At 38.3% G+C, this 53973-nt stretch overlaps 4 protein-coding genes across 4 annotated transcripts; 2 read left to right on the top strand and 2 right to left on the bottom strand.

Moving 5' to 3' along the window:
- Positions 1 to 9402: 9402 nt before the first annotated feature.
- LOC120013116 (protease 2) lies at positions 9403 to 20421 on the top strand. Its single transcript, XM_038864793.1, has 11 exons — positions 9403 to 9718; positions 10541 to 10824; positions 10906 to 11100; positions 11436 to 11782; positions 12546 to 12837; positions 14032 to 14190; positions 16759 to 17124; positions 18419 to 18484; positions 18652 to 18700; positions 19238 to 19361; positions 20106 to 20421. The coding sequence occupies exons 1-11, from the start codon at positions 9418 to 9420 to the stop codon at positions 20194 to 20196; spliced, it is 2274 nt and encodes a 757-aa protein (XP_038720721.1). The 5' UTR covers positions 9403 to 9417; the 3' UTR covers positions 20197 to 20421.
- A 649-nt stretch (positions 20422 to 21070) lies between these two features.
- On the top strand, positions 21071 to 23153 carry LOC120013693 (high mobility group B protein 7-like). The gene is made up of 8 exons (XM_038865583.1): positions 21071 to 21336; positions 21593 to 21675; positions 21838 to 21886; positions 21972 to 22061; positions 22151 to 22208; positions 22320 to 22364; positions 22465 to 22569; positions 22704 to 23153. The coding sequence occupies exons 1-8, from the start codon at positions 21218 to 21220 to the stop codon at positions 22767 to 22769; spliced, it is 615 nt and encodes a 204-aa protein (XP_038721511.1). The 5' UTR covers positions 21071 to 21217; the 3' UTR covers positions 22770 to 23153.
- LOC120013692 (LRR receptor-like serine/threonine-protein kinase FLS2) lies at positions 23105 to 25309 on the bottom strand. Its single transcript, XM_038865581.1, has one exon. It carries the CDS (start codon positions 25024 to 25026, stop codon positions 23221 to 23223), a length of 1806 nt encoding a protein of 601 aa, XP_038721509.1. The 5' UTR covers positions 25027 to 25309; the 3' UTR covers positions 23105 to 23220.
- Positions 25310 to 39016: 13707 nt separating this feature from the next.
- On the bottom strand, positions 39017 to 40799 carry LOC120011837 (protein ASPARTIC PROTEASE IN GUARD CELL 2-like). The gene has a single exon (XM_038862970.1). The coding sequence runs from the start codon at positions 40604 to 40606 to the stop codon at positions 39170 to 39172; it is 1437 nt and encodes a 478-aa protein (XP_038718898.1). The 5' UTR covers positions 40607 to 40799; the 3' UTR covers positions 39017 to 39169.
- Positions 40800 to 53973: the final 13174 nt, after the last annotated feature.

The raw sequence follows: 53973 nt of genomic DNA, 5'->3' as shown, positions 1-53973 counted from the left end.
AAAGCTTTGCTCTTTGCAATAGAATGTAAATATAGATAAAACTGATTGTGTATATATATATGGGAATTCAAAAAAATTATTCGAATCAACAAACACCATGAGAGGAGAAAGTACAAAAAGGAAAGGAGATATTGTCTGCCGTTACCTAGAGCACAAATTGGTGCAGTCGTAGACGGTACTTGTGTCTCCAAAGATGGGCTTTCGACGGCGTCCGCGGGGCTTTGTTGCATCTTTTTTAAATACTTCATTTCCTGCGCCAACACCCATTATTTGTCACAATTTACCTACACATATTACATATATTCATTCAGACACACTGTTTCTACATGCTCTTTCTTCATCACGAAAATCACATACATGTACGGCCTTTCAGTATATATACGTACGTGCACAGAATATACAATGCAGCCATGCAGGCTATGATATCCGCAACTAGATCAAAATGAAAGTTTTTTCTCACGTGACCCAGACACTCGTGTACAAAACGACGACGTGCCATGTTTCTGTTAGACTATTACGTGTGACAAACAGACAAAGTGCTTTGTGATTGGTCAATTAGACTAGTTTTGGTGGGCGCGTGAAGTTGCGTGCTCGATCAGGGTGCGTAGGTTAGAGATAACGGAAAAGGGCATCAGCGAGAGTGGCCATGCGTTTGTGTCTCTGTATGTGAGAGATATAAAAGCTGAACTTATCTTTTCTATTGATATTATGTATCTATATATACACGTGATGTGTTTATGGCAAGTATTAATATAAATGCACAATCATCGTTTGGTAATTAAGTCCCAAACATATTCTATCATATCTCTGGTCTATCGCTAAAATTAAGAGATGGATAAGTATCAAGGTCTTCATGTGAACACAGCCCAAGTATTGTCTTGCATAAAATCAGGTCTGAATAAATGTCATGATCCTCATATCACTCCAGGTCTTTAGCTTGCATGTGAACACATTTCGACGTCAATCTTCTTCCATTACGTTCCTGATATTGAGCCACAATTATTATTGATTTTCTTCTCTGGATTATCTCTAACATGCCCCCGCAAGATTGGACTGCCATCAAGAAGACCAATCTTGGTACACAGATAGATCGTCCGTTGGCGGGATAGTGGCTTAGTTAGCAAGTCTGCCAACTGATCACGTGAGTTCACATGTTGAACTGTTAACTGCCCTTTCTGAACTAGGTCTCGAACAAAATGAAGATCAATTTGGATGTGCTTCATTCGTGAGTGTTGAACGGGATTGAAGCTGAGGTGAGTCGCACCAAGATTATCACACAGTAGTGTCGGTGTTGAAGTAAGAGGGAAGTCAAGTTCCGCAAGAATATACTTTAGCCACATAGTTTCAGAGGCACACATTGCAAGTGCCCTGTATTCAGCTTCGGTAGACGAACGAGCAATGGCACGTTGCTTTTTGGAGCTCCAGGAGATTGGATTTGTACCTAGAGTTATCATGTATGACGAGGTGGAGCTACGATCATCCATGTTGCCAGCCCAGTCTGCATCTGAGTAGGCACGAAGTATTGGTTTGGATGCTCTTTTTATATGGATGCCACGAAAGATTGTGTTCTTCAAATATCTCAGTAACCTCTTTGTTGCCGTCCAATGAGCTTGAGTTGGCTTATGCATGAATTGAGATAATTTATTTACGGCAAAACAAATGTCGGGTCTAGTCAAAGATAGATATTGGAGAGCTCCTATTACTCTTCTATATTCTGTGCTGTCAACAGAAGTTGTGCCATCATGTAGTTGAAGAGTTACAGTGGTTGATAGAGGTGTTGTGACATCCTTAGCTGCATCCATGTGAGTGCGAGAAAGCAAGTCCCGAATATATTTATGCTGCGAGAGAAATATACCTTTGGTGGTGGAAATCACTTCAATGCTTAGGAAGTAACTGACTGGGCCCATATCCTTGAGGGAAAAACGACTTCCAAGTTTGGCAATTATATCCGTCACAAAATCAGTATTGTTCCCAGTGATGATAAGATCATCAACATACACCAAAAAATAGGAGATGACCGACCCTGTTTTGTACACGAATAAGGATGAGTCGGCATGGGAATTGACAAATCCAAGGTCGAGCAATGCCTTTTTTAAGGTTGAGTACCAAGCTCTTGGCGCTTGTTTTAAACCATAAATTGCTCGTCATAGTTTGCACACATGGTGAGGTCGAGTGACATCCTTGAAGCCTGGGGGCTGACTCATATATACATCCTCAACAAGTTTGCCATGCAAGAAGGCATTATTGACATCCATCTGTCGTAAGATCCAGCCCTGCATCACAGCGATTGTTAGCACAATTCGAATGGTAGCAGGCTTGACAACGGGGCTAAAAGTTTCTTTGTAATCCAATCCTGGTCGTTGTGTGAAGCCTTTTGCCACTAAGCGTGCTTTAAATCGATCAATGCTGCCATCAGGTTTTCTTTTTACCCGATACACCCATTTGCATCCAACAATGTTGCAACCAGCTTTTGGTGATACTAGTTCCCAAATATCATGACGCATGAGGGCCGTAAGTTCCTGGGACATGGCCTCACTCCAGTGAGGATCCAAGAGAGCTTGGCTCACGCTATTGGGTTCATGAGATGGAGCAATGGGATGTTTCGTGACTAGGTAGAGTTGTTTGGGTTTGAAAATCTGGTTCATGGCTCTTGTCGTCATTGAATGAGTTCGTTGAAGGGGTTGTGTAGAAGGCATATGAGTGGTGGGCTGGGGTGGTAAGGGTGACGAGGGCACTGATGGAGTTTCAGTTTGAACAGCCTGAGAGGAAGCTAAGTAAGGATCAGTACCTTGCAAGGAGGTGACTTGATTTATACCTTGAGGAGGCAATGAGATTGGGTCTATCCTTTGAGTGTCGACCAATGGTTGTGGCAATAATGATGTCACTGGGACTACATCATGTGATGTGGACATGGAGGATGGCATACACGTCTCGGGCTATAAGACCTCTTTTTGTTCAAAAGGAAGGTTGTCTTCATGAAAGATTACATGACAAGATCTATATATGCGGTGGGTTTTCAAATCTTTGCATAGATATGCATTTTGAGTTTGAGAATAACCCACGAAGACACATTTGGTGGACTTTTCTTGAAATTTGTTTTGGTTATATGGCTTGGTGTATGGAAAACAAAGACACCCAAATCGTCTCAACTTGAGATAATTGGGTTGTTGGTGGAATAGCATTTCAAAAGGATACTTATGTTGGAGAAGTGGTGTTGGCAGCCGATTGAGGAGGTATGCCGCAGTTTGGAATGCATATGGCCAATAGGAATGAGGAAGATGAGAATCTGTAAGAAGAGTGAGGCCGGTTTCAACCAATTGACGATGTCGTCTTTCGGAGACACCATTTTGTTGAGGTGTGTGGGGGGCTGTGGTGTAATGACTAATCCCATGGATAGAAAAATATTTTTTTAATGCTATGAATTCCCCCCATTGTCAGAGTACAAACTCTTGATGCGAGTGTTGAATTTATTTTCAACAAGATGTTTGAATTGTGGAAAAATAGTGTTGACACTGGATTTTTGTGGAATGGGATACAACCAAACATATTTTGTGAAATGATCAACCAAGATGAGATAGTATTTTGAGCCGTCAAGACCAATCTCTGGGGATGGACCCCAAACATCGGTATAAATGAGATCGAAAGGAGAGTTACTGGTGAGACTATTTGTACGAAACGGTTGCTTATGTGATTTATTCAAAGAATAGGAAATACAAGAGGATAGTTTGGAATTTTTTTAATAGGTAAATCAAAACGAGAAATTAAATGTTGAACGGAACGACATGAGGGATGCCCAAGACGCTTGTGCCAATCATCAAGTGACGTCCGCTCATGCACATATGCAACCGGTGAGTGATTTGACTTTTCCAATGTCGATGGTAGAGGATAGACACCATTCTCACATTCTCCTCGTAGTAGAATCGCCCCCGTAGTCCGATCCTTCACAAAGAAACAAGTAGGGTGAAACTCAATAACAACATTATTTTGTTTTGTAAAGTGATGAACAGAGATCAAATTTTTTTTAATTGATGGAACATAAAAGGCATCATTGATATGAAAGTCACGAGAAGATGATTTAAGAGTTAGGGACCCAATATGTGAGACAGGCAAACCTGAACCATCACCGATCACCACTTCATCCGTGCCATCATACTCCGTATGGACAGATAGATTAGCAAGATCAGTAGTAATATTATGAGACGCTCCAGAATCAACCAGCCATTTGCCATCATTTTTGGCAGAGTGGGATGACACACAGTTGGCTTCAATGTCTGCATTTTGCTTCCTTTGACAGTGAATGCAGTGATGAAAATTAGGCCTAGATGAATTGGCCTGTTTGCGACGCCCATTACCATTTGCTGGATAGTGAAACCTGGATGGGTTCCTATTTGATCCTGAGTAGTTTCTGGAATTTCCGTGCCTTCGAAATTGTCCAAAGTTTTTTTTCTGATTGTTATGATGAGGGGGTGAACTTGGAGAATTTCGGACCTGAGTGTAGTTGGTTGTGGCCACAATATTTTGAGTGTTTTGTTCAAGACGACGCAAGTAGCTTTCATGAGATATCAACATATCATAAAGTTCTTCAAACGTAAGGGACTTTTCTCGGGCACGAATTGGTGCTGCAATTTCACGATACTCTGAGCCAAGACCTTGAAGGACATACAAGGTTAGATCATCATTGCATAGTGGACGATCAATTAAAGCAAGCTCGTCGGCCAAAACCTTCATTGCTTGAAGGTATTCAGAGACACTTTTGGAGCCACGTTGAAGCATTGTTAGCTCCTCTTTTAGTTGAAGTACTCGAGTTCGAGATTTGCTTCCATACAGCCGAATAAGAGTAGACCATGCTTCATGTGAAGTGGTGGATCGAGTTATGAGTGGAGTGATGGTGGGGGAGACGGATGAGAAAATAGCATGAAGAAGGAGCTTGTCTTGTCTAGTCCACTGATGAGCAGTGATACCAGAAGTGATATTTGCGTCACTGACGTTGTCGGATGGACACTTGAGAGTTCCATCGACATAGCCTTGCAGATCATAACCGATCAATAGAGCATCAAACTGAGCTCGCCATTGGGAGTAGTTTGATGGAGTCAGCTTTTCTGAGATTTGTGTGGAGGTGTTGATGACTACAAAAGCAGGTGGGGAAGAGCTGTTAGGAGTGCTGGAAGTTGGTATGATGACAGTGGGAGTGTCATTGTTGGAGGTGGTAGCCATAATAGGTGGAGAGAAAAAAAATGATCGAAGTTTACTCGTTGGAGAAGGACTGCTCCGATACCATATAAAAGCTGAACTTATCTTTTCTATTGATATTATGTATCTATATATACACGTGATGTGTTTATAGATATGGCAAGTATTAATATAAATGCACAATCATCGTTTGGTAATTAAGTCCCAAACATATTCTATCATATCCTTGGTCTATCGCTAAAATTAAGAGATGGACAAGTATCAAGGTCTTCATGTGAACACAGCCCAAGTATTGTCTTGCATAAAATCAGGTCTGAATAAATGCCATGATCCTCGTATCACTCCAGGTCTTTAGCTTGCATGTGAACACATTTCGACATCAATCTTCTTCCATTACGTTCCTGATATTGAGCCCCAATTATTATTGATTTTCTTCTCTGGATTATCTCTAATAAGAGAGCGAAACAGTTATGGGGAGAGAAAATTTACAGTGAGGACTGCAGCTGCATCGTCATCATGTTTACGCGAGCATCCTTCCATCACCACGAGCTCCTGTCTGCAACAACGACGCAAATTATACACTAACCAAACAATCTATAACAAGCGTGAATCAAACAAATAAAATTTGCGATATTCAAATCGTCTCGCACTGTATTCGTGTACAGAGTAAAAGTAGGACATGGAAAGGCGCTTTTGGGGCTTTGTGAAAGCCTGAGAACATAAAAGTTAATTCCAAATATACTAAGGATTTTGAGCATTACAGCTGTGTAAGAAAACAAAAGGTGCAAACACTAACATAGCAACGTATCCAGAGACGAACTAGCAGAGACAGTGAAGATATATAGCAGATCAAATCGAGGACAAAAGTATGATAGTTCAAAAGCAACATTAATCAGAGTTTTCACGATCACTAGTAGAAAATGAGAGAAATTAATCAATGTTGAATCCCAATTTGGTAACTATCCGAATTCTAGTAGTTTCGACAAACAAGCGTGAAAGCATAACCAGAGAAGTACCGTAGAATCATAAAGGCATTCTGTACTCACAATCCAAACCAGTGATATGGTTTCCAATCAAAGAAAATATGTTAAACCAGAGGAAACGAAGAACCATAAAGACAATATAGCTTACCGGAACCGTTTCTCCAATCAAGAACAACCTCTTGGAATGTCAGAGAGCGCAAGAGACACAAACAGAGAGAGAGAAAGTGATAGAAAAGGAAAGTATGAAGAGCGCCAAATCGCTGAAAGAGTGAAACCGAATGAGCAGTTGTGTGTGCATTGGGTAGCCAGCGAGCGACGTATATAATGATTAATTACCAGACGTATGTGCACCTCACGTGATTCTTTTCTGGTCCCAAATCTCCAGCAACTGTCATGGAAATTACCTTCATGCCCCCTTTTATCTTATAGGGTATAAGATAAAAGTGCACCGGAAATTACATTAATACCCTTGCAATCTAGCTTGCTCTATCAAATTGCACCAAGTCTTCTCTCTACTCATGCATTGATTCCATAAATGATTCATATGCTCTCCCAATGAGGAGAGGAATGTAAATGCATACGCCTACTTCTAATGCATGCACATTTTTATTAGTGTGAAAACTTTTAGATTACAAGTTTTAGATGGGCTCTTTGCCACAAACGTCCTTTATGCAATTTTGGACGGACGTCTTTGGTGGTCTTTCCCCTTTGGAGATGGCCATTATAGCAATTGCCATGCGTCTCCCCCAATTTGGCACCGTCGAAACAAGTTTGTGCCTGAGAATATTTTTACACTGCAAGCCAAATTGTGCTTATGTCAACCGACTATAACGTTATACATGCAAAAGAAGCAAGCCCTAGTTCATCTAATCCTACTCCAACTACATCCATAGATCTTTGGAGAAGAACTAGATAGGGGTTTTGTAAAAATTAATAGGGATGCGAGAAAATAAAATAGACTTTGGGGCAATTTTCAGGGATGAAAGGGCCGGGACATCCTTGCTTCAAGCACTCTGATGAGAAGTACGGAACTAGAGTCAACTTTAGCGGAAGCAATGGAAGTATTGCATGCGGTTCGACTCGCAATAGATCTGGGTGTCACAAAAATAACTTTAGAAGGAGATTCTATTACTATAATAGAAGCCATTAAAGGAGGAGAAATGTATTTATTTGTTTGGAGATTAGTGATATTGGAGATCTAACGACTGTTGTTTTTCTCGGCATGGTTAGTACGACATGTCCAAAGAAAGGCAAATAAATCCACCCATAGGTTGGCAAAGCTATCTTTCCTTGATATAGAGTTTCGAGTCTGGATAGAAGAAATTCTTTCAAAGATAATGTTGATAGTGGAAGAAGAACGACTACACATGGAGAGCGATCGGATAATCCTAGCAAGAGATGTACAATCCTTGATGTATAAACCATGGGTAAGCTAGCTACAATTAATGTCTTGAAGAGAGCAGATGGTTAGCTTGAACAGAAAAATAAAAGGAGGAATGTTGTTCAAAGGGCAACATAGACAGCCGTTTTTTAACTTGATGAAGGAAAAGTAGAGTTTTCTCAAAGAGAGAAAGGAAGTTTCTATTGATATAAAAGTATTCGAAGAAGGAGAAGAGGCGCTATCTCTTTTTTTAAATGAAAGATCGAAAGGAGAGAGAGCATCAATGGTGCATATATGAATGATGGACTTTGGAGATAGAAGATCTACTTTTCTTGAGATTTTTTTTCAAGTTTTTCTTGCTAAACTATTTTTGACTTATTTCTCAAATTTGCAAGATGCAATCCATCTTTTATGGTATCATGAGTGCCTTCTATGGCCTCAAGTTTTGTTAGGAATCCCAACATCGAAAAAATGTGAGAATAGGTGCTGTTTGGCAGTGTGTTGCAACTGTGTTCAGTTGCAACACACCTCATAGCACCACAGTATTTTGTGACACGTCAAACAGCTTTTGCGTTCCAACTCAACTCACAGCACCACAACTTTTTACCTCACAGCACCTCACCACACCTCACGGCACTCCCAAACACTTATAATATATGTTGAATTGTCCTACGTAATCAAATTAGGTCAATTATTTTATTTTAGATTAATGTACAATATAAACCTTAAGTGATTTTATATTAATATTATTAGTCATCTAATATAACCGTAATTTAGATACGCCAAACGCACCTCACAGCACCGCACCACAGTTTTAAAAGTGATGCGCCAAACAACTTTTTGCGTTCCAACTCACCTCACCGCACCACAGTTTTATAACTCACAGCATCATACCGCACCTCACAACACTCCCAAACAACACCATGGTTTATAAGGACAACCCTCTCTTACTCTACCAACAAGACATTTTCTCTACGCTCAAGTACCATTAAGCGAGACGGTCCAACGAAGAATAAAGTCGTGCATGCTCGATATATCCACAGTGAATCGGTAAAACCAAAGCGAATAATATTGTTAGTGTGAGTGGAATGAGATTTATGATATGGTATTAGAGCAATTCGATCCAATTGGACATAACATCTACTCCTCTTGTTGGGTCTGACATAACCTAACCCGCAAGTACATGAGAGTATTAGGAATCCCACATCGAAAAGATGTGAGGATCATGGTGCTCCACTCTTATCTTTTGTTGATTGATGGCCTTGATCAGTGATTGGATGACAGTATTCCTCTCCACCCGTGGGATTTGCTAATATGTTATATGTCTTCTTATATATGTTTGAAGAATGAAACACGAGATGAATTTCATTTAAACAGATATATACTATCAGTAAATCCAAAACAAATATAATATCAACAGATCCGTATCATGTATGTTACCAAAATCAAAATAAAGAAAAAAAAAAGAAAAATGATGCGCCTTTACTTCGAGAAGTTGATTGATGGTGTTAATGGTCACCGTTCTTTTTGAAACGAGGAGCAATTACTTTATCTCGTAGCTTTTTAGGACGGAAGAAGATCATCAGGAGGAAATGACTGAGAAAGAAAGGAACGTGAAGCGGCGGCAAAAACGAAGGAAGAAGAAAGTGTCTGTTACATAAATGACAGCATTTTGGTTTGTTCGTATTATTTATCCTCATCTCTATAAATTTTCCCCGTTTGGACTCCTTAGAATAAAAGTATTCCATTTTGTCCTTTATGTCTAAAAGTATTCCAATGTGACGACACGTCACACTTCGGGAGGAAAAAAAAAAAGCGCAGCTTGTCAAGGGCACTTGGTACCCATATAATTAGTGAAAAGCGATGATACAGCGACGCTGCCTTGGGTTTGGGCTTCTATTATTCTCACTATCGTCGGCCCTACCACTCACGCGCCAGATCTCGCGGCTGTCAATGTCATTGTCAACGAACTCAACGGCCGGTATGAAGTCGCAGTCTAGCTCTCTGTCACCACCGGTGGCGAAGAAGGTGGAGCACCGTATGGAGATGTTCGGCGACGTGAGGGTCGACAATTATTACTGGCTCCGTGATGACTCCCGCACGAACCCGGAGGTCCTTTCGTATCTTAAAGAAGAAAACGACTACACCCACTCGTTCATGTCTGGTGCGACTCTGTTACCTTCTCGGATTTGATATTTCTTTGATGATATCGTGTTCGAAGTAGAGTTATGACGAATTTGGCCAATCACTTGCACTGTTGTTGATATTGACTCTTGAAATTTTATTTAATTTGTGTGTTTCAGATGTTAAATTAGGGTTTAGGTTGAGATTGTTTATGTTAGAGAACGATGTGAGTACTAGTGACCGTGTTTCGTTCTTTCTTCTTGCTTTTTGGGTAAATATGTATAATAAATTATCCTTTGTTGAAGTGAATTCTGTCTATTGATAATGTTCTCATGCATGATTCTTGAGTCTCTGTTTCTGAAAATTTCTATAACCATTTGTCCACAATGTTTTTGGTGAGTTTTCTTTGATTTGCAGCTGATTTTGAATGGCCAATGTAGGCGACCTCCTGTTTCATATATAAGCACTATTTATCAAGTAGGAGTGAGAGCCAAGGTTGTAGGTCTTACATGTTTTTTTCTCTTGAGGAGCTACTGAAAATTCCTTCTGTGTTCTATTTATTTGAACGGTATTTAAGAATACCCATTGCTTATGGGTTACTTCAGTTCTTTAGAGGATGCATCATAATTATGACCTTTTTTGGAGAACGTTGAGAGTATTGAAGGTCACCCAAACTAGATTGTACCGTTTGGAATGTGGCTCCTTAAAACGCCCAAAAACAGCATACATCCTGTTTTGCCTATTTTTGATAGCTAAAATTTTCCAAACCTTCTACCTTGCCAAACCTTTGGTTATTGAGATCGTAGCTTATCATTTCTATGTACATGAATTCAGCTATTCTAAATGTTTTAAACTTTATTAGATACCAAACAATTTGAAGAGCATCTTTATGCTGAGATGAGAGGACGTATAAAGGAAGATGACATATCAGCCCCCAAGCGCAGAGGGTCATATTACTATTATGAAAAGACTTTGGAGGGAAATGAATATGTTCAGCATTGCAGGCGCCTTGTACCCAATAACCAGGCGGCCCCTTCTGTCTATGATGTTATGCCTACTGGGCCTGATGCTCCTAAAGAGCATCTTATCCTGGATGAAAATTTAGAGGCTCAAGGGCATGAATATTATAGCATCGGTGCTTTCAAGGTGAGAGTAGTGCATCTTATTTACAATTGGAAACCAAATGTGCTTTCCTCACCCCTGGTGTCTTTTATTAATCACCTTTAGGTAAGTCCGAATCATAAGCTGGTGGCATATGCAGAAGACACTAAAGGAGATGAAATATACACTGTTCGTGTTATTGATGCAGAGACACGAGCACCTGTCGGGAAGCCTTTGGTAGGTATAACATCGGACCTTGAATGGGCTGGTGACGAAGCTTTAGTTTACGTGACAATGGATGAGATCCTACGACCTGACAAGGTATGATTGATGTATTTGATAGTTGTGTCTGGTTTGCCGCGGCAATGCTAAGAACTAAGTATTACAGAAGTTTGTTAACAATTTTTCAGAGGGAGAAGTTTTTTCGAAAATTGTTGGTAATATAAATAGGCTTCAGATGATACTCATGTGCTTTTCAAAATGGTAAAGTTGATGTAACTTTTAATCTTTTTTTGCCCAATGATTGATTGCTTGCAACCTGACCCAAACTTCTGTTCTGAATACATAACCGAAAACATTTATTAGATATGGGATATAGAATTTATTATTGATGTTAGTCTACTGTGATAACAAATTTGCCTTTGTGATGCTCATAGGTATGGTTTCATAAACTGGGAACAGATCAATCAAGCGACTCCTGTCTTTATCAGGAAAAGGATGATACATTTTCTGTTGATCTTCAAGCTTCAGAGAGCAAGAAATTCTTGTTTGTCGGTTCTGCAAGCAAAATTACTAGATTCATATTCTATCTTGATGTTTCAAAGCCTGATGATGGCCTCAAGGTTCTGACACCTCGTGTGGATGGGATTGATACATCAGCCAGCCATCGAGGAAACCATTTTTTCATTACGAGGAGAAGTGATGAGTTTTTCAATTCTGAACTAGTGGCTTGTCCTGTAGATAATGTCTCCTCTACTACAGTTCTTATTCCACACAGGAATAGGTAATAATGACTTTCACATAAACTATGAGTAATGGTCTTAACTTCATTAGTAGGTTGCACATGACGCTGTTTTTTTTTATTAAATTTATTTTTCTGGGTTTTTTTTCTTAGGTTGGGGAAGAGGGGGGGGGGGGGGGGGGAGGCTTACAAAAATGGTGTCGTATGACTCGTATCTGTTACCATATTGTCATGAAATGTGACTTCAGAGTAAATAATACATGCAATCATGCATAATACTTACCCTTCCTTTGAAAAGAAAGACTTTTCTCCTATGGTCCTTTGCAAATCTCTATCAGGTGGTATTTTGTTCTTAATGGCACTAGAAATGATAATTTAAATGGAAGTGGAAAAGGTACACATTTGGTATGCAGTGGGAAGGGAATGGGAATATTATGGCGGTCTTATGGCATGCCAGAATGATTGATGAAACGTTATAAAAATATTGTGCGAGTCACAAAAGTAGCCCACTTATTTCTAGGTTTATTAAACTAATGTGTACTTGGTTAAATATTTATCTCTAGTAGGATCACTAGCTTTGATCGGAATCAACCAGGAATCTAAAACGTTGAAATTCCTTGAAAATCATGAGAACCTTCTTCGTCTGAAAGCGGGATCAAATCCGTGGTATGGGAGTCTATTTCCTGTCCAATCATGGCAAACAAAATGAGGCTTTGTCCATATGCATAGTTATTTCCAAAAAGATTGTAGTTGTTGCAATGATATATTGATATGCACCATAATATTTTCTTCGGATTATTTCCAGTGTAAAAATTCAGGAGTTGCAACTTTTTAGCAATTATCTTGTTCTATGTGAGCGTGAAGGGGGCCTGCCCAGGATAATCACTTATCGCCTTCCAGCTGTTGGAGAACCCCTTAAAAGCCTTCAAGGTGGTCAAGCCGTTGATCTTATTGACCCTATATATTCAGTGGATCCATCAGAATCAGAATTTAGTTCCAGCATTTTACGTTTTTCTTATAGCTCAATGAGGACACCTCGCTCTGTATACAATTATGATATGAACTCAGGAGTTTCTGTTTTGAAGAAGATTGATACAGTAAGTGCATGAAAAGCTGCTTTCCAACTTCAAAATTTTGGATTTTTGAGTTATTTGTCTGTCTCAACTCTCCATCTAGTCGTGTATATGCAAATGTCTTGGTTGAGCATACTTCTCTTGCTGTATTCCCCTTCCATACATCAACCAACTGATTTTTTTAAATGCAAAATAATCAACCAACTGTATTATGATTAAAATTCTATCCACTGCTTTACATATTTAGTTTGCTTCAGTTATCAAACAGAATGGGTTTTTGCATGATGCCATGAATACATAGAACGTAATCTTACTAATTCATATACTTGTGGGTATTGAGTTTCTTGGGCAGAGCATAGGTGGAGCTCTTGACATCTGTTAGTCGTGGTTAAATAATGTGTTCGCTAAGTCTTAAAAGAATGGAGGCTATATACACATACATGTAGATTTGGTAGTCTATTGCTCTTGCTCACTCTAGAGCCTTTTATTATTTTTGACCTTTAAATTTTATTCTTGGTTTCGCTTTGCTAACAAGCTGTGATTCAGTCCAATGCAAATTCTTCTTCTTATCCTTCTAAGAAGCCCAATGTGTTCTTCCCTTCCATGTCGTGTTATTATCAATTCTCTAAACTTGCACTTTCACATTACTAATCGAAGATTTCATCAATACATACACCCTTGTGATTTATTATCTTCAATAGTACACTATTTTGATTGATATCATTTCATAGGATTAGTTTTTGTGGATTGATTTGAAGACCGATGTCTGGAATTTAGATCCTCAAACGACTACCTTGTTTTTGTCTCCCTCGGATATGCATTTTGATTAAAAACATCGTGGTAGTGTTACATCCAGCATTTTGGTGAATTAACTAGTTGGTCAGAAGCCACCAATTGGCACAGCTTCTCAATTCTCTTTAGGATGCTTGTGATGGTTGATTGTACATCTCATATCTTCTATAGTTTAAAGAGAGTTATTAGTCTACTAGATAATGTACACTCATCATGTCCATTCCACAATTGATATCTAGATTTAACATTCATGCATCAATTCCAACGTAATTTGTGATCTGGAAATGCAAAAAAAAAAAAAAATTTAATAGAAACAGCCTTGAGGTGTTGCAATAACAACAGTGATGTATTATTCATTTAAATTTCCATTAATTTGTATATCTGTGTTATGCTCATTAGAAATAATTTAACTACCTTTTTGTTCAGGTGTTGGGAGGTTTCGATGCCTCTTGTTATGTCACCGAAAGGAGATGGGCCATCGCCTCAGATGGCACTAAGATTCCTATATCAATTGTTTATCACAAGGATCTTGTGAAGCTTGATGGTTCGGATCCATTGCTGCTTTATGGCTATGGTTCCTATGAGGTAATATATGAACCCTTGGAATCATTTTGCTTATGTCTTGGATCATTAAACGGGAGGTGAATAGAGCCCTGTATTTGCCATCAGCTTGTGTTTTAGGAATAAGTGGTGACTAAACATACCACAAGAGCCCTTGAGCAAGCAGGAATGTGGCTCGAACTTGGGTACCATCCCATTCAAATATATGCCTTAACCACTGATAGGATTGTCCCACATCGAAAGATGTGGGAGCTAAGGTGTTGTTTATAGGGGGAGGTATGGGCCTCCCTTAGTACCCAAGGTTTTCTGGTATGGGCTGGGAGGCCTTGGGTACAGCCGGCCCATATGGGTGGGTGTCGGTTGGGCCTTGGGTGATGAGCGTGTATAGGCACGACTCTATCAAATGGTATCGGAGCATCGTCGATCCTCCCCTTTGGGCTGCCCCTGCGGAGTGGCCGGCCATGGAAGTGCCTGTCGAAAGGTCGACAGAAGGTCCATGGTGCTCGACCAACGTGGGCGTTGGTCTCAAAGGGGGCGGTATTGATAGAAATACCACATCGAAAGATGTGGGCATGATGGTGTTGTTTATAGGGGGGAGGTATGGGCCTTCCTCATAACCCAAGGTTTTCAGGGGGCTTAGCCCACTGGGGCCTTGGTACAGCCGGCCCATGATGGGTGTCGGTTGGGCCTTGGTTGTTAGGAGATCCTTATCAATTGGTATCGAAGCCACCCAGCTCCCGCCTGTGGGGCCTGTGTGTGCTCCCCTGTCCGTGGAGGGCCGCGGCGGGACTGCGTCTGCGGAGTGGCCAGCCATAGTGGCCAGCCATGGTAGGGCCACGGGCCCGGGCCATGGTGCTTGACCAGTGGTGCTTGACCAACGTGGGCGTTGGTCCTGTAAGAGCGGGGGTATGTTACGCACTTGTCCCACATCGGTAGATGTGGGAGTTGAGATATGGTTTATAAGGGGAAAGGGTCTCCTTTCCCTAGTACCCAAGGTTTTCTAGTATGGGCTGGGAGGCCTTGGGTACAGCTGGCCCATATGGGTGGGTGTCAGTTGGGCCTTGGGTGCTGAGCGTGTATGGGCGCGACTCTATCAATGGTATCGAAGCATGATCCTGTTGTGCCTTCAACTTGGGACCGTGCCTGCGGAGTGGCCGGCCATGGTGCTCGACCAACGGGGGTGCGCCTGCCGGAGTGGTCGGCCATGGTGCTCGACCAACGTGGGCGTTGGTCTTGAAGGGGAGGGTATTGATAGGATTGTCCCACATCGAAAGATGTGGGAGCTAAGGTGTTGTTTATAGGGGGAGGTATGGGCCTCCCTTAGTACCCAAGGTTTTCTGGTATGGGCTGGGAGGCCTTGGGTACAGCCGGCCCATATGGGTGGGTGTCGGTTGGGCCTTGGGTGAGTGGGGAAGTGCAATAGATAAGTGAGGGCTCTCCTCTCACTAGTATCCAAGGTTTTCAGGGGGCTTAGCCCACTGGGGCCTTGGTACAGCCGGCCCATATGTTGGGTGTCGGTTGGGCCTTGGTTATGCGTGAGAGGGGTTGGTCTGATGATCCTATCAAAGGTATCGAAGCCTTCGTTCCTGCCATGTGGGGGGACGCTGCTGGCCCTCAACTTGGGGCCGCACCTGCGGAGTGGCCAGCCTTGGTGCTTGACCCACGGAGTTCAGATATTCGATGGGGGCTCAGTAGGCTAGAGGCCGAACCCCTGCCCATTCGAAGTGTGGCTTCGGCCCGACTGGCTTCGGAGGGGCCAGCCAGGGTGCTTGACCAACGTGGGCGTTGGTCTTGAAGGGGTGGGCTTTGATAAGTATCCCACATCGGTTAGGGTGAGTGGGGAAGTGCAATAGATAAGTGAGGGCTCTCCTCTCACTAGTATCCAAGGTTTTCAGGGGGCTTAGCCCACTGGGGCCTTGGTACAGCCGGCCCATATGTTGGGTGTCGGTTGGGCCTTGGTTATGCGTGAGAGGGGTTGGTCTGATGATCCTATCAACCACCTTCTAAGGGGTTGTTGGCGAGCCCTTGGGCAATGCTAGGTCTTAAGTTTGAAATGTCACCTCCTAATCGAATTATAAATGCGCATGTGGTGTGTCTTCCAAAACGTACAGATTCATGTAGCAGAACCCGACACACTTTTGGATAAATTGGATACGACAGTCTAGTTGTGCTTTTCATAGTTACAAATATTGAAAAGCTCTTACATTGGTGATGGGATTGGGAATGAAATTGTACGAAACCTTATCCCGCATTGTTGAGAAGTCATTTGTGTGATTTAAATTTGTGACTCTTAGCTTGGTATGAAATAGCTGCATAAGACTGATGAAACGATAATTGAATACATAGCAGTTGTTCGTTAATTCATTGCTAATGAATTTTATGTTTAGTTTTTGACTTTTGTTTGATTACATTGTCCAACATTCGCCAAATTCTTTGAGTTGATTGCACAGCATATTGATTTAAAGGCTTACCTTGCCTTGCTTCACATTTTGCATTTTGTTTCTTCTTCCAGTTTTAAGCCTTATTGTTTTTGTTTTTGTATCTTACAAGATTCTGTTGAGTTGCTAAGAATTACATTCATGTCGTGGGCAGATCTGCATAGATCCCAGTTTTCAGGCAGAAAGGTTGTCTTTACTACAGCGTGGTTTTATCTATGCAATAGCGCACATTCGGGGTGGTGGTGAAATGGGGAGGCAATGGTATGAGAATGGGAAGTTGTTGAAGAAAAAAAATACTTTCACGGATTTTATTGCTTGTGCTGAGTATTTAATAAAAGAGAAGTACTGTGCTAAGGAGAAGTTGTGCATTAATGGAAGAAGTGCAGGGGGATTACTTATTGGTGCTGTCCTTAACATGAGGCCTGACTTGTTCAAGGCTGCTGTTGCCGGCGTACCTTTTGTAGATGTATTGACTACAATGCTTGATCCAACCATCCCTCTTACGACTTCAGAGTGGGAGGTACTTCCTTGCTGTTTTCAAGTTCCAAGTTTTACACCTCCCCAGACTTCTACATATGCTAGATGTTCACTGGTTTTAAGTTCATAGTCGTTTAGATATGCAGGAATCTGGAAGATCAGATAGCAGTATCGAGAACAGTATTTTTTTTAATATTTAGTTGCACAGTAAATTTTCTGACACGGGAGTATAGTGATGTTGAAGGAGACTAGGAGTATTCATGAATAGCTTATTCCATGAAGACACTAAAAGGGGGATTATTCTTGCACTGAATTGTTTCAGAGTATTGTTCATTTGCTTAAGCTTGTAGGAGGGAGGGGATTTGTAGTATCCCTATCGAACATGGGGTATGTAATTAATGGTTTAAAAGTTAAAACCATATATAAATGTTTTGCTTGCGAGGGAACCTTTTGGACCATGATTCCTAATGAGCCAAGGCGATGATACCCTGTGACTATTGGACCTGATCTTTATAAAATTTGGGTATAATCCTAAGATTACATATCATTAATTTATATGTATCTGCAGAATTAATGAGTGATATCCATAATATTGGTAGAGTTATGGTTTATCCAGATACCATGGATTTATAGTTTACTACAACCAAGAGAAATGGAGACATACAAATAATTTGTTTTGACTGCTAACAAATTTTTATTCAGGGTCACCGTGGAAGTGAAACCCAAAGGAGAAAGAAACAATAAGAACAATTGCAAAGCCGGGCAAAAGAAATACATTAGGTCCCACAAGGCTAATTGTGTTAGAAGGTCATTACAGATTTTGGAAAGCGAAAACAAAAGGGGGAAAATATATACCTGGTACCGTTATTTGGTTTCAGCGGCATACATTCCACTCGTGAGGGAGTCACTGGTTTAGTGGGTTGTTGCTGGAATAGAGCAGCTGGACATCTTGCAAATAAAATTTTCTTTAAATGATATCTACCTCGTATATCTGAACATCCGTTAAATTTTATCACAAATTGAGTGATATATTGTCACATATTGGTATTAACTTGTTGACTCTGAACTTGCATTCGAAATGAAAACTTGTGTACTTTTAAATTGGCCGACCATGTTTAGGCCTTATATCTTATAGCATATGTTTCTGAAATACTAGATTTTTCCATTGATCTTCCATACTCTTTGCTCATGGGTTGTTATGGTTTCACAAGATGATTCAGACCTATTTAAGTTGTTTCCTATTTCACTTTCAGGGACTACTATGTATTGTCTTGCTGCTATTTGTTCAAAGTTTTAGTGTTAAGATGTTGTCTGATTATTTTCTTTTATTGCTGCAGGAATGGGGTGATCCTAGAAAGGAGGAGTTTTACTTCTACATGAAGTCATATTCCCCAGTTGATAATGTGAGCACCTTTTTCCCTGCAGCACCTCCTTGTATGCTTGACATGTGTAACTTGTACAGCAAAACTGCCATAGCCTCTTTTCTGGCAGCGTTTTGCATGATCTCTTAGATTTTAAAATTATTCAACAGCAAAATAATCTTGATATGTTAATGCTACATTGTTCACAGGTTAAGGCGCAGAACTACCCAAACATTCTTGTCACAACTGGCTTGAATGGTAAGCATAAAATTGCCGTTCATTGATCTGATTCTAGTATTTCCCTTCCGAGAATGCTAGTGAATGTACTGTTGCTTGCATGCTAATTTGTCTTTACTAATCTGGTGATGCTACTTATTTTGAAAGGTAAAGGAAACTATTATTACAAAGGAGGCACCAAGGGGGTGCACCCATTTACAGCCAAAAAAAAAAGAAGTTACAGGGTATAGACAAAATAGGAAAACTGGATTCTGGTTGAAACAAAATATCTAAGCGGCTATGAAATGTTTAATACCAAGATTTGCTAGCTGGCTGCTCAAGTGTGGTTGTATATCTTCTTTAAGTGACCTCTCAAGTTTTAACTAAGTAGAGCTGTAGAGTACATAATCCCATATAATTTAAAGAGTATTTTTCAGCATCTTTTGCCAGGAGCGCGCCCATTTGACATTTATTGATCTTACCAGTTTGGCTTGCTTAGAGACTAGGGCTATGTTTTATTTTTACATCTAATAACTGTAACCTTAATTTTTCACTTTTAATTCTGGTATATTGCGGCAGATCCACGTGTTATGTACTCGGAGCCTGCCAAGTTTGTGGCGAAACTGCGAGAGACAAAAACAGATTCGAATTTGTTACTGTTTAAATGCGACCTTGGCGCTGGCCATTTTTCAAAGTCAGGAAGGTAATAGAGGATCTTATTGTACATGAAGCTCTTTGTTGAAGTTTTATCTGAATTTTTTGGAATTTTTCCTTGGATTTTTTTTTTTTTGGTGAGAGTGTATACAGCTCTAGTAGTAGTGTTTTTTTTTATTTAATTGATAGTGTGTTTAATTTTCTTGAATTTCTGAATAGTGGGAGAGCTCAATTTGACTAGGGTTTGAACATTAGATTCTACCCTTGCAAATATAGCATCTCAAATGGATTGAATCATTAAAGTGTCAGATAAGGAGCTGCAACACGTCTAAACAATACTCTTGAGAAAGAATGATACATGCACTTGCTTTAAGGATTGCGGTTAATGTGGTGAACGAAATTCTTAATTTTGTAACTTAAGTTCCTGTAAATTGAATCATTAACGTGTTAGATAAGGAGCTACAACACTTCTAAACTATTCTTTTGAGAAAGAATGGTACATGCACTTGCTTTAAGGATTACGGTTGATGTGATGAACGAAATTTTTAATTATCTAACTTAAGTTTCTGTAAATGACTTAATGTGATATTTTCTTCTTCTTCTTTTTTTTTGATGATAGGTAAACTATACAACAAATATAAAATGTGCATGTTTACAATTATCCTTTTCTATCAGCATTTTTCTTTTTGCAACCATGAAAAGCACCTTTTCCCTTGCAAGCTGCCACTTGATCTAGGCTAATATTAACTGCTCTTATCATATAGTGATCTCTCGTTTCTTTGTTTGCATGCAGATTTGAGAAGCTTCAAGAAGATGCATTCACATATGCTTTTGTTTTTAAGGCACTGAATATGGTGCCGGCCATTGAGTCTGGGCCAAACTGATCAACTCACATCCTTCAAAGATTATTCAAAAACATTGCATGTACTTTTGATTTTTCAATTGGCATTTTGAAAACATATGTGCATGCAGTTATATGAATTTTTAAAAATTTAGGATGCTGATTGCTTGAGAAGATGAATTTATAAGGGGGTGGTATGTGTTATGGGATTGTACCTGTACGTGTTAGTGAGATTTATCACACGAAAAAGGAGAGACTATCTCCTACACCAGCGGTCTTTCCCCAGATTTTAAAATGAATTATGCATGGTTTTCCCCATGATGCTAGTTCATTATAAAATTCAAAAAATCTTCTTTATCCTTCCCAATATTGCCAAGTAGGTGAAGACTTGAGAACCATGAGTAACTTAGATGGTAATTATGTATGTGGTATTTCATAAAGGTCTTGAGTTCAAGCGACTCCTATCCTCTTCTCTTAAAAAGTACGTGAAGATCTTTTGACAAGTAGAATGACAAAAATTCTAACCTTTAACAGAAGGGCACACCCAAGCCACTACCACTACTAGTTGGAGTACTAGTTGGAGTAGTAAGGTTATTGTGTATTATCTTGGGTGACCAAGGTTTGAATCTTTATTCTCGCCTTTTAAAAAAAAAGAAAAAGTCAAGCCAATTTTGGCCCGTATTCAAAACCCTGATGTGAGGATGTAATTGGGCTTGATTAGGTATAAAGTAAGTAATTGGGCCAGGATACTATCCTATGGCAGTATGAAGAGTGAACAATGAATCATACATAATTGATAAACCGTCCATGTGAGGCCGGGAAATGGACAGTGGATCATTGTGCCATGTCATTTTCTTATGTTTCGACTTTCGCGAAGGCGCGGTTCCAATGAGCGCCAGACTTGAAATCGCAATTTAGCAATTTCCCTCTCCCTCTCCCTCTCCCTCCCTCTTTATTTCAATCGAATTCAGTGTAAACTACTTTCTTATTCTCCATCTCCAAAACAATTCTCGTTTTGATTCTTCGCTTTCTCAGTCTCTAAACTTTTAGAAGAAGAGTAAGCTATGGCCGGGTCATCGAAATCAATCCAACCGAAGCCAAGGAAGAGTGTGGAGGCCGAGACTGGATCTGAGAGTGGCACTTCCTTGGTTCGAAGCAAGGACGGTAGTGCCTTCGCCCGCTGGTATTGAGCTCCGTCTACACCCACTTCTTTTTTTTATTACTATTTTTGTTTCTCATTTTATGTCATGTTCTCGTTTTCGAATCTCTAATGTCCTTTCATTTTAGTTACAGCTGTAGGTTGGGTATTGAAAGCTTTATTTTGGTCTCAAACCATGTGGGTTTTTTATGAAGCTTTTGTATAGATGTCTTCTCTGTTAGTTTTTATCCTTGTTTTGGGTTTTGTTTACTCAATTGGATGATAATTGTGAAATTCACAGTGATGAATGCAACAAGGACGTGCCAGTGGCTCTTATAAGCTTTCACAACTGTGGTATGGATGCTAAAATCAAGATGAACTTGGGTGAGTGTTGTTTTACTGTTACAAATTGGAATGAATGTTGGTAGTGGTACTGAGTTTTTATTGTGAAACTATTCATCGCTTCTAAAACGATGTTATGAGCTCATAAGAGCACAGTGAATGCCAAAACTGGATTTTTAACTTTAGCTTGTTTTTGTGATTTAGAGGCTCAAGTCATAGAAAAGCCTGCTGAAGTTAAGAAGCCAACTGAGAGGTAAATTTGTTTGGCCTTCTTATTAATTCACACTAGATATTCTTTAGTTGTTTCGGAGCTATAATCTCTTGATTTTGTTGGGTAGGAAGAAGCCCAGATCGTCAGAGCCAAAAGCCAAAAAAGCTAAGTTGGAAAATGGGAAGAAGCGCCCTCTCACTGCCTTCTTTATCTTCATGTAATGCCTCTAACCATGTTTGCCTTCAATAGCATTATTTTGTAGTCAGTAAATTAATCGATTAATTGTGATGTTTGGTGATTCTCCAGGAATGATTTTAGGAAAACTTATAAGGAAGCACATCCAGATTCTAAACTTGTTAAAGAGGTTTGCAGAAAATAACCCAATTTATGATTGAATTGTTGAGTAATGTTTACTTGTAATTCTTATATTGATGTAATTTGATTTTGACACAATTGTGTTATTTGATGGGTCTAGGTTGCAAAGCAAGGTGGTGAAAAGTGGAAGTCTATGAGTGGTGAAGTGAGTTGGTTTTCTCATTAATAGGAATTGTTGTCTATGAAATGCTTAATTGTTTCAATGACTTTTATCTCTCCTTTTTCTTTTTTTTTGGTGTTTCTAGGAGAAGAAGCCTTATCTTGATAAAGCTGCTGAGCTTAAGGCAGAGTATGAGAAGGACTTGGAGAGTAACAGTGGTGATGAAATTGATAACGAAAATAAAAATGAGGTTCTCAAAATTTTATGTTATTTTTTCATTTCTATTTTGATATGTTATCTGATGGGATTAGGTTGCAAAGCAAGGTCTTGAAAAGTGGAAGTTTCACTTAGTAACATGGTGTTAATTCTTTTGAGCTTGTTTAGGGTGAACAAGGTTCAGATAAGGAAGTTGCAGAGGAGGTAGAAGACGAAGTGTCTCATGAGGAGTAGAATACTATGGTTCTTGGAATTTTGATCTTTTTTAAGTTGAGACAACTCTCTGATGGCTGCCCATGGAGTAATGTAAATTTGGATCTCCTTCTATCTATGTTAGGTCTCAATCTAGATGTTCATGCTGTATTGATTTCTCTAGGTAACTAGTTATTGTGCCAGTCATCCATTCATATGGCATTCTTTGCACCTTTTATGAATGTTTTGAATGCCTGTTATGGATTAATACTGTCAGAAAGTATTACTAGAATGATGGTGTATGATGGTACAAATTTCTGAAGAAAAATGTAGTCTTTTGTCAATGAACAAAAACTGGGATGATGTTGGAGCTGTAATTCTGAATTAAGAATTTATATTATTCAAAATGAATTATGATAGATTAAAGAAAAATGTACTATAGCAGAAAATATAACCTATTCTTCTCTATAACATGGCATTGAATGCTCATCAGTCATGAGCCTATCTTCTTGGTCACTGACTTTGTCCTGCAAGATGGCAAGGGCTTGCCACATAAGCACAGATTGTGAGCATAAGCAGAAGCAGGGAAGATGTTATAAGGTCTACCCTGTGGAATCTCTCCACAGAGTCTGTTTGCCCTGAAGTTGGCATGTCTCAAATCTTTGATACCCAACAAAGAATTTGGGATTTTTCCATTTAGCCTATTGATGGACAGATCAAGCCATTGAAGATTCAGCAATAGCCCTAAGCTTGTAGGGATGGTGCCTGCCATTTGGTTCCTTGAAATATCAAACCTTTCGAGTTGAATCAGGTTTGAGACCGAAATGGGGATGTGTCCAGCAATCTTGTTGCTTCCAATGTTCAAGACTTTCAGGTTCAATCCTTCATTGAACTCTGGAATTGCACCGGAAATTTGATTGTTTGATACATCCAATGCGTCTAAAAAGCTGCTTGTCCTGTTGTTTAAGATGCTTGAGAGGGATCCAGTGAGCTGATTCGAGTGAAGATCAATGGCAGAAAGCCCGTCCAGCAATCTGATCGCAGAAAGGTCAAACTTCAATTGGTTGTTTGAGAGCTTCAACTTCTGCAAACTAGACATATTTGTGAAGAAACCTAAAATCCCATCTGTGAAGAAGTTATCAGATAGGTCTAAAGAGCTCAAGGAATCTGGTCTAGTAAACTTTGGCAGTGCTCCTCTTAGTCTACAACCAGCTAGATTGACATCTGAAAGTTGCCTGTCTTTTATCCAACCAGGAACTGTCCCTAAACTGAGGTTGTTGTGAGACAGGTCAATTGACAAGAGAGAAGGAAGGCCCCCAACGCCAATGACTGGTAAAGGATCTATGAATCCATTTCTGGACAAATTAAGGTTCCATAGATTCTTCAATCTCGAAATGGACTCCGGAATTTGACCGATAAACTGGTTTTCGCTGAGCTGAAGACTGGCAAGGGACTTTAAGCCTACAAGCTGGTCTGGGATTGTTCCTGTGAGCTGGTTTTGGTTTAATGACAAGTCTGAAAGACTTGCCAGGCTACACATTGAAATGGGTATCTGCCCTGATAGTAGATTATTGGACAGGTCAAGATAGGTAAGGTTTCTGAATTGCCCTACAAAATCTGGAATGTGCCCTGTCAACAAGTTGAAGCTGACATCAAGAGACTGCAAACTGATGAAACTTTTGAAAGTAGAAGGGATTGGACCAGAAAAAGAGTTTCTTGCCAAATTTAACAGGTTAAGATTCCTAAAGTTGCCTAGACTAGGAGGAATTTGGCCCCTCAAATGATTCCCACTAAGAGAAAAGGCATTGAGGGAGGACAAGTGACCCAGACCTAGAGGGATGTTCCCTTCAAGGGAATTATCTTCTAGGACCAATGTTGTGAGATGAGTTAGATTTGAGAGGCTATCAGGAATTGGACCTGTAATGTGCTTCATCCCACTAATCACCAACGTCTCCAAGAACTGCAATGCACCAAGAGAAGGAGAGAGAGTGCCCTTCATGTACATTACATCGCCAGTGGCAGTGCCACTCCCTCTATCAGGTCTCTGCAACTGCAACCCAGTAACCCTCCCTCTTTGATTACACTGGACACCCTCCCAATCTTCTCCACAGCAGTCTCTGTCTACCCATGAAGATAGAATTTCTGTAGTGTCCATCACAATTTTGGCTTTGAAATCAAGCAGTGCAGCTCTATCTGCCTCTGAACACACCATTGGGCTTCTTTGAGCTACCATTCCTGCAAACACATTGAAACTGGAGTATATAAAGAAAAGGTTGAAAACCCATTTGAGAATCTGCATTTTTTTGAAGTGGGTCTTGATCAGATCAGAGAGAGAGAGAGAGAGATGAAAACTATATAGAACTTTTGACACAATGAATCTGGGATCTGACAAGAGGACTTTGAATCAGGTGGAGGAGGGAAAACAAAGACTGTTGTGTCACGAAGAAGGTAGAAAAAGTAGGAAAGTTACAGACATGGTGTTTGTTCTATTCCTTCCCTTAGACAGGAAGGTATAATGATGATAAAGATAGTAGTAGAAGAAGAAGAATAAAATGGGAAATGCAGAGTGGGTTGGTCTCAAGATCTTCTCTCATCATCATATATTTATAGGGTCACAGAAAAAAGAAAAAGAAATTAACCCAAAATGAACCTTTTTGATCCTTAAAGACATTCACATGGAAATAATATTTATGACCGTTTCATGAGCATCCCAGTTTTCACTCGAACGTTGGAGCGCAAGTGATTCAAAATTCGACCACGCCCTTTTAGAAAATTCAATCAACTAGCTAAGTACCTCATAATTTACACACAATCAAAAGATCGTGGCTGAGATAGTTTACACAGAATGAAAAGATCATGGTTCCCGTTAGAAAACGTGTCATTCGGAGTGAGAAAGAGTTTTATCTTTGTTTATAATACCACTTAATTGGGTTATGTTAATCCGATGTGAGATTACAAGTTCTGACAATCCGTCCATCGTACTTCTAGGCTTGATTATTATGCGTAACCCAATAAATGGACATGCTTAAAGGTCGTATTCATATGGACATGTTGCTCCAAAACCATATTAGAAAATCTAATCCAAACACATTAAAATGATATTGTTTGCACATATTTGTTCTTGTGAGTTGCTTTTAAATTATTTAGGCCTATAAAATACGTCATTTGTATGAGAATATCCGAAACTTAGATGGACTTTTGCTTATTTATCATACGGTAGTATCATGTCAATCGATGTGGACTTGTACAAGTGGTGATAGCTCCTTGTAAAAAAAAAAAAAAAAATATTCTTGATAGGCGCATTCATGTGATCTCACACTTTTTTATTTTCCCCTTGAAAAGATGGCAGATGTGCATGGTTATTGACTTAATCTAATAAAGAAGCTTGTAGTTCCTTAAATTATCTAAAATTAGCCGATTAATTTAACGGTGATATGTGGACTCTTTTGTGTTGCTTTTGAATTTTTCTCTTTTTGATTGTCTACAAAAATTGATTGCTCTTTTTGTTATTATTTTCACCCAATTAATTATAAAAATTATGTATATTGATAAAGTTACAAACTTTAAAAAATGTCAATAATTATGCAAATTATTTATATAATTAAGCATAATTATGAAAATTATTTATATAATTAAGCATAATTATGCAAATTATAAAAAATTATGCATAATTCATAGTTGGATGTTTTGTCATAATTAATCATTAGGACACAAGTCATGATGATTTGGAAACTTTGAACCAACATATGACTGACTATAAATGTTTCAAGTAGCTTAGAAAAAAAAAAAAATTCGAGTAGAAGTAGATTCAAGAGTGATTAAGATTCAAGAGTGGGGTCATAACCATTCACTAATGACTAGTTAATGACAAGTTATAAATTCTCCTTATTCTTGTAATCACATTTCAATATTATTATTTTTCTATAAAATAAACTTCGAAGAGGGCCATATTAGGCAATTTTTAAGCATATGAGAGTAGTCAATTTTTACGGCTATGATTTCTTGAAAGAAAGATTGTGAGCTGTCTCGTGTGTTGTCTCTTAAAAGTTGAAGCATTCACATGCAATGAATGTAATTGGGCTCCATATATATTTCAAAATAAAGTTTTTTTATTTTGAGTTTTAATTAAATTAACCTAGCTATATTTACCAATTCTCATCAACTATTTTATGTTGTATTCTTTTAATGATTAATCAACATAATCATTTTAATCTGTAGAAGTATATGGATTAATCAATTTTCGTGATGAAGTTTCTTTTTTTTTTGATAGGCCAATTTTTGGAAAATCTAAAATAAGACCATGTTCACAAAATATTATTTTCCAACTTATTTTATGCATTAATATTATTCTTGAATATAACCACTTGGAAGATAACCCAGTTGTGAATCTCTATGAGACCAAACTATATTGACTCAAAATATCCTGAATTTGATTCCCACTAAGAACAATACCCTTATGGCCACACATTGGATTTTAGCCTAACTGAAATGTCCTGAGTTCAATTTTCACTTGGAGCAAACCCTTATGGTCATACACTGGATTTTGACCTACTTATTCTATCGTCAGGTAAAAAATTTATGTGCACGCAGCCTGATGACCCAAGTTTAGAGTTTAGACCCATATTAGATATTCAAATGACACATTTGTATGATGTCGTTATCGATTATAAAAAAAAAAGTGTATGAATTAATCAATGCAATCAATTTTCTTGATTAAGTTTTTTTATAGGCCAATTTATGGAAAAATCTATAATAAGATCATGTTCACAAAATATTATTTTGGAACTTATATTATGCATTAATATTCTTGAATATAATTATTAATTTCTGTCCAAGTATTATTATTCATCAATCAAAATAAACTCTTTATGAAGAAATAAAATTGTTTCATAAACAAAAAAAAAAACCTGTAAAATTTGAAAATTTAATGCACGCGTACCAAAGCATGCATCAACAAGTCTTCGTTGGACATTAACTGTTTACATTAAATTTCTTTTACTACTATTATTGAGGATTGATGGGGATGTCCTTTTGTTTTTTGGTTGCGTAAATTGCGGTGGAAGCACCATTGGTCCACGTGGCATCGACAATGTTGATTGGATGATTTGATCAACTTGAGATTTTGGAGTCTTTAATTTGAAGATTAAGGCATAATGATATTAATAATCATGTTGCAAAGGAAGTGGTGTTGTTGGGTGGAGACGTAGTACTCACCACACACCAACAGTCTAGGGTTTTGTATACAAAATAACCCACAAGAGCAATCATGCCTAGCTCTTTCTATCCCATAGCCAGATTCAAACCCGCGGCCGCCATTACGCGATAGGTTGGATTGGATTGAAACTTTGTGAAGAAATACCGTAAAAAAATATGCTATCAGTTGGAATATAATCTTGGATACAATTACGCCTAACTTGGCCGATTAGCTATTGAGCCACATCTTTTTGGCAACATTGAATTTCATTTTCAATGAAAAGTAAGCAACTTTGAGTCCCCAAAATCCTAGATGAGGAGGATGTTTAGGAGCTTGTTAGGCAGTTTTATAAAAACCGACCCGCACATCGGAATACATCAAAAAAAAATTGAAGGTGCAACTGCTTGGAACTTTGATCGAATATGCACAATACCATTCATTGTAATTGACCAAAAAAAGGCTAAAAGGAAAAAATTCAACTAAACACCCGACAATATTTTCATGGCATTAAAGCTCAAGCTTTTAATTTCTTACAACTTTAAAAGCTCTATATCCAACTCAGGGGCGGAGATAGAAGGGTAGAGTGGGGTCACTTGACCCCAATAAATTTTTAAAAATAAAAAATTAATATATGTAATATTTGGTTACTTTAACTAATATTATTTTGTTCACTTAATATATTATTTTGGTACGTAATTGTTTATCATTATAGAAAATGTGACCCCAATGCATCCCAACTCCGCCACTAATCCAACTGGTTCCGAAACAAACCCTTAACATGTACATAACGTTGACAGATACAAAAATGAACAATTGGTCCGTGTTTAAATTACCTAACCATTGACTATAAATGTTCGGCTTTTCTTTTTGTCTGGATTCATGTTTTGTTCTAACAACACGTCTCCGTCGAACCAATTGGATATGGTATAGAGAATAGCATGTTCACCTTCAACTTTATATTAAGCAATAACAGTAACCTTGTCTGCTCTGTCATTTCAGCTATCACCACCCCATTATAATACATATATACGCCTAATGTGGGATCAACACACAAAAAATAGATTTTGAGTTAAAATAGAGGAAATTATGTACCCCATTTTGCTCTTTATGGTATGACTCAAAAGCATTACATTACTTATAAATGGAGTCATGGTCGATGTCCATTGTAGACGCGAGAATCTACGATCACTGTGATGTCTCATGTCATACGAGTCCTTCAACAATCCCACAAAGATGACAATAGTGCAGATCATGAAGTTTGACATTGATGTGATGCTGAATGGAGAAACTTTGATGACCAAGTCAGTAATGTAGCTAAGGGGATTTTAGTGAGAGAATGGACAATGTTTAGAGAACTAAAGTCTGAAACCTCCAAAATCGGATCCATTTAATCTGGCGGGACCTCTTGTACTTATAGCATTTGGCTCATGTAACTCACCTATGGCACGTGGGTGCTGAGTGGGACGGGCTGTTAGGTATGTGATGAGGCCATAGGTATGTAGGAGCTTCCTAGGCCATGAGCCTTCGTTGGGTGGACTAATGCCTAAAACATGGGCCTGTTCGGCTTTCTTGAAGGTCGAAGGCATATGGATTGACGGTAGAGGATTTGGGCTTTTGTTGAGAAGATGGCAGCCCAAGTCATGGACCTATTGGCCTCGACTGTATGGCCAAGAGCCTTGATGAGAAGACAAAACCCAGGCCATGAGCCTATTGGGCTCAATTGTATGGCTTGGGCTTTGCTGAGAAAATGGTAGCCCAGGTTGTGAGTCTGTTAGGCTCGACTATATGACTATAGGTCTGTTTGTCTCAATAGTGTCACAGTGGGCTTTGTTGGAAAGACGATAACTCAAGGCGTATGTCTGTTGGACTCGACGGTAGATTGTGGGCCTTTTGCTTACTCGGGGCTCGTGCAGATTTGTAGCCATACATCTTATATAATTTATTGCAAGTAAATGATCTCCAAGCATTGATTTTTAAGGTAAAAGCACATATTAGCCACAAAAGTTCACATCCTAAAGAGGCCAACTTGTTAGTACTCAGAATTGGTGGTGCGTGCTCCCCATACGCTTAATGATCTCACCAAACTGTAGGGAAATGTCCAAAAGGGCAAATTTTAGGATTGCATCATCCATGTGGATCATTAAAACACAAGACCATGATTGATGGGTCACTGTTGCTTGTTCCTTAATTTCTATTTGATTTTGATAGAATATGAATCAATGTATCCTAGCTGCTTCTTTTTTTGATGAGCGAATTCACCGAAAGCACAGTTCATTGTACTCTATCCTAATGGTGAACTCACAGGGCACATGCAACACCCACAAAGCACATGGACCCATTAAATTCTGGGTCGAAATTCAATGCAAAAATAATGTCAAATATGTTAGAATGGATGTTAGAATCTATAACCTCCCACGTGCTTGAGCTAAGAAATTCAACAAGCTAACTTAACTATCTCAACCAACGATTTAGTTAGCTACCTCGTCTCCACTTTCTAGCAGTCCCACTCTCAATTATAGTTGACCACGTGAAAAACTTAACAGATTGAAACCCCACAAAATGTAGGATAGTTCCAAGGGGGCCTCTTCTTCATAATATGTGCATATATATAAACACCCAACAAGGGCTTTGAATTGTAGTGCATTTTATTCAAGACTAGTACTAGTAGCTAAACATAGATACTTGGAAGTAACAAAAGCAATTTACCCAACAAGGCCCAATTCAAGGGTTCCCAAGAAATGTTGGGCCAAGACTTCTCTTTAGCTTTCATCAAACAGATTTTTGGTCCAAGCAACCCAGCCCTCCCCTGTCATTCTCTTGTCCCATGGGCTCCCCTACTCCAAAATTAGAGTAAGCCCCTTTCCAGCCTCTCTCTCTCAGCGTTCTCAAAGGCTTAAACCCCCCCTTTTGTCAAATAAACCTTACTCAAACGCCACATGTGGCTCATCAGTACCAATATATGTGTTCTTCTCCACCCACCTCAAATGCAACTCCTCTGCTCCATCCAACACTCTCTTAGACATATCACAAACACCTTACCAATACAAGTCTCTTGCCTCAATCTGCTTTCTTGCTTCCAAAATCCTTGTGCAATACTCGAACACTGGTGGCACTACAAGCTCTGTATTTTCATCTCTGTTGACATCAACACCAATACCGCCTCCCCTTTCCCTCTCTTCAATAGAGATCTCTTCTTCCCTCACTATCAGGTTGTGAATTGCACCCATTCTTGATATGGAATTCATCCACAGCCTGAACCCCTGGCTTTCCATCTCCACGCCACAAAACCCCCAAATAACTGGTCATTGAAATTTGCGATGGTCATCAAGAGGGTTTGGAGGTAAAGGGTGTTGTTACTTAGTACTCTCTATTTCAAAGAAAACTGAAAAATAAATGTAAGCTATGAATTCAACTCGAACTTAACAAACTTAGAATTCAACTTAGAATTATAATAGAAAAAGATCTCCTTAGCAAAAACCACTAAGTTGTTGAGGTGAATTTTCATTCAATACCATGGCTCTCTCCCAACACCTAAGGGTTAAGGGTTCGAATTACAGAGGCGGTTGATGGTATTGAATGAAAATTCATCTCAACATAAAAGAGGTCTTTTTCGATTGAGGTGTGCATTTAGGTGCGTGACATTACCCAACCTAGGAGGACTACCTCCGTACCTCGAACTCTTGACCTTGGTCTTGTGGGAACGAGACACTACCATTACACCAATTGATGTAATGGTAGTGGCTCTCGCCTCCCTTTACAAGGTAAGGGGTTCGAGTCTCACCTCACCCCTTCGTACAAGTAAGGGGTTAGAGCCACGGAGGTAGTCCTCCTAAGTTGGCTAATGTTGCACACCTCAACCGAAAAAGGCGCCTTTTATGTTGAGGTGAATTGATGCAATGGTAGTGTCTCGTTCCCACAAGAACGGAGGCTGTTGATGGTGCTGAATAAAAATTCACCTTAACATAAATAAAAATTCACCTCAACATAAGTCATTCACAAAATTGCTTACAAAAAAAAAAGACGAGGAAGTTAATAACACAGTGGGCCAAGTGGGGTAGAAAAGTCCAAAGACCATTGCATGACAACAGTAGCTGGTATTAACAAATTCCTTACAGCAACAGCGACCATAGTTAGTTGGGCAAATGGGTTTTTTGCAGAAATTTAATGGAGAGCAGAAGAAGATGTTGACAATGGATTACACTATTCCATTCAGCCTCAAATGTGGATGACTTATAGTTCAAGAACAATTGGGGTTTCAAGCTTTTGGAAGGAAAACTGAAGTAGTGAAAGTTAGCTGGACCACCACCAGATGGATAATAGTCTGAATGTGGGACTGTGAGAGTGAATTGAGCAACAAAAGGGACAATTCATAAGTAACGAAAACTGAACAGAACTGACCCAATTTGTCTGCATTGCACATTCAAAACACAATATTTGGCAAGAATGCAAAAACGGCAACAAAATTGACTTTTGAGCAAAAATCTTGAAACCCCATTTCACATTAGAAAAAACCCAGATACCACAAAGTCCAAATTTTATAGTTTATGTGGATCAAAAGCTCTAAAATGGGGGAAATTTTGCATTTCAGTAGCTAATTACACAATTTTTTTAACAAAAAAGACAACTGAACTTTTTCTTCTACTCCTATCTTCATCGTCTTCTCCTGCTACAGCTACAACTCCTCTGTTTTCTCTGCTTTTTGGTGGGCTTGAGGCTATAAAAACTATGATGACCATTCATCATCAGCAGAAGAACCCAAAGTTGCCATTATCAAAGTTGAGAGAATAACTTAAAGGATCATAATGAAAACTGAACCTCTGCTTAGACCTCCTGCTAGCCTTCTCTTGTCTCCTAATCTCTGCTTTAACCCTCCAAAACAACCTCCTCAGCTTCCTCTTCCCACACAAAACAACCCCATTTTTGTCAAAGCAGCAAAAACAACCCATAATTGATTTCCTCCCCAAGAACCAAAATTTCAAAGAAAGTGTTTGTGGGTATTGATGGTTATATAGAAAGGCAGTATTTCTTTGTGGGGGGTGGTAAAGCTGAGTGTGTTGCAGGTACTGATGGCTTGTGCTGTCGCTGGCAGCTGAGGAAAGTGTATGAGAGAGAGAGTATGCAATCACATGGGTAATGGATGGGCTGAAGAATTCAGAGAGTACAATACCATTACCACTCTCAACATTACTCATGATGCATTAATTGATTCGATGGATTCACTTTTATGGGGGAGTTGATTGACACACGATTAGATTCTTCTGTTTTCAAAAAGATTTTTCAGAACCTAAATAGAATCTCTGTGACTTTGACACAAGGAGTATTCAACTTTCCATCAACAGTGTTCAAGGCCAAAAACAAGCATTTTCAAAAATATTGTAGGATTTCATGATGAAATCAAATATTTTCTCTAGTGATTTCCCTCAATTGAAGGGAATTAAATCTCTGTAAACGATATTTGATCTCAATTTTTGAAAAATAATATACTGCTTTGATTTTGTGTTATATTGAAAGAAGTTATGATTTTCTGGGAGAGAGAGAGGGAGCAAAATATGATAGGTGAAGTGAATTAGGCCAAAAATTCCGGGTTTTCTTTTGCATAAAACGGCGAGCTCTGTAATGAGAATGGCAGTGTTTGTTGGACCTCGATCGACGAGTCCACTGGGCCGTGGGCCTACAACACCAGCGGCAATTAGTCCACGGTTGTGCCGTCATTTTCACCACATTACTTCCATCCCCTACTTGGAGGTTTAACCTTTTTTCCATACAAATTTTTTTCCCGAAAACTCTTTATATACCTAACAATTTTTTTTATCATCGATCATAACATTATTATATTATCTAATTACATTGAATTTTATTATTACATTGTCTAATTACATGTTATGATTAAATTTATTAGGTTGTTTTTTATTATTATTTATTATGTGAACCTCCCCAAAGTTGTGTTCGTTGGATTTACCCGATGGAATAAACCCTTGAAATTTATACATTGCGAATCTGGGGGATCGATTCACTTGTGAACACTGAACATGTTATCAATGTGTTCACTTTGTGAACCATCAAATCTTTCTCTCAAGATCAAATGCCCGCCTAAAAACACATCTTAACTAATATTTTCAAGCTATAATTAGTTTGTTAGTGTAATTATTTAGTATAAGATTTGAGCTGTATTTTACTTATAAAGCAAGCAAATACAGTAAACAGTAAACCTAACTTTCCAGAGACACGGGTATTTATTAGGGTTCTTGGGATCCAACCAAAGCAGCTAATGATCCAGTCATTACAAGATGCACATTAATTTTGTCTGACATACAATTGTTCATGCTCTCTCTCTCTCTCTCTCTCGGCTTATCCTCTCGTTTTTATTAACTAAAAAAGCCTGCTAGTCTTAATTGTTACCGTTATGTTATTTTTAAAACAACCATGCTTGATTAAAAAACCTACCATGGCTACTCTACTATACTTTTTCTCCTATACTGTACGGCCAAAATTACAAATTTTAAATAGAGCCTATTAAAGCTACTCTTAGGGCATCTCTAACAAGGAGCTACATAATTGAGTATATTTTGACCAAAACTCATTCCAACAATAAGGTATGAAATGAGTTCACATATCATTTTCTAATATATTTTAATCTATGGTCCATGAATATATCAGTCTGGCCGAGTAATTTAGCACATGACCCATTTCAATTCTCTTTTTTAAAAAAATACCATAATTCATTCAAATATTTTTTAAAACTCAAGTAATTCAATCAAATAACTTAAATCTTAAAACTAAGCCCAAAACTTTAATAAAAGCCCAACTCAAATAAACATTTAAACCCTAGGTGGATCCAAATAAGTTTCCAGCAACCATTCTTGCCTCTTGGAGAAGATGGAGGTGTTGTAGGCGACGGGAAAGAGGCCGGAGATGATGGAAAGTTTGTATTGAGATGTAAAACAGTGGGTGATAGGATAACGCTTTTTATGTTTAATCAACGCCAGTAGTCTGACTTTCGAACTGGGATTTTGTTTGACTCATAAGATCATCTGGATTAAATGAAAGAGGGGTTCGTGTATTGAAAGCAAGATTTTATCTCGTCCTCATCTGTTGTAGAAGAAGGTATTTCAGACTGTTGCCCAACGATTATAAAGATAAAGTAGTTTAGTTCCCCCCAAAATTTGCATCCTTTCTCTCTCTTTGGGTGTTGGTTCATAAATTTACATCCCCATTTGCAAACTTTATTGGAATGACTTTTTTTGGGTTTTAGCATGTAAAATGACAGTTACGTGTTTTGCATACTTCTTTGCATAACTTGTTGGAGATGCCTAAGAAATTATGTTAGGTCCAGATGACTGAATTTGTTCGATTTGTATTAAAGGAAGTTTGGACATCAGTTATATGTCCGAAATTTGAGTCCAAACACAAAATCTTCCAGGTGAAGGTCTGAACACAAAAATATTGTTCGATTTACATCCGAACTCAAATTTCGGACATATAATTGATGTATCTTTTCATGATTCAAACTATATAGAGATTGATTGATAATATAAGGTGATTGTACATGACAAACTGGTTTGGAACTTGAGATTATTTGTTGTTATTAACTCATTGTAATTTTTTCCTGCTCAACTTAAATACTGTGTCATTATTAACTTGTTTTGTGTTTGGAACTACATGACTTTTTTAAAACTTTATTTTAAGGTTCAATGCATTGTTTCAATTAAACAAATTCGAGTTTGATCAATTAAATATATCCGAAATTCGATCCAAATTAGGGTCTAGACATATATATATATATATATATATATTTCGTAAACCCTAATGTCGTCCGACTCGGAATTTATTCTTTTCCAACCCTAGCTACTCACTTTACTATACTTTTCCACCTATATTGTACTCCTGTACCAAACAAAACTAAAATACACCTATTAAATAGAGCCCATTAAATATTTATTTATTTATTTTAATGTTTTGACTTTTAGACCAGAAAGTCACTATACCGCCCAATAACATGGCCATGTAGTTTTTTATGGTATACACAAAGGACATTTAGGGTTACTGTGGGTTTAGGGAGGTCCCGTCGCTTTTAGGGCATTTTGTGTTGAAGAATTAATTAATAAAGGAAAGACAGACTTTACAGTTTTTGTCAATTCTGAGTATTTAATGGAAAGAGAAGCAAAAGTAATTAAATTCCATAATCTTTAACCTGACAAGGTCATGAAGGACAAGGAAAATTAATGTGGCAAAACTAATCAGATAATGTAATTGACTAATCATGCTTCACTAATTCTCTCTCTTCAATGCTCTTCTATGAGTTTTCATTGTCAATTAGGGTTTTTTTAGGCTTGTAGCTTTATGGGTTTCTTCATCATTTCCAATTTCATTTCTTGTGTTTGGTTGGGGAGAATTTATTTGAAGATCTAAACCTTGTAGGAATGGTCTATGTTTGGCTAACCTAGTAACCAACTTATTTCGAAAAATAAACACCAAGAGGTTGGCCGAGTTGATTCTTGGTATTCCCATGAGTCCTAGATTCGAAATCTCTTGCAAGTACTTTGAGATCATACCCCAGGTAAAATGTCAACGACTTACCATAATCTCATGTAGGAAACTTCTGAAGGTGTAGTGCACATGTCTAGGAGTTTATTCCACTGGATGGGTCCAGAGGGCCATGCATTGCAGAGGATCTCACGATATAACAAAAAAAAAGGAAAAAAATTCATTTCCAACAATGAAAAAATACATCAAATGTGATCATTTATGGCTTGTGGAAGAAGTTTTTTTTCTTGGTGGTTTGTGAAATAGTGTTGAAAAGTCCAACCCAATGACATGATATAAGGCCTAAGGGCCCCAAACAAAACTTTGCAATTAAGCTGAGGATGCCATTTCTCTTGAGGCTTTTTATTTAATTAAAAAGTTCAGAGTAAAAAAGTTATTTTTTGGGTAAAACAGTAAAAGTGACTTCTTGTGCAGGCATCATGCTCTTATGGGCCACAGAGGACTCACACTGTAACAAGTAAGATATTGTTTGTTTTGGTTCGAACCAAGCCCACACCGAGCTAGCCCATATGTGCTAATGTGGACCCAAGACGGCCAGGCCTGTTTCTTTTAGCCTTTTGGGTATGTGAACGTTGTGTATAACTGTGTATGAATTATGAGATGAAATTAGTCACACTAGGATAGGAGTGAGTTATAGGTATCAAATAAAGTACTGCTAAGGCTCTCTGTGTGTGGATTATGAAGATGTATGCAGTTTTGCCATCCTAGAGTTAGCAAGTGATATGTTTTTGTCTTCGAGTTGGAATCTAAAGGCTACACTATGACATAGAAACCTCCTTTTTCAAGAATGTTTTAAGCAATTTTTAGATTATGTGGATTGGCTTGAACCTTAAATTTTAAACCCTAAATCCCATATTCCTAGAAAACATGTGTAGGCACTCACGAACACACATTATAAGATTTGAAGCATGAGATGAGGTGAGGTGATGAGGTGATTTTCGCTTGGCGGATACGATTATCTATAGCATATATAGGGCATTGATGTTTTCATCTCTTAAAGTTTCATGTCCTTGATTTCAATTGAAAAGTTTTCTAATAAGCAAAAATGCTAGCCTGATGAGTGGACGGAAAAGAAAGATGAAGAATGGATTTGAGAGGGGAGATATGTGAAGCAATACTAACTGGTTAGCCAATTGTAACACAGTTGGGACATTTTAACCCTTTTTTTTTTGTAACGAGAACGATAGCAAACAAGTCAGATCCCCACGCACAGAAGTTTTTCATACGACAACAGAGTAAATTGGATCAAAATCCAGCGTGTGACCTCAAGAGTATTGTTTCAGTGTTTGAATCATCCTCCTGGCCCAAACACTCTAGTTCTTGATGTATTTTTACATTTCATATCCAACCGTTGCAAACTAGAGAGAGAGAAAGAAAGAAAGTCTAGATGAATTATTAACCAGTTCTTGGTAAGCCTGGTTGGGTGGTTGCAGCAGAAGTTGACAGATGAAGAGCTTTTTTCAAAGTGGTTGGCCATCCATGTCTGGAAAAGTGAAATTGAGCCAAAAATATCCAAAAAGGGCTGGTTGCACCATGCATTGCATGTATATCCCTTAACGATCCTAATTTCTGACCAAAGCTTGCATTGCTTTTCTTGATTCCCCCTCTTTCTATCATTTTCACCAAACAAATTTTCACTTTGTGGGTCCTAAAGTGGTTCCCAAGCCCAATCCTAGGAGGTTAATTGACCCAAATATAATGTTAACACATAAGAAAATAATCCAAATGGGGGATTCTCAATCCTCATCTCTCTCTCTGTAGTTTGAAAAGATTAAAGAAAAAGAAGCAAAGTAGCAAACATGACTTTGTAAAAGTCATTACTTGAACGCAGTACTCCAACTTAAGGTTACAATCCACACTGGTGGTTTCACATGCCCACTCGAGTGGTGGCTCCACTGCTGGAAATGAGGGGCCTTGCATATATAGGGCTGTTTGTTCTGTATCCAAGCGCTCCACTCTTTGTTTAGAATAATAGAGTTTATAATTTTAATCAAATAGTTTGAGAAATATATCACATCACGTCATATCACATCACATTTTTATTTTTTCATTTCTCCCAATTTAACTTTTTCTTCATTATTAAACATTAATTGTATATCCCCAAATCCGTCATGCAGCAGGTGTCTCTCATGATTTCAGCACACTGTTACTCCTGTGACAAATAAAAGCTGTTGGGCAATGAGGAGATTCTGCATTGTTAAAGGAAGTCTCTTGGAGAATGCTCCAGCGGGCACACCCTTTTTGGCCCTTTCTTTTGACTAAGTCTTTTTTTATTATTAACTTTACATGATTACACGCTTTGTTCACTTCATCAGTAGATTGATAGACTAAGTATAAGTAATAAACAACCTTCCCGAGCCAAACCCTAATGTTATTGAGAAATGATATTCAGTGTTATTAGTACATTGGATAAATGATATACATATGTTTTGGAGTCTGAGATAAAGCACTACTAGAATCTGTATTTTAAATTTAAAAAATTAAGTAAAAGAATGTTAATGACACATGATATACTGTGATAAATCCTTAACCAATACCATTAGATCACTTGTCAACAAGATTAAAGTTATTATAGTACTATGGTCTTGCTCATGGAATATTGTTCCCTTTATACACTAAATAGCAATTAATAAAATAGATACATGACCTCATATGTATCATATTAACAAAACGCTATCAAGATATAGCAACTCCACTAGTTTAGCTAGCACACGTTGGGACCAAATCCCACAAACCCATTGGCTCCATCAAATGAGATTTGGATCCCCTCTTGTTGGATATTCCCTATGATGGATAGTCCGGATGGGGATGGAGCGAATGCAAAACAAAATGTGCCCGAATCATCAGTCGGGATTAAGAAGTTCCTTGCTGGAAGGGTCAGGATTGGCCCGCTCGAGAAGTAAAATGACACGGTTGGCACCTGGATCGATACAAACCCGGATAGGTCATAACAAGTATCAAATATGGATAATCCGGAAACTCGAGGGAGGTCTCCGGTTTCGTTGATAAAAGCATCACGGAATGCCACATAGGCAACTGTGGGTAGTCTTGTAACGGCCGTTCCAGTGTCCATAACAACACCTCCATATCCTAATTCGGTTAGCCGAAAAACATCTTCGGATACGGGTAATCGGGTGCCTCCAACTCCAAGACCCGAAAGCCCCACGTAGTAGAGACTTGGAGCCTGTGGGTTCCGGATAAGAGGTATCCATGTAGCCCCAACAGGCATGGCTTTACGACCCAATTCTAATGATCCGGATGAACCCGAACCCCGAGTCACTAAACAGTAACCAAAAGCATCACCGGTTTGACCCGCTAATTGACCCACAAGTGACATGGATCCACCTCCGAGACCCAATAACCCGGCAGCCCCAACAAACATGCCTTGGTTCATATGGCCGCACCCGATCGCCACATTGTGAACCACGGTCCGATCAAAAGTCAGCGTTTCGAGCGCGAGAGTTCCCTTTGTATAGGACCCATCACCGTATGATACCTCGTACCGACACCGATCCGCATGGCAACCCGCGTTATCGACCCGATCACAAACGGCGGAGCTACAAGAAACTCCGGCGAAAGAAGTAGATTCAGACGGGTCAAATACAGGATCCGTTTGGCGATAGCATTGACTACACGGCAGACACTGAACCCACACAATGTCACTACCGGAATCAATCACCATGTATTGACTCCTTGGTGGACTACCCACTCCAATTCTCACAAAATACTCTCCACTTCCTTGCTCCATACCCGAAACCACCTCCGACCCGAAATCCTCCACCCGGTGAACGACGCCGCCATTTGAGAGGCGGCGAATAAGACTGGACACCCTTTTCGCGTCTCTTCGCATTCGGGAAATAAAACGATGGGTATGGTTGTCGGTTTTCTTGGAGATTGAGATTTTGTCCCTGTGAACAAGTTCAAGCTTCCATTTTTTCACTTCACTTTCAGGACTGCTTTTCTTGGGTATTTCATTGAATTGGGAAATTTGGGTGGGCTTGGTTTTAGTTTCTGAGACTGAATCTTTGATGTTGAAGTTTTGGTAATTGGGGTATGATGTCGTAGTTGTGCTGGTGGTGGTGACAAGTAGTGGCATAACCACCACCAAGAGTACTAGTGCTTGAAAGAGTACAAAAACCATGGTTTATGGTTTATTGGGGGGTTTTTGAGTTGTTGTTTGGGGGTGGAGTTGAGGAGGGATTTATTTGGGAGCAGTGGAGTCTTATTGTGGAGAGGGAAAAGTGAAATGATGGAGAGTGATGTGTGGGTTCTGAATTCTCTTGTTTTTGGATTGATTTGGAGTTTGAAAGGGAAGTGTTCTGTGTTGTGTGCGCCCTTTTCAACTTTCTTTCTTCTTTTAAGGGTGAATGTGCATGGAATCATTAATTAGACTATAGAGAGAGAAGGGGGGGAGGAGGAGGCAAGCAAGGTTTGATAAGTCAATTTGACAAATTTTGCTGTCTGCTTTACTTTTCCCCCTCCACTTGTACTGTATAATTTACTATTTTTTAGCATAAAAATTGGTTCATTTCATTACATTGAAATTTGGAACAAAAACCATTAACATATTTTGGAAGAGAAGGATGTAAGCACTGGGAATTTAGTTTACTGTGCATTGATTCACCCTCAACAGAAGTATAATTCCGTACTCCAAATTCCTAATTAACTATAAGCCAAAATGTATGAGTAACAGAGATATCTCTTATCCTCCTCCTCCCCCTTCCATATCTCTTGTTTATACATCTTTTAGTATGTCCTTACTAGTTTTTTTTTATGTGATTTTTAGGGCACAGTTGAATAATAACTTTTATAGTGAAACTTTTTCCTGAGGCTTCTTCAGGGGCGTTGTTTAGGCCTCCTACAGAGATGAATCTATGGTGGTTAGGGTACCGATTTGACAACGATTTGCAGATCAGTCAGGAAATCTTTTCCGGTCAGCGGGGCCGCACTCTTCACGAGCTGCATTACCCGGGTTGGTGTGTTGGGTTCTGATTTGAGTTTGCAATTTTGCATATTGTATTTGGATAGTTTTTTTTTAGGGTTGAAATCTTAGTTCATGATAGCAAAAGTTAAACCTATTGCCACAAAACAACCTAGAAAATTACAAACATTGACTTAGGAAATTACAACACGGGACTATACTGAGATATATCTAGGTAGACTAAACAAATAATTACATAAAAAAAACAATGATTTTGGATCAAGATTCTTGGTTTATCCTTCATCAAGATATATCAATCTCCACCAGATTTAGAAGTTACATCACTGTGTATCAACTATGACGTTGGAACACACCAAAAATAACCGATACTCAAGAAGCCTCGAGATCTAGATTTTTAGTCAAGAAAACCTATATCAAAACCTTATTAACACAAAATGAAGATATGAGAGTAAATCTATATCTGGGGAGGAGGAAGAAATGCGAGAGAGGTTCGACACTGTCCTCTTCCCCTTCCCCTTCCCTTGGAAATTTTTGTTTCGGAAGTATAGAGAGAAGCGAGAGTAACAGAGAAGAGAAAATGTTTTCTTGATACATATATGTCTATTGTACTTATTTTCTCATTAATGCAAATCTTATTTGACAAAAAAACACTTTTAATCTAAAACCCATATGTTTAATATTAAAAATAAAGCTAATTTTACTTCTTTGTAGCAGGGAATCCGAAGATTGCAATTGATTCATTGAAGGCAATGATTACCTTTTTCTAGTAAAAGTGAATGGGTCAATTAAGTTGGCTAAACAAGGTTTTCTAAATGTAATGTGTTCATAATCATATGGTAGTAAGCCCACTGAAACTTCTTCTATCTCTGGCAGGTAAGAAGAATAGCTGCAAATTAATATATGCATAGAGTCATATACATTTTTATTTTGGTGAATGAGAATGAAACCGCACAAGTTTGTCCTCTAGACAGTTGAATTGAACCTAAACTCAGACTATCAAATACGTGTGCATAGAAGTTTCTCACCTGACGATAGAATAGACACATACACAGAGACACCAACTTTCGTTGTTCTGCTATAGCTTGGTAAAGAAAAGTCCTTATTTATTAGTTGAGTGGAAGCTTAGTGTATTATGAAAAGCACAAAGAGTAAATCAACTTTTTTGTAGTTGTTATTAGCCTTTTCATTATAGGCAGAGAAGTGACACTAACATACTAATTAGCCATTTAACCATAGGACATTTTAGATAAAGAAAGTATTTTTTATTTTTTCTCTTTTACTTTTCCTACAACTTTTATTTGATTACCTGGCGACTCTATTCATACAAGCATGTGATTAATTTTACTTTTAATCCTTAATGACTAAAAACATCATCTGCACATATACATCCTGCATGTCTCCAACTCTGCTCATTATAGAAATCTTGTGTACGATAGTTATTTATGGAGTCCGATATTAACCAGCTATGTCCACCTCCGATTGGTTGCGAATATATATATATATATATATATATATATATATATATATATATATATATCACTCTCAATCAATCATGTTTTTTTTCCTTTTGTTGTGGTATCTACTTTTCATATATTCATCTTTTAATGTTGTTCACTTAACCATATGTGAATGATGGGCTCCCTTATTCACGCGTGATGTTAACCTATTATTTCTAAATATATTGGTATAAAACTTATATCTAACACCCATGTATATATACATTATATGTCTGTGTGAAATTTATTTAACAATATAAGTCATGTAGATTGTTTTTTTGGTAACGTGGAATCCACCCAGCATGTCTATCGAACAACAGACTAATAAAACTCCTAGGTGCAAATCCCGAAACCCCCATGAACCAGTTGAGATCTGTGCCGAGGCCCAGTGTGAAAAGACAACGTAGGATAATACTCGCATACATTGGGCTCAGTAAGGGTACATCTTACAAATTATGATAATGAAAACACTCATGAGATTTGAACTTATGACTTCCTACTTGTGTTACCGCGATCAAATAAACCATCTCAATCAATGACCCATTCTTAAGTCATGTACATACTTATACATGAAATTTTATTTTGTTCCAAACCCTACTATCTTCGACATATTTTCTTCCTAACTTCTTCTCTAACCCTTCCCAACTTTTAATAGTTAGGTACTTGAGCTTCTGGGTTCTAGACTATGTAATTTCTCCCAAAAATATATACGAGAATGGAAGTTCAAGTCATACAGTGCCTGGCATCGTTTTCATATATCTTACTTTAAAATTTAAGGGAAATGTTGTATATAGCCCTAACTTCTAATGTTAGAATGGTGGACTAGTCCTGTTTAGTTTGGGTCACGACTCGTATTATGGTGGGCGAAGCCCCCCTCCCCCTAGTTTCTGCTCATTGTTTGTAGATTTTTGTAAAGATAGTTTGATCATTTTCTGTAAACCCTAAATCCACTAAAAATATTTTAATCATGAAAACACTAGAAGTAAGAACAAATTTTATATTCAAAGAATTCTTGAAAGAGAGAGCATATAACTTCATCAATAAGATTTATTATCTTCACCTATTGAGTTGGCAAGATTGGTCAAATCGCATAAAATCGTTTGTCTCTTGCATGTGATAATTAATCTTGATTTTAGATTTCTCTATTTTTCTGTTTTAATTATTTGCTAATCGTATTGATCCTCAACATGCGCAACAGATTATTATTAGTGGGAAATTTTAATTAGTTTAAAAGTAAAAGATTGCTGGTGATACATATATATATATATATATCATATTTTATAACCTGTAATGACGGCTGAGCTCACTAGTTTTGGCATAATTCCACTACAAGAATATCAACTCATTAGATTTGAATCAAACCTAATTGATACCCTAACACCTGCAGATTTGGTGATCTTGTTTATAAATTTTTTTTTACAAAAAGAAGAAGATTCTTACATTAATCAAAGTGACTAAGACGTAATTATTGGGATATTATTGTGAAGAAGCCTCATGCACTTTTCATATCGAATTTGATTTTTATTTTTCAAACAAAAAAATATCATTGGGTTCGTAATACCGATCAAAATACAAATATATTTTTCTAAATTTTTTTAAAAAATATTTTGAATCCTAAAAGTCAAAACCTCATTTTAGGACATCATAGGAGAATTCCTCATATGTGTGTATGAATCCTTCACATTTATTAATTTGGGATTTCAATATGTTATGTGCAGAAACCTTAATCAATTAAAACATTACAAAATTTAATACAGAACTTTTTTTTTTCTTGAATAATAAAAGAAAAATGAAAGAATTTGAACATGTCTCAACTAACTTTGGCTGTTGTTTTCCATGACATATATAGGGCAAAATTGGTTGACATTGCAATCGAAGGATAAAATAGAATAGTATGTCAATGAGTCGGCTAATATCTTTGTGGTCATGCACTAGGTTTTGACCCAATTTATCACAGCGATTGACGAAAATTTTATGTACGCATGGATTTACGGTCTTGTATGGTGTTATAAAAAAAGAGTAGGCTGATAAGATGCGAGAAGATATTCAAAATTTCAAATTGAGTTGATGCTTGTAAAAAACGACAAGACCAACCAAGAATGATTAATTAGTTATACAAAAATAATAATAAGGAAAACAAAGTGAGGGGGAATGTCACCAAGGCAATAGAAGAATGCACTTGCTCCCAATAATTGAGCCATTATTACCACCTAAAAATTGCCATAATTTTTAATTATACCACTTTTTAATTTTCTTAATCAGGTCCTTTGTCTCTCTATCTTTCTATCTTTCGCACTAACAAGAGTATATTATTAATTTTTTTTTTAAAAAAAATGAAGAACATGACCTCTGATTTCCATAAGTTAATTATGTTTTTGGGATGAATTATGTTTCGGGAGCAACATCTTGTAGCCACAAACAGGATTTTATCCCAACTTATTTTATTATCAGGTGAGAAACTTCTATGCGTACAGACTTGGCTGCCCAAGTTTAGGCCCTGTCGGAAGTCCTACATTACCATTCTCATTTAAGAAAAAGAATTATGTTATGCCATAATAATTGTTTTTTCAAAAATGTAGTAAGAGAGGGTTCATTTGGTAGTTTTGAATTATGATTGATCGATCCGTTGGTACAACTATTGCTTAATATGTTTTGAAGGCGCAAGCAATGTGTGTAGACAAGTTGTCTATATCCTCTCGCTGTATATATAAAAATAAAAAAAAAATTTATACACTAATGTTGGGGAAATAATTTTCCACAAAGAGATAAGTTCCTTGATCGATTAGAGGGAACATATAATTTAACAAGTGACTCGATTAACAATCGACTGAATTAGGCATATGTGTGCCTAATATTCGATTCCAACGAGAAGCATATTTCTCAACGGTATTTCAAAAAAAAATTTCAGAAGCAGAATTGGACAATGAATATTGAATACAAACTGTCAAAAAGGAATTTGAATGAAATAAAAATACACATCCTTGTTACAGAATACTACCACCCAACCAACCAAGTGAATTCGGCTGACGTACCATAAAACTGCAAAACAGATATCAGACAGAAGATGTAAAAAGTTTTTTTGACAAGGTTGCTTAAAACTGATGAACAGCTTCCTCTCTCTGTTGTTTTTGTATATAAGAATAAAAGAATCCATCAGTCCATCAGCAATGAAGCAGTTGTGCGGTGCCAGAAGATGCAAAGTCAATTGACAACTGAAGGCTAGAAAACTACATATTGAGCGCTTGATGATTTGCAAGGCTTATAGTTTGAATGAGTAAATCTTGAATCGGAAAAACAAAAAGGAACACGAAGAGCCAAATGAAGCACCAATGTATCATATGACAAAGATAGGGAATGATATATGTATGTTGAACAAAAGGATTGGAAAGCTGCATGCGAAAAGAAAAAACCATGTATCATATGATCAACAGTAGATCTCCTTTATTCATGCCTCCTAATCACGCTGTGTTGAGTAATGTGAGAACTGAAGAAACAAGGAACCAGTAAAGCAAATTGTCCACCGCGTTAAGTGTTCACCTACGAGATGAGTGCTTCAAAGGTTTTTCATGAAAAGGTTTGATATAGGTAATCACAAATCCACAACTTTTCATAATCTATTTGTTGCAGGAGTTGTAGCAGTTGTCTAAGACAACTCTATTTGATTTCTCCATCACTTATAATATTTGCAGGGTGTGGCAATAAACTTTGTTGAAGACTGATGAAGTCAAGATCCTAAGAGACATAGAACACTAGTACAGTACCCAGGTTGAAGAACTGGCAATAAATGTTGATGATCTGATATATATAAATGCAATTGGTGATCACTTTTTAACTATTTAGTTGGATAGATTAATTGGGGGTTGAGGATTAAAGCTTGCATAAGTGATTGGTTAATTGGTATATCTGTTGATCGGGCTTCATGCAAGTCAGCGTTTAGATTGACCGCACTTTCGACTAGTCCTCGTTCAGAATTCTCAAAATCAAAATCGTTAGGGGCTAATCATCCTCTCTCTTGATGACTGAAGAAATTTAACTCCATTGCTCTTCACTGTCGGGTACACCATCTTCCGCAGTTATCTTAGCCTCTTGTTTGTTTCCTTGGGGAAAAAAATTTAGTTAACAGATAATGCTTAGTCCTCGGAGACCTAGGGTTGATCCGTCCCCGTTTCTACTAATTCATGTCGAATCATTATTCTCTTTTTTATTCTTTGTTATGTTTATATTTTTCGTTTGTTAGAGTTGCATTGTTTACTTCACTGCATGTTAATAATTGAACTCTGTAGTTCTGATTTGTTGGATTGCATTGCGTTTCTTGTCCTGGAGTTCTGTCGGTTTTTTTTTTGGGTAAGCGTCCAAGCGAGAAGAAAAGTCTATTCCCTCCAATTCGTGTCACTTAGATTCTTATTTTACAGTATCTCATATAGATTGAATTAGGGCATCAACACCAACTGCTACTCCTGGTGGAAATGAGCTCATATATAATGGTTCAAATGGCACAACCAGTGACTGACTCCATGCATGAATCTGTGCATTCATATATCTACCTCAAACAGTACATAATAAGATAACATTAAAAAAACCTTGCATGACAAACTTGCAAAGCTACTGTTCCAAAGACATGAAAAACACAGACTCTAAAATTTTAAGTTTTTTTTTTTTTTGGGAAGACAGACTCTAAAACTAAAACTGGGGTGATCCAAGGACCACTGCTTGTTCCAAGGCATGAAAAACAGACTCTAAAACTAAAACTAGGCTAGGGTGATCCAAGGACCACTGCTTGTTCCTAACAGAGACACTAAAACTAAAATTAAAACTAGGGTGATCGCCCAAGGATGATTGCTTGGATGATATAATGCTTCACGTCCGCGAATATTCTCTCTCGATCTGCCTTCAGTTGCTCATGTCTTGCAAGCAATATTCCAAATACCCGGACATCCTCATCGTCTGACACGTCGACGCCGCCAGTTTCCTTCACGAAGTCCAACAAATCAGTCAACTGCTCGATACGGGTGTCTACCGTTTGTAACTGGCGTACAGCATGAGAAAGATGAAGGGGAACTATTATATTTGGATTAGGAGGAGGGGGAGGGGCAGGGGCACGGGCAGCCATTGCTGTTGCTGTAAATTTCGGAGACTTTCTTTTGTTTTGTTAATTGGGTAGTGATCTGGACCCTACCCTCTCTACTTATAGAGAGAGCATGGTGCCTTCCCTTTACACTGCATTTGCATTTGCTTCTTGAGTATATGCCTGAGGTTGCATGGCATTGAAGAGCAGCGCACAATGCCCAGATGTGAGGACGACATGAATGAAGCCATAACTGGAGATGTGAGGACGATATGAACAAACTGCGTAAATGTAGACCAGAGTCTGCAAATAGAAATGGATTCAGCAGCACGCGCACGCAATTGTCATGAGTCATGAATCCCTGTAATCCATATGCCACGAATCCCTGTAATCCATATGCCACTCTCACTTGGTGCAAGAACCCTGTTGGAAGCAAAGTTTTCATAAACAAAAACACTTGAGTTTCCTTCACTTCTAGAGAACTCCAAAAGTCACATTTATTGTTACGAAAAACCAAGTTTAGTTTTCAACACTCCTCGTAAACTTGATTTCTTCACAACTCCAAGCAAGCTTCTTAATCTCTGGAAAATATCATGCTTGAGTGATTTAGTAAAAATATCAGCAACTTGATCCAAGGACAAATTTCAGATCAACTTCTGTATTAACAATGCATTCTCGAATGAAGTGAAACCTTGTGTCAATATGCTACTTCGATTGTGAAATACTGGATTCTTTGCTAAAGCTTGAGCTGACTTGTTATCAATCATAATTTTTGTGGCTTCGACTTGCTCTAGACGAAGCTCTTTCAACAATCTTCTCAACCAAACAGCATGACAAGTACAAGAAGCCGCTGAAACATGCTCAGATTCACAGGTTGATAATGTGACTATGGGTTGCTTTTTTGAACGCCAAGAAATTGCATTATTTCCCATAAAGAACACAAACCCAGTAGTGCTCTTTCTATCATCAATATCTCCAGCAAAATCACTATCACAAAAACCCATCAAATTAAATTCTTCTGAAAATGAATAAAGGATCCCATAGTCAAGAGTACCTTTAAGGTAACGAAGAATCCTCTTGGCTGCCTTCATGTGACATTCAGAAGGAGTTTCCATGAAACGACTTACTATGCCAATTGCAAATAAAATATCAGGTCTTGTACAAGTCAAGTACCTCTAGACTTCCCACAAGGCTCTTGAATAAAGTTGGATCTACACAATTCTGGCCATCCAACTTTGAAAGTTTTGTTCCACTCTCCATAGGAGTATTAACCAATTTGCAGTCGAGCATTTTGAATTTTTTTTGAGCACCTCCCTCGCATAATTTTCTTGAGTAATAAAAATACCATCCTTCAATTGCTTCACTTCAATGCCCAAGTAGTAAGACATCAACCCCATGTCACTCATCTCGAATTCTTGAGTCATTGTACTTTTGAAATCTTCAAACATGCTTGGATTATTTCCTGTGAAAATGAGATCATCCACATAGATGCAAACAAATAAGAAATCTCCATTTACCTCTTTCACATAAAGAGCATACTCATGCGAGCATCTAGAAAAACCATTCTCACGAAAATACTTGTCAATTCGGCTATTCCATGCTCTTGGTGCTTGCTTGAGACCATACAAAGCTTTCTTTAGTCTCAACACTTTATCTTCTTGGTTTCAATCACATACCCCAAAGGTTGCTCGACATAGACCTCTTCTTCAAGATTGCCATTCAAAAAAGCGGATTTGACATCCAATTGATGAATCTTCTAATGGTTTTGTGCTGCAAGAGAAATCAACAACAATATAGTTTCCATGAGAGCAACGGGTGCAAATACCTCTTCATAATCAATGCCTTGTCTTTGCTTATATCCTTTTGCAACGAGCCTAGCCTTGTATCTCTCCACTTCACCATTGGCATTCTTCTTGATCTTGTATACTCATTTGACTCCAATTGCTTGATGACCACTCGGAAGAGAAACGATTTCCCAAGTGTCATTTCTTTCAATGGCTTGAATTTCTTCATTCATGGCTTGAATCCACTTATCTTCTTTGCTAGCTTCTTCAAAATTCATTGGCTCAACATCTGTAAACAAACAAAACAAATTTGCTTCATCATTAATGTCAATAAGTGTTCGATAACCTTGAGGTCCCACACTTGTACTCGAACTTGAACTTGCAGGAGATGCAGGTGTAGATGAACTTGGTGAGTTTGGTGGGGTAACAAGATTCTGGACTTCTTGAACAGCCCCCTCCGCTTCTTCTTCAAAATGTGGAAAGAAATCATAGGATCCTACCACTTGAGAACTCCACTTCCATGATGCTTCCTCATCGAATTCAACATCTCTGCTAGTCACAATTTTTGAATTGATTGGATTGAATAGCTTGTAACCTTTTGAATTTTCATCATAGCCAATGAAAATGAATTTCTCACTTCGATCATCAAGCTTGGATCTCCTTTGCTCAGGAACATGCACATAAGCAATTGATCCAAAAATCTTCAAGTGTGATACACTAGGCTTCCATCCACTCCATGCTTCTTGAGGGGTCACATTCTTCAAACTCTTTGTTGGACTACGATTTGAAAGATAAACTGCAGTTGCAACAACTTCAGCCCAAAAATCATTTGGCATATTCTTGCTTTTCAACATAGCTCTTGCCATATTCAGAATTGTGCGATTCTTTCTCTCGGCTACTCCATTTTGTTGGGGGGATGCAGGTACTGTCATAGGACGGCGAATTCCATACAACTCACAAAAGTTTCTAAACTCGTTAGAAGTAAATTCTCCACCCCTATCTGTTCTTAAAGCCTTAATCTCAAAGCCACTTTGTTTTTCAACCAAGGCTTTGTACTTTTTAAAAGCTTCAAAAGCTTCAGACTTCTTCTTTAAAAAATATACCCAAATCTTCCTACTATAATCATCAATAAAGAGAATAAAATAGGAACTTTTACCGAGTGATGGAGGATTAATAGGACCACAAACATCTGAATGAACAAGTTGGAGTGGCTTGGTGACTCTTGAAAGAGATTGCTTCGGAAAACTCTTTCTTGAATGTTTTCCAAGTAAACATGCCTCGCATAATTGCTCTGGCTGATCAGCGGTCTGGATGCTCGTCCTCGACCTCTTTGAAATCTGGTTTCATTGGGTAGATTTTGTTCATCTCTGCCTCTCCCTGGACTCTGACCACGTCCACGGCCACGGCTACGTCTTCCTCCTCTTCCACGAACTTGACCTTTTCCAAACCTGTCCAAAGAATCTTCTTTGGATTTCAAAGTCAGCTTTGCTTGCAAAGCTTGCTCCATATGCTCTTGCTTGCCACGATTCATTCTTTCCTCATGAGCTCGTAGTGAACCACTCAATTGATCAATAGTCATGGTGTCCAAATTCTTGGATTCTTCAATGGCCACAGCTACATGATTAAATTTTGAGTTTATAGACCTCAAAATCTTTTTAACCACTCAAACATCTTCAATGGTTTCACCAACCTCTTCATTTGATTCACTACCTTTTGAACTCTTGTGAAGTAATCTGAAATTGATTCACCATCCTTCATCAAGAGTGTCTCAAACTCAGCCCTTAGAGTTTGAAGATGCACTTTCTTTACTTTGTCCACTCCTATAAAGGAATTTCGGAGGGTTTCCCAAGCTTGCTTGGATGTGTTTGCATTGGCAACTTTTTTGAACATTTCTTCATCCAAACCTTGATGAATGATGGTGAGTGCACTCTGATCTTTCTTCCTCTCCTTCTCCAAGGCTTCCTTTTGGGCTTGAGTCAAATTTGCCTCTATTTTAGGGTCTTCAAAGCCTTTGTCATCAACATCCCACACTCCTTGTGAGCCAAGAATAGCCTTCATCCTAATTGCCCAATTCTCATAATTATACTTGGTAAGTTGTGGATAGTGAAAGGAAATAGATGCTCCCTTTGATGCCATAACCAACCTGGCGCTCCGATACCACTTTGTTGGAAGCAAAGTTTTCCGCACACTCACTAAACCTTAAACTTACACAAGTAAGAAGAGGAACTCAAGATTTCTTTTTTCTTTCTCTTATCATAAAACAAGGATTACAATGATATATTTATAATACTCAGGAGATGATTCTAGAGACACACAAATCAAAGCAACAATTAACTCACACAAACTTTCATAAACAAAAACACTTGAGTTTCCTTCACTTCTAGAGAACTCCAAAAGTCATATTTATTCTTACGAAAAACCAAGTTTAGTTTTCAACAAACCCTTGGTCATCATCACTTCACTGATAAAGGAAGGTAAAGGAAGAGAGAGTTTCAGAGAGAGACTTTGCCAAGGAAGAAGACTAGAAGAGTAAAGAAAGAATGACGTGACAATTGAAATGCCCACTAAATGAAACTAATGGTTGGGATTAAAAATATTTTAAGAATTTAATATAAAAGTCATTTCAGCCCCCATCCCTTTCCTACTCTACCAGTAGAGTACCCTGTCCTACTCTACTTCTGCTGCATTAGAGTAATAAAGGTGAACTACAGCAGAAGCAGTACACATTAGGGACATTACTACACTGTCTTGAACCAATTTTTTAGATCAAAAACAAAGAGAGGGTTGGAGGAATAACGGCCTCTCCTATTTCTTAAATCCAGTCCATCTAACTGCTTTTCAAAAGATCCAAAGGCTGGTTTTCAATTAGGGAATTGTTAAATACAATATTTTTTTATTAAATACACATAATAAAGTTGTGATGGGACAAAAAGACATGAAATTTTACCTATCGCACAGGCGTCAGCTGTCAGATTAGTGCTGATCATTTTAAAGTGGGAAAGCTGGAGTTTACTGTCCATGTACTATACAATGACATTTTTGAACACACCTACTCTATTTATTATATAAACCTACGCGGATCTCTCCCTATACTGTCAATAACCCCTTGGAAGTTAGTTGTGTTCTTTGTAATCACATATTCACATGCACTACTTCTCTAATTTAAACTCACGTGATCGACACGTGTACGGTGAAAGAAGGTTGGGGAAAAAAAGTCTTGAGGTAAGCAAAGGATGTGGCCAAGAGTGCGAGGATGGAGGCATAAAAATCTTTCGAGAGCTGGTAAATAAGTTTTAATCAAATCGGTCATCTAGGCAATTCTTACCTATGTAATGAGTTGCTTTAGAATCCCTACGATAGTGTGTGAAGAGCTCAATAAAATCATTAGGCGGTTTTGGTGGGGAAGTGAGGATAAAAGATCCATCCATTGCCTAAGTTGGAAGGATTTTTGTAGGGCTAAAGCTGATGGAGGGTTGGGTTTTCGGGATCTGAATTCTTTTAATATGGCTTTACTAGCAAAACAAGGGTGGAGACTGACTCAAAATCCAACATCACTTGCGGCTAGGGTCTTGCGAGCCAAGTATTATGCCACTGGCTCATTCCTAAATGCCCCGATAAGAAACTCATGTAGTTTCCTCTGGAGAAGCTTGCTGTTGGGCAGAGAGGTTCTGAAAAAAGGGCTGAGTTGGAGGGTAGGTAATGGTTTGAGTATATCTATTTGGGGTGATAGCTGGTTACCGGGGTGATAGCTGGTTACCGGGGTGTCCTGGAGAGCTTGTCAGTTCCCTGTGTCTTGTTCTCCATCACAATGCTAAGGTGAGGGAGCTGATTGACGAGGAAAATGGGAGATGGAACGAGGCTCTAGTGAATCAAATATTTATGCCTACGGAAGCAACTGCTATTGTGAGGATTCCACTTTCTACTTCTTGGCCTTTGGATTCAGCCATTTGGGGGCCTTCAGAATCGGGTATGTTCTCTGTTAGAAGTGCTTATCATGTGGCTTTGGGTTTAAGAAGTGGAGGGAGTCTCCCCTCCCCGGGCAACCGAAAATTCTGGTCTTCTATTTGGGGTTTACCTACCCAAAATAAGATCAAAAACTTAGTCTGGCGGGCGTGCAAGAGCAGCCTTCCACCTTAGGTTGGCCTTGTGCGTAGGGGGGTTGATGTTGATTTGGCCTGTGAGATTTGTGGGTTGGCTGATGAGACGATAGACCATGTCTTA

This window comes from Tripterygium wilfordii, chromosome 13 (assembly GCF_013401445.1).
Source record: "Tripterygium wilfordii isolate XIE 37 chromosome 13, ASM1340144v1, whole genome shotgun sequence".
NCBI classification, from domain to species: Eukaryota; Viridiplantae; Streptophyta; class Magnoliopsida; order Celastrales; family Celastraceae; genus Tripterygium; species Tripterygium wilfordii.
Note: the sequence above shows the minus strand (reverse complement) of the source record. Positions and strands in the feature narration are given on the sequence as shown.

Bases quoted from the DNA above. Each gene is read 5' to 3' on its own strand.
- LOC120013692 (XM_038865581.1), bottom strand. From the start codon at position 25,026: ATGCAGATTCTCAAATGGGTTTTCAACCTTTTCTTTATATACTCCAGT.
- LOC120013116 (XM_038864793.1), top strand. From the start codon at position 9,418: ATGATACAGCGACGCTGCCTTGGGTTTGGGCTTCTATTATTCTCACTA. The intron at 11,783-12,545 runs GTAATAATGACT...GATTATTTCCAG, and splicing joins CTTATTCCACACAGGAATAG to TGTAAAAATTCAGGAGTTGC. The intron at 19,362-20,105 runs GTAATAGAGGAT...GTTTGCATGCAG, and splicing joins CATTTTTCAAAGTCAGGAAG to ATTTGAGAAGCTTCAAGAAG.
- LOC120013693 (XM_038865583.1), top strand. From the start codon at position 21,218: ATGGCCGGGTCATCGAAATCAATCCAACCGAAGCCAAGGAAGAGTGTG. The intron at 21,887-21,971 runs GTAAATTTGTTT...TTTGTTGGGTAG, and splicing joins GTTAAGAAGCCAACTGAGAG to GAAGAAGCCCAGATCGTCAG. The intron at 22,062-22,150 runs GTAATGCCTCTA...GTGATTCTCCAG, and splicing joins ACTGCCTTCTTTATCTTCAT to GAATGATTTTAGGAAAACTT.
- LOC120011837 (XM_038862970.1), bottom strand. From the start codon at position 40,606: ATGGTTTTTGTACTCTTTCAAGCACTAGTACTCTTGGTGGTGGTTATG.